Genomic DNA, 72,089 nt, shown 5'->3' on the forward strand with positions numbered 1-72,089 from the left:
ATTTTTATTGTTCTCATGGATAATTCCCCTGATTGTTCTGTATATGATGTACCTCTAACTTATTATGTGAAATCAATTCTGTTAGTTACAATCTTCAAACACGTTTATGTCGCTATCAGTTTTGACAGTGTATTTTTCTGAGTGCAACAACATGGTTAATGGAGATTTTTCTCTCCAACTTGTAAATGTCATGTTTTCCTGGCTTTCAGATCACTGACCGGACACGAGGTAATACTCTACTGCTTGGTTCTTTTCATGAGGATAGACATTGTTCTTTAACATTTTTCTGTATTAATTTTTGTCTTTTATTTTTGATTCCTTGATAGTAAAGGGCCACAAGCCCACTATTTATTCCTGAAAGAGAAAATTAAGAAAGAGAAAAGGTAAAACATGACTGACTCTTCATTTAACATGTCCCAGGTCAGTAGTCAGTTCTACTCTTCTTTAAAAAATTATATTTTAAGACATTGCAAGCCTTTAATTTTCTGCTTCTGATAATGTTTTTAAAAAAACTTTATCCTAAAACACATTGGAAACAAAGAAACATAATCACATACTGAAATTAGCCAATCCACAGACTATACAACTCAATGCACTTTTGTGCACTTACAGTGAAGAAGCTCTGGAACCTTACGTGCGATTTTATCTTTTCACTATTGACTATACTTTATGAACTGATCTACCACAAAAAAAAAAAAAAAAAAAAAAAAAAAAAAAAAAAAAAAAAAAAAAAAAAACATAATTCCTCTGACAGAATTAGAACTGGAAAAGCAATTAGTTTTATATCCTTTTTCATAACTGGTGGCCATCACATGCATTCAGACGTATCTCAGCCCCTGGTATTTAAGCATTTTGTTCCCTTTTCCCCATGTTCTGCAGTGCTTACATATGCACTGTTTCCATATAGATATGTCATTGGCTAGATTTTGAATATTACCTCACTTAATATTATACACTATAAGTTCAACCATTTTCCTGAAAAGTTTGATTACATTTTTTTCTTTTGCTAAATAATATTCCATTTTATATGTATGGCATTTTTGTTATCTATTCATCTCTTGGTAGACAGATAGATTCCAGTTCTTTCCTATAGTGGAGAAAGCAGCTGTATGCATGTGGTCCAAGTATCTCTAGGGTAGATTATAAACTTCTCTGGAAGTTCATATATGTATCCCTAGAACTATAATAGCTGGGACATATGATATGTAGATATCTAAATATTTGAATAATCTCCAAATTGATTTTCACAAGGGTTGGATTAACTTTCAAAATAACCAACACACAGACACACACACACACACACACACACACACACACACACACACACGCAGTGAATAAGGTTATCATATTTTTCTCTAACATTTGTTATGAGGTTAATTGATGGCAGCCATTCTGCTGCCAGGGTGAGGCTCTATATCAAAGTGATTTCACTGTTTTATTTTATATTATGATAGCATATTAGGGATTTTAGACTCCTTTTGCAGTATTTATTGGCCATTTGTTTTTTTTTTTTTTTTCTTTTCTCAAAGTGTCTATTTAGTACATTTGCCCATTTGTTGATTGTTAGTTTTGTTTCTTTGAAATTTAATTTCTATAATTCTTGGTAAATTCTAGATATGAGCTCCTATCCAGAGTGTCACTGTACAGATTATCACACATTCTCTGGGGGGTCTAAGTCTCCTGCTGATTGCTCTTTTTGATGGACAAAAACTTTACATTCATCTTGTCCCAACTGTTAATACTTGGGACAACATGAATACTTAATTAATTAATACTTCCTGTGCTGTTGGTGTTTTTTCTATTCAACAAGTTCTTGTCAGTCCCAGTATCCTAATGGGATATGATGTTTTCTAGGTTTCTGTGTGTCTGGCTTTAAATAAGATATTTGGTCAGTTTTGAATGGATTTTAATTAAAAGTGAGAAAGAATTTAATTTCATTTTCCTATTGGATCTAGTTTTTGAGCACCATTTGTTGAGAAGACCATATTTTTGAGATGTATCATTTTGCCTTCTTTGTTAAATATTAAGTAAACATGGCTTTCTCATTTTATTTCTGAGTCCTTTGTCCTGTTATTCTCCTGTCGACACTAGGCTGTCTTTATGACTACAGTTATACACAATAGTTCCACATTCATGATCTCCTATGGTTCATTCTTCAAATCTGCCCTTCCGATCCTCTACCCCCTTTTTAAGGCAAATATTCCACGTGGATTTATGAACTGTAATTTTAAAAATATTTTTCTTGTGACACATGAGTAAAAAAGTATATTGGTACCTAATTGCTATTAGCCTAACTATTACATATTATTGCATGAAGGTTTGTGTGCTACATATGCTATTTGTGGGATATGTCACATTTTGTTTGATCATGGTTGTAAAAATGCATATTGGAACACATGAAGTAGTTGACTGTGGAAGGCCTTTTGGGGGCCACTTGCTTCTAGACACTTGGTGGGGATTTGACGTTACCAGATCAAAAGAAATAAGCTCAAACCAGGAAACTGACTCTTGGCCTGAGCAAAGGAAACAGACCCAGATTAAGAACACTTACATTTGAAGCTCAGGGAAGGCTCAGCAGAAGCATGTGTGGCAGTTCTTCTGCCTTAGTCATCCTTCTTAGCCCCTAGAAAGATTTTACAGGATTTTGGCTTATTGCCTTGCTTGTTCCTTGACGCAGAACTGATCTTATTATCCTTTCATGGAAATAGAGTGGTTTAAAAGCAGATTGGAAAATAATAAAGCTGCTTCAGCCTCAGAACTGGCTGGAGTTATGTTATAGTTTTGTCTAATTGACTTTTTTCTTTTCAATAATTACTTCTGACCTGGAGAATCCGTTGAGTGACCGAGCTGACCTTGGTCAACTTATAAATGTGTGAAATTGAAAGAGATTTATATCTTGGTTTTAAATCCTAAATGATACTTGTTCCTAATTCTAAGGATTTGAGCATACTGTGGGTTGCTGAACATGACAAGCATGTGGGGCTTGATTGTGCCATTGAATTGCTATTTTTCAGTGTAGAGTCAGATTGTAATCTACTTGTACTTTTCTCTGGTCTTTAATATCATGGCAGTGAAGATGTATCCATGTGTCTGTTGATGAGGGACATTGAGGGCTTTTGTGGTCCTGCACTCTCCACTGAGAGCCTTACAGTTCCCTCTTTCACTGAGGGCTTTCATGGTCCCACACTCTGCAAACAGAAGTGCTTTGACCTTATCTGGGAAGCCCCTGGGATGTAGGGGAAGAGTTATGACCCTGACACAACACTTCCCAGGGGGAGTTGCCTTTTCTGGGAAGCCCTGGAATGAAGGGTATAGGCCCTTAGATGCAACACACATTGGCATCAGCCAATCGATGTAAAGTCATCTAAACCCACCAATGCTTGCATGCCTAGTCACCATCACTGTGGCCCACCCATTATTAAGTGTATTAAAAAACTGTACAAATGGATAGCAGAGGTCGCCTCACCTCTGGATGTAGGTCAGCCAATGCACTGGACTAATAAGCCTCTTGCTTTGGCATCCATCCCCAAACTCTTGTCTCATTCATGGGAGCCTCAAATTGATAAGACTCAATATGGGTCTTACATTTGGTGCACTGGCCAGGAAGCGAGACTCCCTGAAGAGAGACAAGGGCCAGCAAATGGAGGGAGGTCAGAGTACCATGGTTGTTTGTTCTGTTTGATTGTCTTTTTTTTTTTTTTTTCTTCTCAGTTTTGGGTAGCTCTGGAGTGTCTGTAAGACTTGGAGAGCCTTTTGGTCTGATCTGGTTAAATGCGGCTGGCAGACATGTCTTGAAGTGATGGCTGTGAAGAGTCTTTGGGATGCTATGCCCCCCCCCCTTTGTTGGTTAGACTCAGTATTAATTTAGGTCACCTGATTACCTGGTTTATCTGAAATCTGTGTGGCACATGCAGTTTGATTGTTGTTTGTCTCTGTTTGGCTCTCTGTATGGTTTTGGACTTGGACAGATGGAATTTTTGGACAATGGGACAGAAAGAATCTACTCCCTTGAGTCTTAGGGCCATTGGAATGAGACTAAGAGTTGGGCCCGCAACCTTTCAGTAACCATTAAGAAGGGAAAATAGATCGCCCTATGCTTGTCTAAGTGGCCCACCTTTGAGGTTGGGTGGCCCACACTGGAACATTTGATCTTTCAGTTACTAGTGCTCCAAAAAGAAGGTATTCAGGATCAGCCCGGCTGGCTACCCTGACCAGGTCCAATACATTATTGTCTGGGAAGACTTAGTGACTACCCCCTCTCTGGGTTAAGCCTTTCCTCCCCACCAAGCCTTTGAAGGTCATGGCTGTACAAGACCAGGAGAGCGCCCACCCTGAGAAGAAGCCACAGAAGTAGATTCTTCAGGACTCTGACAGGGCAGACCTTCTCCTGGATGCCCCCCCTCCATACCCACCAGAGGCTGTACCCTTGGCCATACCAATACCAGCTGAAGGGTTTGAAGCACTGCCAGATCCAACACCTTTGGGATTCTACCCTACCCTTTCTCAGTTAGGAGGGGGCCCCAGGCCAGCTATGGGGACCTGGAGTAAGAGAGCCGCTTCTCCTGATACAACCATCGCTGTCCCCCTGAGTGCCTATGGGCTCTCGGATGCTGAAGGGAATCAAATCATGCAGTATTGGCCTTTTTCCACTTCTGATTTGTATAATTCGAAGGTGAAGCACCCACCACCCTTTTCAGAAAATTTCAGGGGACTCAGTAACATGACAGAATCGATTCTCTTTACCTCAGCCCACCTGGGATGATTATCTGCTGTTTCTCCAGGTCCTTTTTACTACAGAGGAGAAGGAACACATACTCTTGGAAGCTAGGAAAAATGTTCCAGGGGACAATGGTGCTCCCACCCAGACACTGACAGTGGATTTCCCCTTAGGAGACAAGATTGGGACTTCAATTCGGCAGAAGGTAAGGAGCTCCTGAAGGTCTACTGCCAGGCTCTGTTGACAGGTCTCAAGGGCACTGCTTTGACTAAGGTAAGGGAAATCATGCAAGGTTCCGATGAGTCTCCAGCTGTCTTCCTGGAGCAACTCATGAAGGCAGTATACGCCCTATGACCCTAGTAGTGAAGAGCCTAGGGCTATAGTAACAATGGCTTTCATAGATCAGGCTAGTCGGGACATTAAGAGGAAACTTCAGAGATTAGAGGGCCTGCAGGGTAAGTCTTTGAAGGATCTAGTACAGGCTGCTGAGAAAATCTTCCACAATCAGGAGACTGAAGACTAAAGAGAACAGAGGAAACAGAAAGGAGGAGAGAAAGATTAGGAAAGTAAAGCACCAAGAGAAAAATTTAGAGGATCTTACCAACCATAGTGAGAGAAAGTAGGACTACTAGATCCCAGACCAGGAAGGAGACTGCTCAACAAAGACCTCTGTGCATACTACAAGGAAAAGGCCACTGGGTCTGGGAATGTCCCAACAAAAGAAAGACTGGTTACGTCCTCTGTTCCTAATGGTATTCGTACTCACCCTGAAATAGTCAGATTTCCTTTTGAAATGGCATTTTTACAAATTTAAACTGTTTTGTACTTATATTGCCTTGAGATAATTCATGCAAATGCTGTGCACTTGTTCAATGGAATTATTGTTGAAAAACTGACATTTTTTCTGATATAAAATACTGAATCATTAAAAAAAAGAACTCTTTTATCATTTGATATCACTAACCCAACACTTGGTATACTTTTTAAGAAACTTAAAGGTAATAAAACCTGTTACTAAGAAGAAAAAAAAGGGGAAAGGCTGAAAGGCCATGACCTGGGAGAGACACTCTCCTACTCCAAAGGTTCTGGCCCTGGATGAGGAAGAGAACTAGGGAAGGCAGGGTTCAGACTCCCTCCCCGAGCCCAGGGTAACCTTAAGAGTGGAGAGGAAGGCTACTCAATTCCTGGTGAACACTGGGGTGCAACATTCTGTCCTGCTCCACATGGACAGACCCATTTCTAACAAGAGGTCATAGGTACAGGGATGAAACACTATGCATGTACTACCCAAAGAGCGGTTGATCTAGGTGTGGGCTGGGTATCCCACTCGTTCATGGTTATCCTTGATTGCCCATACTCACTACTTGGGCGATCCTCCTCACAAAAATGGGTATCCAAATCTATTTCCTCCCAGACGGACTGCAGCTAAAGGGGCTAGATGAGGAGCCCATCAAGGTTCTCACTGTTAGACTAGAGGACAAGTACAAATTTTCTGAGTCTGCCTCTAAAGGACCAACCCCCAGGGATATCGACTGGTGGCTAAAAATCTTCCCTCAAGCATGGGCAAAGATGGCAGGGGTTGGAAAGGCCATACATGCCCCCCTTCATCAATATAAAGCTCAAAGTCCAGGCTACTCCCATCTCTGTGTCCCAAGAGGTTCAGGAAGTCATCAAACCCCACACCCACAGATTCCTACAACTAGGTATTCTGTGCAAATGCCAGTCACCTGGAACATGCCACTCTTACTGGTTAAGAAAACGGGCACCCAAGAACCTCCAGGAGGTCAACCAGCGCATGGCTGATCTACACCCCACAGTCTCTAACCTTTACACCCTACTAAGCTCTCTGCCACCCTGTAGGACCTGGTACACCATCTAAGACTTGAAAGATGCATTTTTCTGTGTGCCGCTAGCCACCCCCCTAAAGAGTACTTTGCCTTCAAATTGAAGGACCCTGATCTAAGGGTGACTTGTCCCAGTTAACTGGGACACAACTGCTCCAGTGTTTCAAAAATTTACCTACCATTTTTGATGGGGCTCTTCACCAAGTCCTAGCAATCGACTGGGGGGCTAACCTGCAGATAATGCTCCTGCAATATTTAGATGACCTCTGATAGCAGCTGAAAGCAAGATGCAATGCCTGGAAGGTACCAAGCACCTACTTGCGGAACTGGGGAAGTTAGGTTACCAAGCTTCAGCAAAGAAGGCCAAAATCTGCCAACATCAGGTAAGCTATCTAGGTTACCTCCTATAGGAGGTCAGCAATGGCCATGAGAGGCCAAAAAGGAAACCATCCTTCATATTCCCCTGCCAACAAGTTCTAAGCAGGTGAAGGAGTACCTAGCACTTCTGGGTTATGGTTTTACAGAGACGCCCCCCTACCCCCTCACAAAGAATGGGCTACCATCCTTATGGGAGAAGAAGAAACAAGAGGATTTTGATACTATCAAACTGGCCCTGATGATGGCACCCACGCTGGGGCTCCCAGACACCTCGAAACCCTTTCATTTGTTTGTGGCCGAAAGTAAGGGAATAGCTAAGGGAGTGAGAACCCAGAAATTAAGCTCCTGAAAGAGACCTATGGCCTACTTATCCAAAAATATAGACCCAGTGGTAGCCAGATGCCAGCCTGCCTCTGCATAGTAGCAGTTGTGGCCACTCTGGTCAAAGATGCAGATAAGCTGACTCTGGGCCAAAATCTGAAGGTGGCAGCACCCCACACCTTGAAGAGCATGACCCAGCAGCCCCCAGACAGGTGGCTGACTAATGCCCATATGACTCACTACCACACTGTTATTGAACTCAGATCAGGACCCCTTCACTCTGCCAATGTCGCTCAACCTAGCTACCCTGCTGCCAGATCCAGATCTGTACATTCCTCTGCAGGACTGCCAGCAGATATTAGCAGACGTCCATAGATGATGCAAAAACTTGTCTGATCAGCCATTAGCTGACACAGACACCAATTGGTTTATGGACAGGAGCAGCTACCTGGTAGATGGCCAACAACAGGCAGGGGCAGCGATTTTGGATGATTGTCAGACTGTGTGGGCTGAGCCACTACCCTCAGCAACATCTGCTCAGAAAGCCGAGCTGATTGCCTGACCAAGACACTAGAATTGGGGGCAGACAAGAAGGTGAACATCTATACTGATAGCAGATACACTTTTGCCACAGCCCATGTGCATGGGCCATATGTCAGCAGAGGGAGCTTTTGGCATCAGATGGAAAAGGGATTAAGAACAAGCCCAAGATTAACACTCCCAACAGCCCTCCACAAGCCAAGGAAAGTGAGTATCATCCAGTGCCCTGGTCACCAGAAGGGGACGAACCCATAGATAGAGGAAATAATATGGCCAACCGAGTGACCAAGGAGACGGCATGAAAAGAGGTTGCCCCACCCTGGTACAAAACAAGGCAATAATGAAGCAGGTATGGGATTGGACGAAAGGATGGCCTCACCTCCATTGCAGAGAGGGGGAGATTGGCCAGATCGCTAACCTTCCTACCAATCAAAGGACAGTGGTACACCCAAGAGACCATGCTTTAGACTGGTTTCTCCAGATGCACTAGTGGACACACTTGGAGAGTAAAAATGAATAGAAGCAGTCAAAGGGTCAAAGACTTATATTATAGACTTAAGAGCCTTGGCAGAGAAAGTGGTAAGATAATGTGAAGTTTGTCAGAGAGTAAATGCCTGCAAGACTAAGATAGAAAAAGGAAAGAGGCCTAGGGGGTGACAGACTGGGAAGTGGATTTCACTGAGGTTAAACCTGGGAAATACGGTTACAAGTATGTACTAACATTTGTAGACACCTTCTTGGAATGGGTCGAGGCCCTTCCTACCAAACGAGAGATGGCTACAGTGGTGGCTAAGAAGATCCTAGAAGAAATCTTCCCAAGATTTGGGGTCCCCAAGATAATTGAGTCAGCCAACAGCCCCACATTCATGTTGCAGGTAAGCCAAGAATTGACAAAAATGCTGGGACCAATTCAGACTGCATTGTGTCTGTCATCCCCCGAGCTCAGGGCAAATGGAGAGGATGAATGGAACTGTAAAAGAGACTTAACTAAACTGACCTTGGAGACTGGTAAAGACTGGGTGGTGCTCCTTCCCTTAGCCTTGTTCAGAACACCCCCTCCTGCTTCAGTCTAACCCTGTTCAAAATCCTATATGGTACCCCACCACTCTTAACCACACCACCATTGGTGACTATATGAAAGTCATCTGCTTTGGCAACTGTGACCTCTACTTAAGATTACTGGCCTTGCGAATTGTGCAACAGGAGGTCTGATCCAAACTTTCTGCTCTTTACACCACAGGAACTCCAGAGTCTCCCCAGCGGTTTCAAGTGGGTGATGCTGTGTAGTCCCTGGAACCCCTCTGGGAGGGACCATATTTGGTGCTTCTCACTACCCCTACCAAGTGAAAGTTTTGATGGGAATGTAGCCTGGATTCATGCCCCCCCCATGAAAAGCCAGCACCCAGATTGTCCCGTCCAAACAAGGGCACTTCCTGGAGTCTTAGGAAAATGGAAAACCCACTAAACAGCTCAAGACTGTCAAGAAATTATGAACTTCCCAAGACTATTTGGTTCCTGATGCTACTATCCCTCTGCTCCTTAGGCAAGCCTGCTTTAGAAAAACCCAACCCCATTCCCCCAATAGACTCAACTGGATGGTCTCATCAGCCGCTGTGGATGCCCTATGGTCCACATCAACAAAAGACCCCATTATACCTGGTGGCCCACTCTGACCCCCAGATTGGATATGTGGGATATTCCTACTCAGGAACCAGGAGAGGGGCTATCAGAATGCAAGGGTAAACCTTCATGCTTCCTGAAGCCCTGACCCAGGCATGGACTGGGAGGATGAGGATTAGGATGCAGGCATCCCCACCTAAGCAGAGAGCTACACTTCATCCCAGTATATGTATGCCCCTGAAATGGACAGAATAGGGCATGGACCCACAGGTGCAGAGGAGCTGGTGGCTACTTTTGTGGTGCATGGAGTTGCGTAACTCGGGGCTACCTATTGGAAGCCCTACTCCTCATGGGATTTAATTACTGTAAAAAGGAGATTCACAGACATGGGGCTAAAATGCTGCAATTGTGGAGGGTATAATAATCCCATGGGCACCTTACCCTTTGGAGCCTGTCCTGATGTCACCTGGGTAAGTCAACAACCCTCAGAAGCCTGGGAAGGGGAAGGGCCCTGTCTTTACTTCTCTAGCAATTCCGTCTCCATTCAGTTCATTGAGGTGGAAAAAAAGAGCATGTACTTGGGAAAAGGAAAACACCTGGGAACTAAGGGTGTACCAATCTGGCCATGATAATGGGCTTCTTTTTACCATCTGTCTGTGGATGGAGGCCCTGACTACCTCCATCGGGCCCAACTCTGTTCTAGCCCCACTGCCCCCCCCAGTCCCTAGGCCATCCAGCCCTCAACCCACAATGCCAAGTCATACTATGGTAATGAAAAGACTGTTCACTGATTGGGAAGACTGTTCACTGATTGGGACCCCCCAGGGCGATGGGCACCCACTTCTAATAGAAGAATCTTCCTTAGTCCTTAACTCAGCTGGATCCACCCTCACTAGCTCCTGTTGGCATTGTTGTGATACTGCTCCACCCTATTAGAAGGCATAGCCACCACAGCTAATGTAAACCAGACTATCAGGGATAGTGCCTACAGATGTAAGTCTCAGATGTCCCTTACAGCAGGTGTCAGGACAGCGATTGTGTGTAGCCTCAGTTTCCCCAAGTAGACAGTTCCTTTGCAATCTCACCTATAACACCCAAACCAATGGAGGCAGGTACTTAGTCCCTCCTGACTACATCTGGGGGAATGTTCCATGTGAGGTGTGCTAACTCCCTGTGTACATTTAGACATCCTAAGCAGGACTCAGGGGTTTTGTGTCCTGGTCAGGCTAGTATCTGGGCTTCTGTACCACAAGAACTCTGAATTCCTAAAAGAATTAGAAGAAAATGTGGGACTGTTCAAGAAAAAAAGATAGCCTAACCCTGGGCATCCTAATAGGGGCCAGCTTGCAGGGATTAGGGACTGGGATTACCTCCCTAGCAGCCCAATCCTATTATTCCAATCTGCGAATAGCAATTGACATGAGTATCCAGAGAATTGAGGACTCTATCTTCCAGCTACAAGAATCACCAACTTCCTTAGCAGAGGTGGTCCTCCAAAACAAAAGAGGCCTAGACTAACTGTTCTTACAACAAGGAGAGCTATGCACAGCTCTAAGAATAGAATGTTGCTTTTATATAGAACATTCAGGAGTAGTGAAGAACACCATGGCCAAGGTCAGGGAAGGTCTAACTAAAAGGAGAAGAGAAAAGGAAGCTACACAGAGCTGGTTTGAATCATGGTTTAATTCCTCCCATGATTGACCACCTTTGTTTCTACCCTGGTAGGACCTCTAGTTATTTTACTTTTGCTTTTAGCCTTTGGAACCCCTGTATTTTAAACCACCTCGTAGCTTTTGTTAAAGGCCACATTAACACGGTGCAGGTAATGGTGCTTAGGTATCAACACCAGACCATCTTGGGCAAAAATAAATAAATAAATTGGGTGATTTCATTATTTACACACACACACACACACACACACACACACACACAAAGGGGGGAATGAGGGACACTGAGGGCTTTTGTGGTCCTGCACTCTTCACTGAGAACCTTACAGTTTCCTCTTTTACTGAGGGCTTTCACAGTCCCACTCTCTCCAAATAGGAGTCCTTCAACCTTATCTGGGAAGCCCCTGGGATGTAGGGGAAGAGTTATGATCCTGGCACAACACATCCCAGGAAGGAGTTACTTTATCTGGGTAGCCCTGGAATTAAAGACATAGGCCCTTAGATGAAACCCATGTTGGCAGCCAATTGATTTAAAGTCAGCTAAACCCACCAATGCTTGCATGCCTAATTACCATCACTGTAGCCCACCCATTATTGGGTGTATAAAAAACTGTACAAATGGATAGCAGAGGTTGCTTCTCCTCTGGATGTAGGCCACCCCAGCGCACTGGACTAATAAACCTTTTGCTTTTGCATCAATCCCAAAACTTTTGTCTCATTCATGGGAACCTCAAATTAATAAGACTCAATTTGGGTCTTACATTGTCAGCTCATATCTCTTGTCTCAGGACTATTGATGCTTATATAACTCACTTGCTTAATATGCTCAGTGCTAACTTCTCAATCTAAAGAGATCATGATTCCACTGTTCAGCCCTTTCTGGCTGTGACTCCTTATGTAGTGTAAGACTCAGATGGAGCCTTAACTACCAGGGACTCCCATGAATGAGACAAGAGAGCAGAGACTGATGCAAAAGCAAGAGGTTTATTATTCCAGTGCACCGGGGTGGCCTACATCCAAAGGAGAGGCAACCCTGGGCCCTCTTTCAGTACAGTTTTTATACACTTAGTAATGGGCAGGCTACAGCAATAGTGACCAGGCATGCAAGCACTGGTGGCTTTAGTTGACTTTTAAGTTGATTGACTGCTGCCAAGGTGGGTTGCATTTCAGGACCTATGCTCTACATTCCAAGGCTGCCCAGATAAGACACTTCTCCATGGGAATAAATGCTGCTTGGCATCTGGGTTGTATATCAAGGCCCTTGTCCTATGTTCTAGGGGCTTCCTAGATATGGTTGAAGCACTCCTTCCTGGAGGGTGTGGGACCACAAAAGCCCTCATTGAGAGAGGGGAGTTGTAAGACCCTCAGTGGGCTACAGGTTTACATTTTTATTCCTGATTCATGAAATAGTCGGAATATGTCACCACTTTACATTGTCAGAGAAATTCCTAAAGAACTGTAAATACTACTAACTAAAATCTGTTAGGGCAACATACTAAAGAAGAATACATTGAGGACTGAAAAGTTCAGATACTGTACCTCAAAGTGTTATCCTGGGCCATGCTTTTAAGCTATATTATATTTGTGACACACTGAAAGTGACTATAACCTTCATATAATTTAATATATTCATTTACTCACAGGTTTGAAGGTCCAGAAGAGGATAAAAACTCCACTGGAGGGCCAACTGAGTCAACTAACCAGCTTGCTTGGGTCTCTCAGAAACTAATCCAGCAACCAATGAGCATGCATGGTGCAGTGGTTTGAATGTTTAGCCCAGGGAATGACACTACTTGAGTGTTTAGCTACTTAGCTTCCCTCCTGTAAAAGGTATTTAATTCCGGTTTCACCCTCAGTAAGATGTGTGTGTTCTCATTCGCCACCAAACAGAAATGAATAAGAAAGGACCTTCTCTTCAATGATCACTGCTAGGGGTTGAAGGGGTTGGAGGGAGGAAGCCAGCAGTGCCTGGGTATACAGGAGACTGGAAACCATAGCAATCATCCCAGACTCCACTGTTTCCCTATCTGGGAAACATGGACAGAAGACTCCCATTACTGAATATGTTCTGCCTGCCCTGACAGATTTATGCTGGTAGTGCTTCAGGCACCCCAGAAGCAAGGCAGGAAACCAACAAAGTCCAAGTTGGTGAACCAATGTGATTTCTTTTTTAGTATTGTTTTGTCTGCAAGTATGTCTGTGCCCCATATGTTTCCTTGCAGAGGCTATAAGAGGGCACTAGATGCCCTGGAGTTGAGGTTATAGATTGAATGCCCATGTGAGGGTGCTGAGAATTCAAAGTGAGTCTTTGAAAGAGCAGACAGTGCTCTTAGCCACTGAGTCATCTCTAAATGCCAGTAGACCACAAGTGTGTTGAGAGGATATTGATAGAAGCACAAATGAATCAGTGACAATCGCCTCATCTTTTGAGAGCAAGGGTTAATCACGTTGCAAACCTGGGGACCACTGAACAGCTTGCAGCCCACTCACCTGAGGTGAGAACTTACTCTTCGAGCCACTTGCTGCTTCCTTCAGAAGATTTTTTGGTCTTGTCCACATAGCTTGACAAGTTACTACTTCATGGCGGGTCTGACCATCTTCCATATAGCTCATTTTGTCTGACAGTATTAGTAGTCCTTACCAATTATACATGTTTGAGACAAGAAGACTCTAGTGAATCTTGCCAGTTTCTGGGACTTCCTAAAGTTGCTAAGTCCTCTATTTCTGAGCTTTGGGAGATACTCTATAGGACTGGCTGTTACAGGATCAGGTTTCTTTACCTCTGCTTTAATACCCTGTGTTTTAAGGCACTTCCTTAAAGCTTTAAGTTGAAAGGCTTAATCTCAAACAAAACTGATACAAACCAATCTGTTCCAGACATGACCTTCAAGGACTCTCCATCTTAACCAAGGAACACTTGCTCATCATTTTCATTGCACCTTTATTCACAGTACCTAGGCAATGAAATCAACTCAGACATGCATCAACTGACATATGTGTAAATATAAACATGACATATGTCTTCAAATCAAAGGTATATTACCCACAAGTAAATGAAATAAAACTGGGAAATCTGGATGTAAAAAGTAGGTAACTATAAATTATGATGAGTGCTGCCTCCCAGGACCCAACAGTCAAACATCATATTCCCCTAATAAGTGAATCTTAGCTTCATCTGTTTGTGTGTTCTAGTAAGACTACAGTAGAAGCCAGGATGCTAGAAATGCACTTTGTAGTGGAGAGATGCAGGAAGAGAGCGGAGGACAGGGTGGACATTAGAATATAGGTGATAAGAAAATAGACTAGGAATGCTGGGTACACAATGATTCAAACATGTAATGGAGTAATGGGGAAGAAAGGGGGCGCTAAAGCACAACTCAAATGCGATGTCTGTGAATGAGCTACATGGAAACCTACTGCTTTGCATCCCAAGTAAAAACTTAATAGAAGGGGATAGCAGAACATGTGTGCTATAAAAAGATGGAACATTGAATAAGGTATAATATGTGTTTTACTTGAGATGGGGGCAGAAAAAAAGAAGACAGGGTGGGTTAACAAAAAAGATTTATAGAAGCCATATGAAACTCCATTATCTTAGAAGTTAATAAGAAATAAGGTATTAAAGATGTTGAGCAGTGGTGTCACACATAGGATAAAGATGGACAAAGATGATAGGGTCATTAAATAGAGCTCTCTGTAGCAGTTATTGATATCTGCTTAGAACTTACTGCTAATGGAGGCTCCAGAGGCACCCCAAACAAAACAGGTCATTGCTAATGTTCTTGCATGTCCATCCTAAGCACATGGTGTTAGTAAAGACACAAAACACTTTGGTTACAAGACAGACAGACAGTAATCTTGAACTTACCAGGAAACTCTCCCAACTGCCTAATTTTTGCAGCACTGCAACATCTTGTGCAGGCTGCTGGCATAGAAATGGCATTGCAGTCTTACCATAAACCCTGCATCCTACAGTACCAACAAACTAGCCAAGATGTGTGCACTGGTGTAATGCTGGCAATATTGTGTATAGTCATAACTAACCTCCCTGTTGAATGGATCTGAGGTCTGATGCCTAGAGGAATTTATACCATAATAATAAATGCTTTGGAAGAATAGATCCAAGGACAGAAGCTATGATGTTTTTTAAATATATTGCTAATCTACATCACAATATTCATGTTTATAATTATCAGTTTGTACAACTCTGTAGCATGGTAAAAAGAACCTCCTCTTGCAGGAGGAAGTAGGTAATGCAGAGAACCATAACTATTGAGAAAGTATGAAGAGAATATGCAACTGTATAAAACTGGAGCAATTACCATTTTGAAAAAGCTGATGGAGGGTTCTGGAGCCTCCATTACGTCTATGAGGGTCTAATGGCTGTAAATGGCAAGTAATAATATTTAGAATATAGAGCAAATACTTCCCTATTGAAACTTCAAGAATCCCACATGCCTACAGGGATTGCATTTTTTCTTTTTCAAGACTGAGAGTTTCTGTGTAACCCTCGCTGACTTGGAATTTGTTCTGTCGACAAGACTGGTCTCATACTCACAAGATGTATCTACCTCTGTGTCCAGCACTCCAGCCATGAAAGGTATGCATTACCACATCCTTAGCCTTTGAGGATTTCTAAGACGTGAACACACCAGTAATGTCACATGTGTAGCCTAGTTTTTACTCTTTGTGTCCTTGGTATTTGTAAGAATAGGTTCTACTGTGAAGATTCTGAAGGTGAATGAAAGATGAGTATTTATTATAGCATTTTTCATGATGAATTATCTATTATCTTTACAATTTTTTAAAGGATTTATCAAATTCAATACATTTGTGGAGTGTGTTTGTATTATCCAATAAACAGCAAACCATAAGGATAGTAAATAGTATAACTTCACAGGGTTTCCCATAGGGATGAACTTTGTGATGTCCAGCACAATTGGTTGTCTCTGTCATATTGTTTTCTTCTTACATGATGTACTTATTGAGATTTTGTTGTTGTTGTTCAGACAGGATCTATGTAGCCATGGCAGTCTTGAAACTCACTATGTAGACAAGGATGGCCTCAAATTCAGAGTAATCTTGTCTCTGAGTTCTGAGTGCTTGGATTAAAGGCATGCACCACTCTGCCTCATTATTGTGAACACTTGGATGTTACTCAGATAAATCTTTTGTTATATCTTTTCCCCAGTATAAGAAGGCCTGTTGATCAAGAGCACTGATTGCTCTTAAGAACTAGAGTTCAATTGCAACTTACAAATAGCTGCACACACAACTGTCTTTACTGCCAACATCATGCAATCTGATGCTCTCTTATAGCTTCTACCTGCACCAGGCATATGTGTAGTACACAGACATATGAGTAGACCAGGCACTCATGTGCATTAAATAAAATAAAATTTAAAAATTTAATGTGCATTAAAATAAATAAAAAGCATTCTATGCAGTTACATTTACAGAATTTTATTTTAATATAAACTTTGTTACATTTTTAAAGATTTCAATTGTCATTAAAAAATTTCACAAGTTTGTTATCTTTGTGTGTCTACTACTTATCCCCTTGTGATAAGCAGGCAACAGCAGATAAATGTTATGTCACATTATTTACAACAGTATGTTTTTCTCCAGTATGAGTTTTCTGATGTTTTCTAAGATGTGAGATACACATAAAAGATATGTCACAGTCTTTGCATTTGTAAGGTTTCTCTCCAGTATGTATTCTCTGATGTTTTCTAAGACGAAAGTACTCAGTATAAGATTTGTCACATTCCATACATCTGTAGGGTTTCTCTCCTGTATGAACTCTCTGATGTCTTTGAAGATGTGCATACCTGATAAAAGATTTGTCACATTCCTTACATTTATAAGGTTTCTCTCCAGTATGAATTTTCTTATGTGCTCTAAGAGTTGTGCCTTCACGAAAAGATTTGCCACATTCTGTACATCTGTATGGTCTTTCTCCAGTATGAACTCTCTGATGTATTCTAAGAGTTGCACTTGTAGTAAAGGATTTGTCACATACGGTACAATTGTAAGGCTTCTCTCCAGTATGAACTCTTTGATGTGTTCTTAGATATGTGAGCTGGGAAAAGGATTTGTCACATTCTTCACATTTGTAAGGCTGCTCTTTAGTATGAATTTTCTGATGTTGTCTAAGAATTGAGCTTCTAGTAAAACATTTGTTACATTCCTTACATCTATGTGGTTTCTCTCCAGTATGAACACTCTGATGTCTTTTAAGAAGTGAGTTATGAAGAAAGGATTTGTCACATTCAGCACATTTGTATGGTTTTGCACCAGGATGGATTATGCAATGCCTTTTAAGTTGTGATAATTCAGTAAAAGACTTGCCACATTCTTTGCATTTATAATCTATTTCTGAAGAATGAGTTTTCTGATGAATTATAAATAATTCATACTGGGTAAAGGATCTATGACACTCACTGCATTTGTAAGGATTCTCTCCAGTATGAAGTCCCTGGTGGCTTTTAAAGTGTGAAAGCTGATGTAAGTCTTTACCACAATCCAGACCAGTATAATGTTTCTTATTCTCAGCACTATGGGTTTTCTGATGTCTCCTGAAACTGGAAGAGTGGGCAAAGGATCTGTCACACTCCTTACATTTGTAAGGCTTCTCTCCAGTGTGCAATTTCTGATGGCTTTTAAGGGCTGACAACTGAGGAAATGACTTTTCACATTCTTTGCATTTATAGGGTTTCTCACCAGTATGAAGACGTTGGTGTGTTTTAAGAGTTATGTACTGGGCAAAGGATTTGTCACAAACGTTGCACTTGTAGGGTTTCTCGCCAGTATGAATTCTCTGATGTACAGTGAGGTTTGCGGAGGTACTGAAGCATTTCCTGCACTGCCCACATTGGTGTCGCCTATCTCTATTGTAGACTGTTCGTTGTACTAGACTGTCTGTAGAGCTGAAATGGTCACCAGATTTTTCCTGCTCTTGGTTTGCAGTGTTTATTCTTTGATCTTGAGCAATGTTGGAACACAAACTGAAAGATTTCTCACAGTCTTTAGATTGACAACACTCTTCTCCGGTTTGTGTGCTTGTGTGTCTATCTGGGTTTGACGAGTCAGCAGAGGCATCCCCGTCCTTACAGCATCTGTGGTGATTGGAGGTTTCTGTAGTGTCCCTTCTTTTATAGTGTGAACCACGGGAGGAATCATGAAGCATTTCACCAAGTGCATTACACTGACAAGACTCCTTTTCAGCCCTCACTTGGTAATGGACAGTATTAAGTATGCCATATTTCTCTGAAAATGAGTACAATTCATATTAATGGTCTTGTTCCCAGATTACGTGTAATAAATGACTGTCTCTGTAAATTCTCTTTTAAGATAATTCAACCTGCAACAATTTAGAAAAGAGTTCCCAGTCGTTGGCATTTTTCATTCATTGTAATTGATCCTTACCTGACAGGCTGTTTTCTTGAGGATTCATACAGTAACAAAGAGAGGATCTTTCATGGGTCAGTGATTTCTAATACATATCATTACTGAAAATGTCTAACTTGGCATTCTCTAAAATTTGAAAACGTTTAATCCAGTCCCAGTCTCACACTGTTTGTACCTCATTTGCTCCAGGCAGGTGACCAGTCCTACTCTGCACACAATAATCTACGTTTTCTATGAGGAAACCAACAACCAATGCTAGAATTTTGGGGGGAAAATACAGTTGTGTGAGACATGAGAAATGCTTAAAGTAGAAGAATCTAGGAATGAATTCACAATTATTATTTCCAGTCAGCATCTCCAGCATATTCTGGGAGAAATTTTAGTTTGCACATCTTGACTATTTATTACAATTAAAACAGTATCAACTGCAATGATGCCTATGAATGTTTAAGATGTGGGAAGAAACAGTATGTGCAACTGAATTTTTTAATACATCAACAAATCAAAATGAAGGGTTCCTGATTCTCTGTGAGATCACATCATGCACCACAAGTCCACTTGTTTTCTGGACCTTCCAAATCTGCCTTGCACCTTTGTAACCTACCCCTTAAAAGACAATAAAAAAAATAAAAGCTAAAATTAAGAAAAAAAGTCTGAGCATTGCTCTGGGCAACAGCCTGCTCATGTATCAACTGCAGCGTTGTCTGAGCAGTGCTGCAGGGCATGTACAGGCCCATGCCTTCATCACACATCTTCATTATACTGGCTTTGGAAGCTGTGGAGTGTCACACCATACACCTTTTTACTTAGAGTTTTACTTGCAAATGTGTGTGGCAATGAGTCATTGGTCTGCTTCCAGCCCTCTGACTTCAACCACACCATCAATAATGGACCCCTGCAAAGGCTCCTTTTGGATATCCTGCTATGGCCATGAGTCATTAAAATCCTGCTGCTTTGGTTCAACAGGACTGGACCCTTCAAGAGCTCCAGAAGTTCATGAATGGGGTAGATGTTGGGACAGGCTAAATCAAGACATAAAACTTTTCTTGGGTGGTAACTGGGGCAGTCAGCCCCCCAGCTCTTCTGCATACCCATGCCATCCGGGCCAGTTCTCCTCTTCCCCCTAGGCAAGGAGCAGGGCAAGCTCTTCCAAGTCAAAGTCTAGGTTGCACCTCCATGTAGTGGCTGGTGAGAGGCAGAGCCATCTTAAGAAGTCCCTAGGACATCAACATGGCCTCAGGCAGCATATGGCCTATAAATCCATATGGCCTATAGTAACAACATGAGCTGTAGATATAGACACAGACCCATAGTGCCAGTGGGGCCACTAACCACAGCAAGGCCTTTGGTGGTGGCAATATGGCCTGGATATCACCATGGCCTTGGGCTGCAGTACAGGCCTCTCACATTAGGTTGTTCCTTACAGCATTCAGATCTCCATTTCTAGCTCTTCATAGTGCGTACACACCATGCTTCCCTTTGTCTCCAATTTCTCCAGAACATGCTTGCTTTTAATAAGGGTGCATGCTGGCTTTTTTCTGCCTGCCTGAGCAAGAAAACCTCTTGGAAAATTTTCTTTTTTACTCCCTAGACTTCTGTTTATTTCCATGATGGTGCAATAGAGAGTTTACAAGCTATAAAGTCAGTACTTACAAAGGAAGCGTTAGGAACTCCTGTACAAGAAAAATATTCTTACCCACAGACACCAGGTTTCTGTAATTCTCCACCATCACGTCAATGTACAAAGCCCTCTGAGCAGAGTCCAGGCATTTCCACTCCTCCTGGGAGAAATCCACAGCCACATCTCGGAATGTCAACAGACGCTGAAAGGAAAAGTTACACTTTGACTATGTGCTACAGGGTGGAATGCTTTCCTGGATATGTGGAGACAGGATGTAGAAGAGGGAAGACCATTGTTACCAACATCATTAAAAACAATCAAAAAATCATCAAAAAGGATATCCAGTGCAGTCACATTCTGTAACAAATGTTCAAACTCTATAAGAGGATGACAGGATAATTTTACAAGCAGGATCCATGAAACAAGACACACAATTTAAGTGTGGGCATGTATTTGAGTTTGTGGGCTACAGGATCACGGTGTACCTGTCTCAGGACAATTCATGATGAGGACATGTGCTTTTAAATGCTCTGCCTGAATGATCCTAATATCCACACACCGAATCAATCGTCTCTGTACTTGGCCCTTATTTATTCTAAAAGGATCACGCATGATTTTTAGATTATAATATTTAACTTCACACCATTAAATAGCAAAGGGGAGGAATGGGGGTCAGAACTCATGATTCCTTTTTACTCAAAGAATTATGACTTTTGCCAAAGTAGCAGGTTTGTAAAAACTCTACATGTTGATAAGTTTAATTGTTACATATGTATATATATATATATATATATATATATAATTGATTTTATACATGTATGTATACTTGTTATTGGGACCACTAACAAATAGGTAAAAAAAAAAATCTGCATCAGAGCCACCTTAGGTAAGTAACAATTTCAGAACTCTACAGATGCAGGGTAGGCTTGGAGAGCTAACATTCAAACAAAAAGTGAGTAGAGCAAAACCATCATGAGGAATACGTTTGTTTCAAATATAACTAACAGCTTATGCACATCTATCAATCAATGCTCATCTGTATGGATGCATTCCACATAATTCTACATAATGAGGCCAAGCCCAAGTGTTCTGCACAATGGGATGCTGTGTGGGATAAAAACAAAGGAAAAGAAGAAAAGTAAAAATACTGTTCTCTCTACTATAGAAAGTTACAACTGAGCTTCTTCATCAATGTGAGACAAACAGATATGAGGTCCAACAAACACGCAGACACATCACACCAACATGAAATTAAACACCCAAGGGTAATAAGTACAAGTAGAACACAATCTCAGCGAACACTCAAGAACATCAGTTTCATGGAATAATTAAGCCACATATGTCTGCCATGAAGGTAATGACCACCTGTTATGAAAAGGATCTATGTTATGAAATAGAGCTAATTGCTTTCCTTTGTTCTAATTCTCTCACAGGCTTTTTGGGGTCTGGTGTTGCATTAGTACATAAACATATATTCCATATTGAACACATAAAAGCACATCTGAGGCTCCAGAGCATGTGTTCCTAATGAATACTGTAACTGCAGAGATGTGTTGTGTAGTCACTGGGTCTGCTGAATGGAAGTTTGCAATTTTTTGTCTGTTTGCAAATTTCAAGATAACATTTAAAAAGCTATCAGAAGCAGAAAATTAGAGGTTTGCAATGTATCAGATTATAACATTTTTAGAAATACACTGGACATAACCACTGACCTGGGACATGTTTACTGAAGAATCAGCCATTTCTTTCTTTATCTCTTCTTTGATTTTTCTCTTTGGAGAAGAATGAATAGTCGGCTAGTGGCCCTTTAATATCAAGAGGTCAAACAGGAAAAGTAAAATTAATACTGAATGTTGTTAAAGAACAATGTGAAAACACATGAAAAGGCCCAAGTAACATAATACTACCTGGTGTCTGGTCAGTGATCCCAAAGCCAGGAGAGCATGGAAAGACATTTAAAATTGGAGAAAAATTCACCAGCAGCCATATTATTGCACTCAGAAAAATGCTCTCTCAAAACCGAGGGAGAGAGAAGTGCATGTGAAGACGGTCATGAATTATCACCGTTTATTTTACCAAAGCAGCATAGCACATAGTAAATTAGAGGCAAAACATACAGGTGAGACTTAGAGAAACTATGAGAACTTGGGAAATAATACATTTCATGTCAATAGAGGAATATAGAAGAACGGGGAAGTAATCATCCAAGCTCAAAGGTGCAGGTCACTCTTTCTCACAGTAAAGAATACCACAAAAAATCTAGCCAGCAACAACATTAAAAAAATCATAGGGAATAAAAATACTATGAACAAAAAACATAGCCATTCTAGAAACCAATATAAAGAACTGTCAATTAAACAAATCCTCAAGTTAAATAAATCTCACATGTAACCCAGCTCTTCTCCTTGCATATGCTCAAAGTGTTCAACATCCTACCACACAGATAGGTGCTCACCCTTGTCCATCGCCGCTGTATTCACAGTAGGTACCAAATGGAAACAACGTAAGTATTCTTCACTTCATAAATCACACACACACACACACACACACACACACACACACACTAAAAATTACTATTGAAAAACACAAAAAGAAGCTGAGTGGGGAGGCAAGTCTCAAGCAGTCAGTGGTTGGCTCACAGCAACAGCCTAGGGCTGAAATCGTCCTGTGCTGTACTGCCTTTACCACTAGATGGTGGTCTCGAGTTAACTACCAAGTTACACTTCCAGGACTCATGCAAAAAGTCTCTCTCTCTCTCCTCTCTCTCTCTCTCTCTCTCTCTCTCTCTCTCTCTATTTCTTTCTTCCTTTGACTCTGTGTGAGTGATAAACTGTCCTAGCTGCAGAAAATAGGTAAGGTCTTTAAAAGGTAGCTACACCATTCACCTGTAGCTCTGGGACCAAGGCATAAGAAGAGGTGGCTAGGAAATAAGAAGGGAAAGGGGAAAAGGCTAGGGCACGGTGTTCTCTAGACTCCATACTGCATTGTAATCAGTAACCAACAGCAACTGTCCTTGTCTGCACTGGCTTTACACGAGACCACGGTCAGTCTGAGAAGAGGAGCGGCTCACGTTACCTCTCAGACGTCAGCTATGGATAGATTGTAGAAGAACCACTTCTTTACTTGTTATCCTCGGCTGAGCACGTCTGGCTCCAGCGCATAGCGCCAAAGCCACAGTCTCACAAAGGGCTCTGGTTCACCTCAGAGGGTCCAGGCAACATGAATACATATGAACACAGTAGAGTGACTGCTGGAATTGTGGACCCCGATAGTGGAGAGGCAGGAGTGAGAGTGGGCAGCGTTTGATATGCACACACATACACACTGTCTATATAAATATGTTATAAATATGTAGTCAGTGTTAAATAGCTAATAATAGAAGTTTGAAAGGGCCATTCATTCATGCAAGACAGGGTTTTTCCTCCCTCCCTCCCTCCCTCCCTCCCAGTTTTTCAAGACTCACTGGGCTTGAAACCACTGAGATCAGCCTAATCTGCCTCTGGGACGCTATGATTAAAGGCATGTGCCGCCATGTTGGGCTCATTATCTGCTTTAATGTCAGGTAAAAGAATCAGGAAATCTTGCTTTTTTTGTGTCAAGCATTATTAAATGTTTGCTGTTCATTCTTAGAAGTTGTAATATATTTCTATCAATCTGGTCCTGGGGTTGTTTTCGGGGTTCCATTTTATAATTGCTTAAGTCACATTTATACTTGAAATCTTGTTCATAATATTTATTTCATGTTTACATTTGGTGTGCTATATGTACCTTGAACCTCGTGTATTTCAATTAGCCTTCCAATTCACAGTGATAGAAGTCTTTATTGTTAGTAGACATAGGCTCCATTTTTTAGCTCATTGTTATCAAATGAGTAAACAGTTGGGACATTACAAGAAGAGAACGGTGGCACATGGCTTTAATCCTGCACTCAGGATGCAGAATCAGGCAGATTTCTGAGAGTTCAAGGCCAGCCTGGTGTACTGAGTTTCAGGTCAGCCAAGGTTATATGGTAATACCCTTCTTCTACAAAGACATAATAACAAAAAGTTGTGCTTAGTTGGACAAAGTCATGCAATGTTTCAAACTGACTTCTCTGAAGACAGATGCAAGAGGAAATGTGAGTTCAAAGCCAGTCTGGAAATCATAGAAAGTCCAGACAAGTGTCAATGCACAGATAGACCCTGTCACAAAGCAAACTCCTGCCTGAGTAGTAGCTTTGATGATACCAAAAGCACCATTCAAGATCTAAGAACTGCAAGAACACAACTGCTCATTCTGGTGTTTCCCATAGATGCAATGATTCTACTACAAGTCCACTGCAGACATAGATGTGTGAAGTAACAATTAATGAAAAAAGTTGCCATGAGTTTGAAAGAGAACAGGAGGGTATCTGGGAGGATTTGGCAGGAAGAAAGAGAGAGGAAAAATGTTCTAATCATACAATAAACTCAAAATAAAAAATGAAAAGCAAAACAAAACACACAACAAAGCCACACTAAAATCAAACTAAACAAACAGGAAAACAAAGATAAGGGCTCCTTAACTTCCATGCTACCCTAGTTACAATATCAATCTTCAGGAATAGAAATGATAACTGATGTTGCCATAAATGTGGAGAAAGGTCATATATATTTTTTTATGATACTAAAAGCTACAGAATAGACTTTTGCAATCAGTCTAGATGTCCTTATTAAAATAAATGAATAAATAAAAAAGAAAGCTTCTGTGTGACCAAATTACAGCACTAATGTGTGACACTATTCCTGTGGAAACAAGGACAATCATCTACAGATAAGAAAACAGTGACAAATGAATGTTGGGGAACCAAGAAAGTCCATCTTAATGAGTCACTGTGGTTTTTCAGTCATGTCTTCATTTATGTCTGTGTATGATGTGTGTCCCTTGTCTTCACAGAGGCCAGAAAAAGGACACTGCAGGCCCTGGAGTTAAGGTTAGAGATTAAGTGCCCATGTGATGATGATGGAAATACAAAGCGAATCTTCAAAGGAGCAAACAGTGTTCTTAACCTCCGGATCATTTGTAAAGCCCAGTGGGCTAATGAGTTTGATTGGAGTGACTTACAAGAATCTGGATGAGGGGTTTCTGATAGAAGCATAAAGGAATCGATGACAGCTGCCACCCTGTGAGAGTCATGGGTAATGAAGATGGAAACCTGCAGTTCCAGGCAGCTCACCTGGGTTGGGAAGTGTGTCTTTCAAGCCACTTAGTGCCTCCTCCAGGAGGATGCCTTATGTTCTCTGGTCCAGGCAGCTTGACTGGTGTCTGCCTCATGGCTGGTCTGAGCATCTTCTGTAAAGCTCATCCAGTCTGATCTTGTCAGCAGTCCTTACTGATGATATATGCTTGAGGCAGGAAGGCTCTAGTGAATCTCGCCAGTTTCTGGGACTTCCTGAAGCTATTAAATTTTCTATTTCTGAGCTTTGGGAGAGTCTCTATAGAATGGACAGTTAATGGCCCATTATGTTCCCTGCCATTGGGCTGGATAGATGGCTTCCAGAGGTCCTGAGTTCAATTCCCAGCAATCACATGGTGGCTCACAACCATCTGTAATGGGATCCCATGCCCTCTTCTGGTGTGTCTTAAGACAGTGTACAGTGTACTTACATAAAACAATAAATAAAATCTTTTTTTAAAAAAGTCCCCTGCCATTAAGGCACCAGTTAATTTCCCTTTCCTCTAACACCCCCCTCCCCTTTTGTAATGGAGCGTTCTTAAACATGAAAAGGTTAAATCTTAAGAACTCTAATACAAAGTAATCTATCTTATTCACAATGTCTAGGCCTGCAATCAATTCAGTTACTTATCAACGGACACATTGGTGAATAAAAATGTGATCCCTATCTATAGAACATGGTATATTACTCAGTTGTAAATAAAAATGGAAGTGTGAAATCTGGATGTAAATGTAGGCAACTGGAAAATATGGTGACTGATGCCAACTAGTCCCCAACAGTCAACAGCATGCTTCCTCTCACATGGGCATCTTAGCTTTAATGTTTTGTTTTGATTGTTGATGTAAGCCTACATATAGGAGCTAGGAAGCTAGAAATGGACCAATACAGGGAGATTCCCGAAGAAAAAATGGATAGTAGCTTATGGGTGATATGAAATTAGAGAGGGGAATACTGGGAAAGAATAGTTCAAGTGTGCAGTGCAGTAGTGGAGAGTAGAGGGACTACTGAGTGGTCTGCCCAAAGGAGACGTCCATGAGAAAGATACAGAGGCCCCTATCCTTCTGCAAATGAAGTAAAAAAATGACAGGATAGTAGAACATATGACATAAAACAACTGGGAATAAGTAAAATGTTAAATGTGAAACTGGGGATGGGGCAGGAAGAAAGGAGGAAGAGGGGCTGGGATAATCAAAAGTCATATGAATTTCTTTTAATAAAATCTAACTGTTTTACAAATTAAACTTATAAACCTTTGAACAGAGGTATCATATCCCTTATAGGTAAATGAGGCTGCTACCAGACAACAGAGCTATTGAATTACTGGTTATAACCAGTTACTGGTTATCTACCTAGGATTACTGGTCAGGGAGACTCCAGAGGCACTCTAAACAAAAGAAGTCACTGTCAGTCCTCATGTTGGTGATCGTAAGTACATGGAGTTGCTGAAGACACCTAACACTCTGGGTCTGAAATACAGAGAGTTCAAGTTTGAACTCTATATCCAACAATACCAAGCAACTAGGTAAGAGATGTGCACTGATGCAATACTAGCCTGTTCATGTAGAAGCAAGCTCTCCCTTGACTGCATTTGAAGCCTTGCTATGGAGATGAATTCATGCCATGGCCAAGCCCAAGTCTTGGAAGTATAAGTCCAAGGGCAGAACTTAATAAAGTTTTGTTGATGACTCTCCTGTTAATCTGTCATCTAAATATCCATGTTTATAATTATCAGTCTGTACTACTCCCCAGCTTGGTAAAAGCAGCCTCCTCTTCTAGTAGGATGTGTATAATGCAGAGACCCAAAACTGTGTTCAAAGTACTAAGAACAAAGAACTGCATAAGATAGGGGTGATTACCATTTCATCATAGTTGACAGAGGGTCCTCGAGTCTCGTTTACCTCAAGGATGGACTGGCTATTAATGGCACCTATATGCTTTTAATTTAGAGTATGGGTTAATACTTCCCAATTTCCTTCAGTAGTATAAAATTAATTTCTTGATACCCTCATAGATTTCTTTCTTTTTTTTTTTTTAAACTTCTTTGATTTTTCTTAGATAGGGTTTTTCTAAGTAGCCCTGGCTGTTTTGGGCTTGCAGTATAGACCATAGATCTTGAACTCAGAGATCTACTTGCTTCTACCTTCAGAAGGTGGGTAATAAGGTTGAACCAGGAAGCCCATAATGCTTGGGGACTTTAAGCTCTATGTGAGCGTGCCCACAGTGTCACATACATATCTTATATATCCCCTCACACTTTCCTATCTTCTTGCTATTTGTGAGGTTTGACCCTCTTGTGATAATTTTAAAGATGAATGAGAAATGATACTTTATTGCAGTACTTTTGTGTGTTTTCTCTCATGATGAATTTGCTTTTATGTCAGCACTAGGTAAAGGATTTGTCAAATTCAATGAATTTGGTGGGTATAATTTTCAATGGTGAACAAGACTTGGAGATTATATATGATGTACCTTTATATGGATTCTCAGAAGTGTGAGCTTTATGAATTACAACACAATTAAAAGTCTTTGAAATATATTTAATGATATTCGTTTTGTCATTATTATTTTTTGAGCTGTGTAGTTCATGTTATCCTAAAACTTGCTATGTAGACCAGGATGGCCTTGGGTTCACAGAGATCTTCTTGCTTTTGCCTCCCAAGTGCTAGGATTAATGGCATTTCCCACCTTGCCTGAAATTATGAACTTTTGGATGTTGGTAAATATTTTATTACAGCTTTTCCCAGGGGCTAAAGAGATGTCTAGTGGTTAAAACCACTGGCTGCTCTTACAGATACTATTGGGATTCATCTCCCAACAAACATAGTACTTCACAATTCCCTTTAACTATAGTATCAGAGCGATGTAAGTCCTGGATAAAGGATTTCTCATTTTTCATACCCTTGTAAGAGTTCTTTCGAGCATAAATTTTTTCTGACATGTTCTAAGAGTTGAGCACATAGCAAAAGATCTGGCACATTCCTTACATATATGAGGTCTGTTTCCAATATAAACTCTGTGGTAGTGATTTCTAAGATATTCTCGCTGAATAAAGGATTTGTCACATTTTCTATATTTGTAAGTTACTCTCCAGTATGACTTTTCTGATGTTCACTAAGAGCTGACCTCTCACTAAAAGATCTGTCACATTCCTTACTTCTGTAAAGTCTCTCTCCAGTATGAACACTTTGATGTCTTCTAATATAAAAGTCATGAGTATTTATCACATTCACTACATAAATACTTGCAAACCAAATTCAAGGACACATCAAAAACAGCATCCACCATGATCAAGTAGACTTCATCCCAGGGATTCAGGGGTTGTTTAATATACAAAAATCCATAAACATAACCAACTATACAATTAAATTGAAAGAAAAAACCCATATGGTCATGTCATTAGATGCAGGAAATGCCTTTGACAAAATTCAGCACCTCTTCATGTTAAAATGATTGGATATAAAGCACATGAATTAATACAATAAAGACAATGCACAGCAAGCCCGTTGCCAAAATCAAATTAAATGAATTCTACTAAAATCAGGGGCAAAGCAAGGCTGCCCACTCTCTCCATATCACTTCAATATAAATAGTACTTGGAGTTGTAGCCAGAGGAATAAGACAACTAAAGGAGGTCAAGTGGACACAAATTGGAAAGGAAGAAGTCAAAGTATCCCTAGTCACACATGATAAGATAGTTCACACATAAGTGACCCCAAAACCTATATGGAGAAACTCCTACAGCTGATAAACATCTTGAAGAAAGTGGCTGGATACAGTTAACTCAAAGAAGTCAATAGCTCTCCTTTATACAAACAATAAATGGGATGAGAAAGAAACTAAAAAAAAACAACACCCTTCACAACAATCAGAAATAATATGAAAATCACTTGATGTAACACTTCGCAAATTTATATTAAAAAGACAAAACACCCAGCATAGCAAAAACAATCCAGTGCAACAAAAGAACTTCTATAGGAACCACCATGCCTGATTTGAATAATAATAAAAAACCACATGGTATTAATATTGAAAAACAGGCTCATCAAAGGAATCAAATCAAAGGCCTAGAAATAAATCCACACCATACATATGGACACTTGATTTTGACCACAAAATGGAAAAAAGAAAGCATCTTCTAGATGCAATAAGACAGCTGTTCTAACTGGATGTCTATATGTAGAAGAATGCAATACATCCATGTTTATCTCCCTGAAAAACTCAAGTCCAAGTGGATCAAAGACCTCAATGTAAAACTAGATACACTAAATTCAATAAAAGAGAAAGTGGAAAATAGCTTTGAATTCTTGAATTCATTGTTACAGGAGATAATTTCCTAAACAGATGGTTCAGGAACTATGATCAACAAATTAATAAAGAGACCTCATGAAATGAAAAGCTTCATGCAACTGAAAAGGCAAAGAACATTGTCAATAAAATAAAAATTCAGCCTACAGATTAGAAAAGAATCTTTCTCAACCCTACACCTGACAGAGGGCTAATACCATATATTATATGATACACACACATACACATCACTCAAATACAAACAAACAACCCAAATAATGGAGTACAGAGCTAAACAGTTTTTCCACACAGTAATCTCAAATGCCCAAGAAGCACTTAAAGAAATGTTCAACATCTTTAGTCATCAAGGAAATGCTAATGAAAGTGAACCTGGGATCTTACACCCACCAGAATGGACAAGATCAAAACTCAAGTGATTGCCTATGCTAGCAAGGATATGGAGAAGCTAAACAGGAAGAAAGGTCCAAGAGAAGATGCTTGAATCTCACTTAGAAGGGGAAATAAAACCATCATAGGAGGCAAATGGAGGGAAGATGCTGGTTGGGAGAGAGGGTAGAGAAGAGAATTTGGGGGTTCAGGTTCAAGTGTGAGGAAATGCAAGATGGCGGGCCAGGAGAATGAATGGGAATCTGCAGCTGGCAGGGTTTGAGGGGTGGGGGGGCATCTCTGGGACATGCCAAATAGTGGGATGGGAGAGTCTCCCAGGAGTCAATGAAGGTGACCTTAGCAGAGCAGTGGGGGTATGGAACCTAAAGAGGCCACCTCCCATAGCCAGCCAGGACACTCAGAGGAAGGATAAGGACACAACCCACACACAAAACTTTTGACCCAAAACTTGTCCTGTCTACAAGAAGTGCAGAAACAAAGGTGGAGCAGAGACTGAGGGAATGGTCAACCAATAACTGGCCCAACTTGAAATGTATCCCATGCGTAAGCACCAATTCCTGACACTATTAATAATACTGTTTGCTGCAGACAGGAGAGGTGGCTGTCCTCTGAAGGGCTCCACCAAGCAGCTGACTAAAATGGATACAGACATCCACAGGTAAACATTGGATGGAGCTTGGGTGGTATTATGGAAGAATTGGGGACGTGGAGGGGATAGGAACTACATCGGAAGACAAACAGACTCAACTAACCTGGACCTTTGGCAGCTTTCAGTGACTGAACACCATCTCAACAGCATACACTGGACCTACCCACTGACACCGCCCACCCCACTCCCATTCTGATGCAGGTCCCCCAACAATAGAACAAGTGCTGTCTGTGAATCTGGTGCCTGCCTGTGGATCCTGTTCCCCTAACTGGGGTGCTTGTCTTGTCTTGATGGGAAAAGATGCACCTAGCCCTGCAGAGACTTAATGTATCAAGGTGGGAAAAACCCAGGGGGCCGTCCACCCTCTCAGAAGAGAAGGGGAAGGGAGATGGGAAAGGAAGTATGTATATGATAGGTGAAATAGTATGGGGGAGGCAGAAATTGGAATCAAAAGAGAATAAATAAGTTAGTGGAAAATGGAATGCTATTCAGCTAATGAGGAAAATGTAATAATAACTTGCAGAAAAATGGTTAGGCTTAACATGTGTAATATTAGGTGAAATCATACAATGTCAGAAACAAAAAAAAGACAAATTTTCCCTCATATGCAGAGTCTAGCCAATACAATATTTATATGGGAACAGTGTATATGTGAATACAGTAGAATATGGAGAAAAAACATGCAATGCTAAATATGAGGGAATGAGGAAGAACTGAATGCAGGTAATGACATCCAGTTATGAAGACACAAAGGTCATTGCTGTCCCAGTCCTAGTTCTGTCACAGGGTTTGGGGTTTTGATGGTTATAAATTCATCAAATTATTGGATATTTAAAGCATCAAATTAAATGAGAATCTATAGAGTTTTTGTTACCAATGACTAATATAACCATATAAAATTTCATTCAGTTGTATAGACTTTGTATCTGGTTATTTTCAGTGTTTGACTCTAAAGCATTTTATAATAAAGTTAAAACAGAAGCAAAAATTTAAGATTTTCAATGCTTGAAAAATATAACATTTCTAGAAAAAAATGGACGTGACCACTGACCTGGGACATGTTTACTGGAGAATCAGCCATTTCTTTCTGTGTCTCTTCTTTGATTTTCTCTTTCAGGAACAATGAATAGCCAGCTTATGACCCTTTCATATAAGGGGCCAAAAAAGAAAAGTAAGAATCAATACTGAAACCTATTTAAAAACAATGTCAAACCACAGAAACAGATCCAAGCACTACAATTCTACCAGGTGTCCTGTCAATAATCCCAAAGCCAGAACATCATGGAACTACATTTGAAGCCTGGAGAGAAAATCACTGTCAACCATATTGTTGCATCCAGGAAAATAGTCTCCTAACATTGATGGAGAGATAAAAGTATATTTCACAACTGTCACAAATCAGCACAATTCACTTCCCTAAAGCAGCACAGTACACAATAAATTAGAGGTAAAATATACACAGGAAAAATAGATACATTATCCATGAGACATAAGAAATAACACAATGCATATAAACAATAAATAAAAATGGAAGAATTGGGAAGTAATGAACCATGGGTAAGAAAGCCAACTTGTAATTCTCACAGAGAAGGAAGAATACAATCAATAACCCAACCAGCAGCACCATAAACAATAGACACATTGGAGGAAAAAAACCCATAAACAAAGAAATGTGATATGGATATCAATATGCAGAATCCTAATACAATAAACTCTCGCGTTAAATGAGTCTAGCACCTGACATGGCTCCTCCATTCTTTGGCATATGCTCAGGAGACTAAACATCCCACTCCACAGATACATGTTATACTCATGTAGCTCACAATAGCTACAAATCAAAGCAACCTAGATGACCTTCAACTGACAAATACAGAGTGAAATGTGGTACATATACATTGTGGAATATTATATAGCTGTTATGCAAATTCAAAGCATGAATGACTTTTGGAGGTAAATGGGTGGGCCAAGGGAGGATCACACTGAGTGAGGTAACCCAAAACCAGGTAGACAGGCATTCCATGTTCTCTCTCATAGAAAGTTCCTAGCTCCAAACCTTCACACGTGAGTTCATAACCTGGAGTAACCGCAGTACCCAGAAAAGTAAAAACAGACCACAGTGGGATATGGGGGAGTAATAGACAGGCAATAATATGGAATAAATTATTTGAATTGGAAAATTTAAAAACAGGGAAATGGATTTAATTATAGATAATGAACAGATACAACCCTCCAAAGCAAAAAAGGATGGTAAAATAAAATAAAGTGTCTGAATAAGATGCCATATTATTATCCAATTATGAAAAAGGGCTATAAGACATATCAGTGTGTACAGACATATGCATTTAGAATACAAATGAAAGCTTCTTGTCTGGGCGAATATTGTGTCACACAAGAGGTATAGATTTTTTTTTTAACAGATTACTAACACTAGGCATGAGAAAAATGCTTTAAAATTGTTGATCTCAGCAGTCCAAGACATTTCCAGATATTATATGCTATTGATATTGCCGTTGGTTCCCTACCAGAGGTAAAACACATACAGTTATTATTTTAAGTAATTTTCCTTTAATTGTCATTGTATGTTTGTGTGGATTCTTAAACAAAAATTACAACCTACCCAATTCGGATGTTTTCAGGAATGAACACTTGGTATTGGGTGTTCTAATCTCTGGGGAAGACAATTTGTCAAACTAATTCACTTTTTGTTGAAGATGTCCTGTATTCTGGATGAAAAACCATGAGATGCGAGATGGATCTGGACATCAAGCCTGCTCCCTTGGAACTAGTTCTCATGGTACCAGAGCAACATGCAAGTTTACAAAAGAGAGAGACAAGAAACAGCCCTAGCCAGCTATGACACCTATGAACCACAACACTGCACCATAACCCAAGGCTATGAGAATGGCACACATACCTTGGTGGTAACCAACAGTTTCTAATTGAACCTAACACCTCAACAAGAGGGAAATCACACCTGGTAGTGGGAACTAGACAGTATCCCCTGGGCTTATGAAGCTAGGAATCTTGGGAGAGAACCTACAACCAACAATTTACTAAACCACCAAAATCACAAATACATTTTGTATATTTATCCTAATTTCCATATATAACTGTACTCTTGATCCCTCATCAAGGAAAGTTCCTTTTGGAACACATGGAAATTATACAAAAAATGACAATCAGTCAAAAGGCAGAGCTGTGATGCTCAGTCTCAACTGACACATGAGCTACTCAAGTCCTGCATCTAAAGCTCAGGGGTCACTGAGAAACAGGGCTTAGGGCAAGACTGGGAGAGGAAGATATTTAAGGGCTGGAGGAACAGGATATTTACTCTGAGATTGTCTCCTAGAAATGTCAAAAAGGCTATCTGCCTGAAATCCTACAAACATGATTGTCTAAACATGAGCCCAGCAAGGACAACACCAAGAAACATGCTAACATGGAATGGAGTAAGCTCTTTTGGCCTCAACCCTAGTCAAACACTAAGGAATTCAGTGGAGAATTAGTTGGACAAATAGTCTTCCTCAGAAAATAGAACAGCTAATACCAAGTGTTCATCCCTGGAAACATACAAATTGGGTAGGTGGTAATTTTATGTTTAAGAATCCACACAAACATACAACAACAATTAAAGAAATTATTTAAAATAATAACTATATGTCTAAATTGGAAAATTTGTCAATAACACATAAAAGGATTAGAAGGATTTAGACCATTTTCTAGTATTCCTACTCACATAAATAAGGAAAGGAGATAGAGAGATGGCACTGTACTTCCACTGTCTGCTGTTCTTGTAGAAACCCAAGTTCCATAACAGGACGCACATGTGCTTCCCAACTACCCATAATTCCAGGTCTAGAATGGATATGATGCGAGCAAAATACTCGTACACATGAAACATAAATATCTAAATGGAAAATGTTACAGGGCTTGAGCAATCCAGTGTGATTCCAGATGAGCAATGCAAACGTGCAGCAGATCCAGAAGCTGTCCATGAGCAGTGACCATGTGAATGTCACCAAAATGCCACAAGCATGCATTGCAGAAGGGACAGCCTCTCCAAACAGTGGTACTGGGGAAGGTATCTATCCTCTAAAAACACGAACATGAGCCCAAGTGTCTCTTCCCATACAAGGAATCACAGACCTTCATGTATAACCTGAAGCAGTGAATCTTGCAGAGTAACACAAGAAGGAAACACAAAATAAGAGTATGAAAAAGTGGTATTAAGAGCAGGAACTGACAAATAGTACTGTGTACAATTTAAACAATCAAGAAAATATAGTGATAAGTAATGTTTGAAGAGACAGACTGTTCAATAGTTAAATTTATTAGATTTCTAAAGTACAATGGATCAAAACATAAAACCTATCAAAACTATAGATTAAGCAAATAATAATATAATCAATAAATATGCAAATAAATTAGACAGACCATGCTCAAGAGCAGAAGAAATGTTCAATATGTACAAGTTAAGAAGCTCTACATTTTATGTCCTAAGACAATGCCAATTTTTTATACACAGGTTCCAATTTTGCATAGTCAGTGTCCACCCAGAACTTACTATATAATAACAAATGCAGTTGCTCCAGTAGTTTCATGACATGTAAATGGATAAGAATCTCTAGGCCAAGGATGTAAACAGCATTTCGAGGAAAAAAGATAACTACCAAAATACCCACAAAATGAAAGCTGAAATTAAAAATATGTTTTCTACCAAAAGTTAATTTCATATCAACAGATACAAAATACTAAAAAAGAAGGAATCTCTTTTCAAAGCCATGAATATGGAGTGCAGTAAAGACTGATGGTCATAACTATACCAGTGACAGAAAACTTAAAACAAAAGTGTTAAAATGCAAAAGAAGAGTACTAACAAGTGGTATACGGTGCATAGATAGAAAGTCCTTGACCAACACAGGTGCAGGTCACAAACCCAGAATGCCGGCATCTATAACAGACCACATAATACATGTGAAAACCTGCACCTTGACCATATGCTTCTCAAACATGTGAAGACAACCTGGTTAAGATGCCAAGTAAGTCCATTAAAATCCTATTTGCACATTTTACAGAAAGTCATCCTGAAAGCACCAAGGAACAGCACAGAGCCAGGAAAAACTAAGAGGATCACACCTAGAGGTGATCTCACGATATATTACAATCACAGCAATGGAAACTACTTGGAATTGTCATGACAACGGGCCATAGGAGGCCCTGGGAAGACAGGATAGACTCTGTTTACCTGTCTGCCAATAAAATTCCTGATCCTTATTAAAACTCTGTTGGCATTATTTTCAGGAATGAAGGAATTACCACTAAAAGATAAGAGAATATGAAAGCTCAAGGGATGGTGCAGTGGTTAAGAACACTGACTGCTCTTCCAGAGGTCCTAGGTTCAAAACCCAGCAACCACAAGGTGGCTCACAACCATCTGTAATGGGATCTGATGCCCTCTTCTGGTGTGTCTGAAGACAGTGACAGTGTATTTACATGCATAAGACAGATAAATAAAGCTAAAAAAAGAAAAAAGTACAGTAAGAGAATGTGCTAAAATACCAAGAGCTCCAAACATCATTAAACATTAAATCTGGAAGTATTAATTTTTATTATTTTGTAGTACACTGTAATCATTGAAATGAAAATGGTTAATACTGGTAAGTAGACCTGATCAGTGGTGTGCATGGAACAAGGCCAGCATCGCTCACATGCACAGTCAGGTAAAAGTTTACTGTCTCCTAGTATCAGTTCTTCTGCAGAAAGTCTTCTCATCTCTACAATAGGACAGTCCTGAGGAGATTTTTCTCAGTGGAAGTCTCCACAATTATTTCCAGTGAAACAGATGTGGCAGAACTGATTTCCACAGTCACTTGAGCCCCTTGTCATCCCTTCACCACTCCCCCAACATACCTGGATCCTCAGCCACTGTCAATCGCTGTCAATCTTCCAGGTCTACACAGGTGAGCGGATCTGGGAGATCAGTGAACCCTGTACTTGTGATTCTTCAAAAAGCACCTGGATTTGTAACATAGTACTGTGATCAACAGATGAAGGGAGAATTGTACAGTGAACCACCCCCAATTCTCATGCAGTTTAAGAATATTTGAAAACATTTAGAAAGCATTTTTTATTTAATGTAACATGACCCTCACTTCCAATCAGCTTGGTGAAAACTGCTGGGCAGAAACAGAGTGGAATGATTGGGATGAAGATATTACACACTAGTGAGTTTCTTTTTTACAATATTCTCATCCACACAAACCAGAATGCTGTAATTGTGCAGCGTCCAGTCTCTGTACAAAACCTTCACAGCATGGTCCTGACGTTGTCCCTCCTTCTGGAAGAAGTCCACAGTTACACCAGTGGCTCCGAACTGACCATAAAACACGAATAATCAGTTAAAAATAATTGTCTTGGTGCACACCTTTAATCCTAGCACTGAGGAGTTGTTGTAACTCAATGACTTCAGTCCAGCCTGGTCTATGTGGTGAGCTTGCTCCAGACGCTGCAACACAATCGGTTCAGGTCTTAAACACAGCAAAGAAAAGAACCAAAAATAAGTTTGGTTGTATGTCCATGGACAGAGTCCTTTACTCGAAAGGAGGAGATAAAAGACTATTATCGATACTTTTCTAATGTAGAAGAGTTGGGAGTAATTATTCAAAAGATGCTTTATAGTACTATACTATACAACAATACCTTTTCATTTCTGTTTTCTTTTCATTTCCCTTTTTCTTCCCCCTTCTCCAACAGACAGGAATTCTTTGTGTAGCCCTGGATGCCCATAAACTATGTCTATATACCAGGATGACCAGAATCTTCCTGCCTGTTTCCCAAGTTGGGGATGAAAGGCTTGTGGCAACACCAGCTGGCTTATAATGTCCTTTTAACTGTGAACTGTCACAGATATGCAATTAGTTGTCATGAGGGCCATGAAACAACTGGAGCGGAGGCTGTCACTGACTCTGTTGCTGGTCTTTAGACTCCACCCCTTCTCAGAAGAGAAAGAAAGGAAGAAAATGGAGGAGGAAGAGCTTGAGGAATGGACTGGGAGAAGAGGAAGTTGGGGTGGGGGTGGGGCGTCGGCGATAGAGGTGTAGAGTAAATAAATTAATAATGAGAAACAGGAGTTTATATATAAATATTAATGTTTACAACCATACCTATGTAACTTGCAAAAAACATTCTTTCGGATTCAATTACATTTGCAGCCATTCCTTTTATGACTAGTATATCTAAAAGATCTCTGGGGATGCCAAGTCACTCACTTTAAGTCCCCTAGTGAAACAGGCGAGTTAGGTTGAATGAATGTAAATTTCAAGAGCTTTTTTTAAAAAACCTTTTCACCTGTTTTTAGTGGTTTTCATATATCAATACATAAATTCAATATTCTACTACAGCATTCTAATAGGAATATTTGGCATTCAGAAGATCAATTTAAAAACCAGGATTAGTCCGATCTATGTGAGCTAAAAGTTATCGACAAGGGAAGACATCTAGTGCAGATTTCCCCAGCCACCTTCCTTAGGAGCAGAAGGCTATCTGACAACGCCCTGTTCCCTTCCCGCCTTTTCCCAGCACTCTGACCTGGGAGGTTCCAGGGCCGCCTGGCTCCAGTTCCCGCCGCTGTGCTGTTGACTGCTGACTCTCCCAGGATGTCCCCGCAAGGCACCCGTGTATGCCTAGAGTTTTAGCTTCCCACGAAGTCCTCTGTGTCCTCCGACCCCTGGTCTGCACCACGCGATTTCTCCACGGTGGCCGCGTTGACACTTCTGGCTTTCCTTCTCAATCCCACTCCGACCTACCACACCCAGTTTCCAGCTTCCGTTCACGTCATTTCTCTAACCCCTCCCACTCGGAACACTATATTCTCAACCCCCACCTAATGTCTAACAACCTTCCACCATGTTTCTGGGTGTATATCCTTGCTCGGCTCAGACCGGTTCCTCCCACTTTGTCTCAGGCTTGCTTGCCACACAGCTGTCAGGCTGCCCTGGACCTGCGATGCACAGCCTCCCCATGACCAGACCAGAACCAGGGCTCATAGGATGCCGCACCCCGATATCTGATTCCCATCCTGGGTTCTGAATCCTTCAGATGCAAAATAGACTTAAAAAGTATAGGACACAAACCTTCATACAAAACAGTAACAGGCTAACAAACAAAAACCAATACCAAATTCTGAAATTTTGACTTTGACTTTTCAAAGAACTTGGATTTGGGGGATTCATCCCACCCCTAGATGGCGGTCGTGTCCTTTTACTAACTAGAAAGGCATTTGTCTTTTGTGACTCATGCACAAGGCTCTTTGCTCATGGCAGGTTTCTGGTAGATGCAGATTCTTGGTTAGCCCAGAGGGGTAGGCGAGTGTGGGGGCAGGGAGCACATGGTTCTAGTCCATGTTCATCTGGAAAGGACTAAGACACACCGTCCTCTAGACTCCATAGAACTACTGTAAGCAGTATCCAACTGCAACTCTACTTACTGCACTGGCCCCACTTTAAGACCACAATCAGTTCAGGAAAGGGAGCGGCTCACGTTTTACCTCTCAGACGTCAGCTATGGATAGATTGTAGAAGAATCACAGCCTTTACTTGTTATCCTCGGATGAGCACGTCCGGCTCCGGCACATAGCGTCAAAGCCACAGTCTCCCAAAGGGCTCTGGTTCATTTAAAAGGTCCAGGCAACATGAATACATATGAACACAGTAGAGTGACTGCTGGAATTGTGGACCACGATAGTGCAGAGGCAGGAGTGAGAGTGGGCAGCGTTTGAAGTGGGCACACAAACTGATCAACCTACAGACACCCTTTATCCGCTTAGGATATAGGTTTTTTTCCTTTGTATAAACTGACCCTGGATAATGTACAGATATGCACATTTCCCAGTCTGAACCTTTTGCCATGATTAATCAGTCTTTCAGTGTGTGTTCAATAAACTGTACATGCCTTACTGAGACTGGTATTTGTGTGGTTTATGGGGCAACTCCTGAACCCAAACAATATATATCTTATACATACATACACAAATACATATTATGCATACAATCACAATTAATGAAATGAGAAGCTTTTTTTTTTTTTTTTTAAAGAAAGCTGGGAAGAATATATGGGAGAATTTTTCAGTAAGAAAGGGAATGGAAACATTTTCTAATTACATATTATCTCAAAAAATTACAGTACAAAAAAGTCAGACAAAAGTAAAACAAATGATAGAACAAACATTTTAACAAACCTAAAAAAAAAAAACTGAAACAAAACAGCTTGTAGATGTCTCAGTGAAATGCAGATGAGGATCCCTTGAGCTACCGTGCTGCTCCAGGTACTGCTCATCGCCAGGAGCAGAAATAACAGCGCCTGTTGGCGTTAAAGTAGGCAAAGGAAGTCAAATGCTGCTGTGGGAATGAAAACCAATGAATCAACTTTGAAAATAGTGTCTATATTCTAGGAAGGAAAGAAGGGAGGGAGGGAAGGAGGGAGGTAGGGAGGGATGGAGGGAGGGAGGAAGCAAGGAAGGATGGAAGGAAGGAAGGAAGGAAGGAAGGAAGGAAGGAAGGAAGGAAGGAAGGAGGGAGGGAAAGAAAGAACCCTTTTCATGGTTTCTCAGAAGTAAGAACTATGTTATGTACAGTACAATTACACATCTTTGTCAAATATTGTTATTACATGTTGTCCTTATAATTTTTTTTGAGAAAGGGTCTATGGAGTTCTGGCAATCCTGGAACTAGTCTCACAGTAATCTTCTAGTCTGTCTTCTGAGTGTTGTGATTAAAAGGATATACCATCTTGCCTGGCATGTATTTAGCGGATGTTGAATAAGCTAAATGATTTTGTTATAGAAGGCTCAGTGGTTAAGAACATTGGTTGCTCTTCTAGAGAACAAGAATTCAACTCCCAACATATAAACAGATGCATATAACTGTCTGTGATGCCAAATCCAGGAGATCTAATGCTCTCTTATGGCTCCTACCTGCACCAGGCATAAGTGTAGTGCACAGACATATTTGTAGGCCAGGTACTCCTACACATTAAAGGGAATAAAAAGTCTTCCCCATAGTTACATTTGCAGAATTTTATTTTATTATAAACTGTGATGCATTTTGTGAAATTTCAATCTCACTAAAGGCTTTAACAATCATGTTATGTCATCTTTATATTTCATTCACTTATCTCCTTGTGATCTGCAAGCAGAGAATACCAGATAAATGTTATGTCACTTTATTTACAATGGTACGTTTTTCTCCAGAATGAATTTTCTGATGTCTTCTAAGATTTGAAATCCACATAAAGGATATGTCACAATCTTTGCATTTGTAAAGTTTCTCTCCAGTATGAGTTTTCTGATGTGCTCTAAGATATGAGCTCCTAGTAAAAGATTTGTTACATTCCTGACATTTGTAAGGTTTCTCTCCAGTATGAACTTTCTGATGTGTTTTAAGATTCGAAATCCACAGAAAGGATAGGTCACAGTCTTTGCACTTGTAAGGTTTCTCTCCAGTATGAATTTTCTGATGTCTTCTAAGACTTGAAATCCACAGAAAGGATACGTCACAGTCTTTGCATTTGTAAGGTTTCTCTCCAGTGTGAATTTTCTGATGGTCTCTTAGAGTTGAGCACTGGGTAAAGGATTTCTCACATTCTCTACATTTGTAAGGTTTCTCTCCAGTATGAATTTTCTGATGTCTCCTAAGACTTGAAATCCACAGAAAGGATATGTCACAGTCTTTGCACATGTAAAGTTTCTCTCCACTATGAATTTTCTGATGGTCTCTAAGATATGAGCTCCTAGTAAACGATTTGTTACATTCCTGACATTTGTAAGGTTTCTCACCAGTATGAATTTTCTGATGTGTTCTAAGATTTGAAATCCACAGAAAGGATATGTCACAGTCTTTGCATTTGTAAGGTCTCTCTCCTGTATGAATTTTCTGATGTGCTCTCAGATTTGAGCCTGTAGTAAAGGATTTGTCACATTCCTTACATCTGTAAGGTTTCTCTCCAGTATGAACTCTCTGATGTGTTCTAAGATTTGAGAACCAGGTAAAAGATCTGCTACATTCCTTACTTCTGTAATGTCTCTCTCCAGCATAAACTTTCTGACTAGAAATCCAGAGAAAGGATTTGTCACAATCTTTGCACTTGAGAGGTTTATCTCCAGTGTGAATTTTCTGATGTTGTCTAAGAATTGAGTGCTTAGTAAAAGATTTGTCACATTCCATACATCTATACGGTCTTTTTCCAGTATGTACTCTCGGATGTGTTCTAAGATGTGAGCACTTGGGAAAACATTTGCCACATTCCATACATCTGTAAGGTCTCTCTCCAGTATGTACTCTCTGATGTGTTCTAATATGTACATACTGGGTAAAACATTGGTCACATTCCCTACATCTGTAAGGTTTCTCCCCAGTATGAATTTTCTGGTGAGCTTTAAGAGCAGAATTCGAAGTAAAGGATTTATCACATACCTCACATCTGTACGGCTTTTCGCCAGTGTGGGTTCTGTAATGCCTTTTAAGATGTGATAAGTCAAGAAAGGATTTACCACACTCTTTGCATTGGTCATGTATCTCAGAAGAATGGGTTTTCTGATGCCTTCTGTATGAAGCACAGTGGGCAAAGGATCTGTCACAGTCTTGGCATTTGTAAGGCTTCTCTCCAGTGTGCCTTCTCTGATGGCTTTTAAGTGCGGATAGCTGCACAAATGACTTTCCACATTCTTTGCATTTGTACGGTTTCTCTCCAGTATGAAGTCTTTGATGTGTTTTAAGATTTGTGCCCTTGTTAAAGGATTTGTCACAAACGTTGCACTTGTAAGGTTTCTCTCCAGTGTGAATCCTTTTATGTATGCTGAAGCTTGAGGCAGTACTGAAGTATTTCCTGCAGTGTCCACACTGATATGGTTTCTCTCCAGTTTCAATGGTGGGTAGCATAAGACGGTATGCAGAGCTGAAATGGTCATCACGTTCATTTTGCTTGTGCTCTTTCTTTGCAGTGTAGAGTCTTTGATCTTCCCTGATGTTGGAAGACAAACTGAAAGATTTCTCACAGTCTTTAGATTGACAACACTCTTCTCCGGTGTGTGTGCTTGTGTGTCTATCTGGGTTTGACGAGTCAGCAGAGGCATCCCCGTCCTTACAGCATCTGTGGTTATTGGAGGTTTCTGTAGTGTCCCTTCCTTTATAGTGTGAACCACGGGAGGAATCATGAAGCATTTCACCAAGTGCATCACACTGACAAGACTCCTTTTCAGTCCTCACTTGTTGATGGACAGTATCACATTTGCAGTAGTTCTCTGAAAACGAATACAATTCAGATTAATAGGGCTTGATCTTAGATGACATTTGTGATAAATGACTGTCTCTGTAAGTTTTCTTTTAAACTAAGTCAACCTGCAACTATTTAGAACCAAACTCTCAGTACCTGACATTTTTAATTTACTGTATGGATCCTCACAAAGCCAGCCTGACAGTCTTCAAGGTCAGTGATTTCTGATAGATATCTGATCTTTATTAAAAATGGTGAACTTGGCACAAGATGGAACACATAAGTGAGGGTAAGGAATCAGCTTTTGGATGGCGCTCACTAACTGGCTATATTTAGAACACATGTCTATTTTTTTTAATTTTTTATCTCAGAAATGGTGCTCACTAACTGGCTATATTTAGAACACATGTCTGTTTTTTTAATTTTTTTTCTCAGAAATGGATGAAGACTTTAATCCAATCCTAGGCTCATAGTAGATGTACTTCCTAATGTATAGCAATGAAGATTGCTGTCCAGGAGACATAATCTTTTCTAAGATTAACGGTTACTGAGAAGCATCAAAGGATTTCGTTCTTTACTTAAAAGAAAAAATAAAAGGCATTAAGATTCTTCAAAAGTAATGAATACAAAGCAAGTATTTTGGCAGATATCCAGTGCTCTAGATCATTTGAGGGCTTTCACGAGCAGGTGTCCCTCACATCTTTCATACAGCATCTGAGCTCCACACTCTGCTCTGCTTTCTTTTCTTTTCTTTTCTTTTCTTTTCTTTTCTTTTCTTTTCTTTTCTTTTCTTTACAGAGCTGAGGATTGAACCCAGGACCTTGATAGGCAATACCACTAAGCTATATCACCAACCCCCACTTCTATGTTTCTTTTTTTTCCCATTTCTTACACCTTAAAAAAAAAGAAGGGATACATATACAGATTTTTAAAGGCATTCTGGCATAACACTATATGAATATTTTTGTCAGTACTTAATTTGTTTTAGAGGTTTGATAGCATGCACTGAAATACCACTAGTTACCATAAGCATAAGGTATATGTAGGACAGAACGTAACATGGAAACAGTTTTCTTGGTGAGTATAGATTAAGCATAATGACCTTTAAACACCAAAAATTCCACAAAGCTATATTCTTAGCTCTTGGATTATTAATGATTTGAGGTCCAGGTATACCACACTCTGAGAGGGTGCAATACATTTATTATTTTCCTAAGAAGGACTGAGGCTTTCATTTTTTTTTTTTTTTTTGGCCTTTGTTTTTCTTGAGCTTCATATGGCCTATAAGTTGTTTCTGGGGTGTTCAGACCATTCTTGGGTTAGTATCCAATTATCAGTGACTGCATATTATGTCTGTTCTTTTGTAACTGAGTTACCTCACTCAGAATGATATTCTCTAGATGCATCCATTTCCTTAGGAATTTCATAAAGTCATTGTTTCTGATAGCTGAGTAGTACTCCACTGTATAAATATACCACAATTTTTGTATCCATTCATCTACTGAAGGACATCTTGGTTCTTTCCAGCTTCTGGCTATTATAAATAGAGCTGCTCTGAACATTGTGGTGCATGTGCCCTTATTGTATGTGGGAGCATCGATGGGGTATATGCCCAGAAGTGGAATAACTGGGTAATCAGATAGGACTATGTCTAATTTTCTGAGGAACCCCGAGACTGATTTCCAGAGTGGTTGTACCAGTTTACAACAACACCAACTGTGTAGGATTCCTCTTTCTCCGAATCCTCGCCAGCATCTGCTGTCATCTGAGTTTTTGATCTTAGCCATTCTGACTGGTGTGAGGTGGAATCTCAGAGTTGTTTTGATTTGTATTTCCCTGATGACTAGGGATATCAAGCACTTAGATGCTTCTCAGCCATTCAATAGTCCTAAATTGAGAATTTTTGTTTAGCTCTGGACCCCATTTTTTAATAGGATTGTTTGATTTTCTGGTGTTTAACATATTGAGTTCTTTGTATACATTGGATATTAGACCTCTATCAGATGTGGGGTTGGAAAAGATCTTTTCCCAATCTCTTGGCTGCATTTTGTTTTCTTGGCAGTGTCCTTAGCCTTACAGAAACTTTGCAATCTCATTATGTCCCATTTCTCGATCTTTGACCATAGAGCACAAGCCATTGGTGTTCTGTTCAGGAAAATTTCCCCTGTGCCTATGTGTTCTAAGGTTTTCCCTACTTTCTCTTTTAATAGTTTCATGGTACCTGGTTTAATGTAGAGATCTTTGATCCACTTGTCCTTGAGCTTTGTACAAGGACATAAGAAAGGGTCTATTTCCATTCTTCTGCATGCTGAGTGCCAGTTGAACCCATATCATTTGTTGAAGAGGCTGTCCTTTTTCCACTGAATGTTTACAGCTCCTTTGTCAAAAATCAAGGGACCATTGTTGTGAGGGTTCATTTATGGGTCTTCTATTCTGTTCCATTGATCAACGTGCCTATCTCTGTACCAGTACCTTCCCGATTTTTAACACAATTGCCCTGTAATATAGCTTGAGGTCCACAATGGTGATCCCACAGATGTTTTCTTGTTGCTGACAATGGATTTTGATATTCTAGGTTTTTTGTTCTTCCAGATGAATTTGCAAGTTGCTCTTTCCAACTCTATGAAGAATTGAGTTGGAATTTTGATGGGGATCGCATGAATCTGTAGATTGCTTTTGGTAAGATGGCCATTTTTACAATGTTGTTCCTTCCAATCCATGAGCATGGGAGAACTTTCTATCTTCTGAGATCTTCCTCAATTTCTTTTTTCAGAGATTTGAAGTCTTTGTCATACAGGTCTTTCACTTGCTTAGTTAGAGTCACACCAAGGTATTTTGTATTGTTTGTGACTATTGTGAAGGGTATCTTTTCCCTAATTTCTTTCTCCACATGTCGGTCCTTTGAGTAGGGGAAGGTTACTGATTTGTTTCAGTTAATTTTATATCCAGCCACTTTGTTAAAGTTATTAGTTGTAAAAGTTCTCTTGTGGAATTTTTTGGGTCACTTACATATACTATCATGTATTCTGAAAATAGTGATATTTTTACTACTTCCTTTCTGAAAAGTATCCCTTTGATTTTCTTTTGCTGTCTAATTTCTCTGACCAGGACTTTCAGTACTATGTTGAATAGGTAGGGGGAGACTGGGCAGCCTTTTCTAGTCCCTGATTTTAGTGGGATTGCTTCCAGTTTCTCACCATTTAGTTTTATGTTGGCTGTATATTAGTTTTATTACGTTTAGGTATGGGTCTTGGATTCCTGCTCTTTCCAAGTCTTTTAACATGAAGGGGTGCTGAATTTTGTCAAATGCTTTCTCAGCATCTAGTTAGATGACCATGTGGTTTTTTTCTTTGAGTTTGTTTATATAGTGGATTATGTTGATGGATTTCCGTATATTAGACCATCCCTGCATCCCAGGGATGAAGCCTACTTGATCATGGTGAATGATCATTTTGATGTCTTCTTCCATTCGGTTTGCAAGGATTTTGTTGAGTATTTTTGCATCAATGTTCATATGGGACATTGGTCTGACTTTCTCTTTCCTTGTAGGGTCTCTGTGTGGTTTAGGATCAAGGGTTATTGTGGCCTCTAAAAAAAGAGTAGTGTTACATCTGACTCTATTTTGTGGAATAGTTGGGAGAGTATTGGTATTAGGTCGTCTCTGATAGAATTCTGCACTAAACCCATCTGGACCTGGGATTTTTTTGGTTGGGAGGCTTTTGATGACTGCTTCTATTTCTTTAGGTGTTATGGGATTATTTAGATGGTTTACCTGATCCTGGTTTAACTTTAGTATCTGGTATCTGTCTAGGAATTCATCCATTTTCTCCAGATTTTTCAGTTTTGCTGAGTATAGTCTTTTGTAGTTGGATCTGATGATTTCTTGAATTTCCTCAGTTTCTGTTGTTATGTCTCCACTTTTATTTCTGATTTTGTTAATTTGGATACTCCCTCTTTGCCCTCTAGTTAGTCTGGCTAAGGGTTTATCAATTTTGTTAATTTTCTCAAAGAACCAGCTCTTGGTTTTGTTGATTCTTTGAATGGTTCTTCCCCCCCCCCCCCCTTTGGTCAATTTCTGCTCTGAGTTTGATTATTTCTTGCTGTCTACTCCTGGGTATATCTGCTTCCTTTGTACTAGAGCTTTCAATTATGCTGTCTATTTGCTAGTGTATCCTCTCTCCTGTTTCTTTTTGGAGGCACTCAGAGGTCTAAGTTTTCTTCTTAGTACTGCTATCATTGCATCCCATAGGTTTGAGTATGTTGTGCTTTCATTTTCACTAAATTCTAGAAAATTCTTAATTTATTTATTCTTTGCCCATGGTTTCATTTAGTAGAACATTGTTTAGCTTCCATGTGTGTATGGCCTTTTTGGGTTTTTTTTTTTTTTTTTTTTTTTTTTGCTATTAAAGACCAGCCTTAGTCCATTGTGATCATATAGGATACATGGGAGTATTTCAAATTTCTTATATCTATTGAGGCTTGTTTTGTGACCGATTATATGTTCATTTTTGGAGAAGGTGCTGTGAGGAGCTGAGAGGAAGGTGTATTTTTTTTTTGTTGTTGTTGTTTGTTTTGTTTTAGGGTGAAATTTTCTGTAGATGTCTATTAATTCCAATTGGTTAATAACCTCTGCTAGTTTCACTGCTTCCTTGTTCAGTTTCTCCTTCCATAATCTGTCCATTGATGAGAGTGCAGTTTTGAAGTCGCCCACTAGTATTGTGTGGGGTGCAATGTATTTTTTGAGCTTTAGTAGGGTTTTTTTTTTTAATGAATATTGTTGCTCTAGTATTTGAAGCATATATTTTAATGATTGAGAGTTCTCTTGATAAAATTTCCCTGTAATGAGTAAAAAGTATTTCTCATCTTTTTTGATAACTTTTGGTTGAAAATTTACTTTATTCGATATTAGAATGGCTACTCCAGCATGTTTCTTGGGGCCAATTTTGCTTGGAAGGTTTTTTCCCAGCCTTTTACTCTGAGATAGTGTCTTTCTTTGTCTCTGATATGAGTTTTCTGTATGCAGCAAAATGCTGGATTCTGTTTATGAATGCAGTCTGATAGTGTATGTCTCTTTATTGGGGAATTGAGTCCATTTATGTTAACAGATATTAAGGAATAGTGATTGCTGTTTCCTGCTGTTTTTGCTTTTAGAGGTAGAATTATGTCTATGTGTCTTTCTTTCTTCATTTGGTTTTCTTTATTTTCTTGTTTATTTTTTTTTCTAGAATGTAGTATCCCTCCTTGTGTTGGGTTTTCCATCTATTATTCTTTGTAGGGCTGGATTTGTGGTCAGATATTGTGTAAATTTAGTTTTGTCCTGGAATATCTTGGTCTCTCCATCTATGGTGATTGAGTTTGGTGCGTATAGCAGCCTGGGCTGACTTTTGTGCTCTCTTAGGGTCTGTGTGATGTCTGTCCAGGATCTTCTAGCTTTCATAGTCTCTGTTGAGAAGACTGGTGTAATTCTGATTGTTCTGCCTTTGTATGTTACATGACACTTTCCCTTTACTGCTTTTAGTATTCTTTCTTTGTTTTGAACACTTTGCATTTTGACTATTATGTGTTGGGAAGAATTTCTTTTCTGGTTCACTCTATTTGGAGTTCTGTAGGCATCTTTCATGCTCGTGGTCATCTCATTCTTAAGGGTAGGAAAGTTTTCTTTATGATTTTTTGAAGATATTTACTGTGCCTCTTATTTGATATTCTTCACCCTCTTCTATTCCTATTATCCTTAGCTTTGGTCTTCTCATTGTGTCTTGGATCTCCTGGACATTTTGGGTTAGGAGATTTTTGGTTTTTGCATCTTCTCTAAATGTCTTGTCTATGTTTTCAATGTTGTCTTCAGCCCCTGAGATTCTCTCTTCCATCTCTTGCAGTCTGTTGGAGATGCTTGCATCTGTGACTCCCAATTTCTTTCTTAAGTTTTCCATCTCCAGGGTTGTCTCCTTTTGTGTTTTCTTTATTGTTTCTATTTCCATTTTCAATTCCCTCATCTCTTTGGTTCTGTTTTGCTGTAGTTCTTTGATTTCTTTGAGTGTTTTTCATGTTTCTTCTTTAGAAGCTTCTATTTGTTTATGGTGTACTCCCGTTCTTGTTTAAGAGAGTTATTCATGCTCTTCTCAAAGGTCTCCATCATCATCTTGAGGTATGATTTCAGGTCTGAGTCTTCTTTTTCTGGAGTGTTTGGTAATCTACTGGTTGCTGTGGTGGGAGAGCTGAGTTCTGATGTTGCCAGGTTGTCATGGTTTCCACTGATTAATTTCTTTCATTTTCCTCTTGCCAACTTGTTGTCTGTGATTATACATTGTCTTGTCAGTGATTCATACCCATCTCTCCATGGACCTGAGGGCCCATGGATTCAGGAAGAAAACTGCTTTTGAGTGTTTGGCTTTTAGTGGGCAAGCAATGAGTCCTGGTAGCCGTGACTCAGCTCTGTCTCTGTGGGCTCAGATGTGGGAGCTCTTGTGAGACTGTTCTGGTAGGTCAGCCCTGTGCCCCCAGGACCTGAGTACTACTGGCAGGGACCTGGCTCTTTTTCTAGGCCACAACGAACCCTTTTCCCAATGCACAGTACTTTCTGCTCTTCTTTGAGGACTCCTGATGTGCTCTCCCTGGGCCTATATGTCAGACTCCCCTCTGGTCCAGGTGTAAGAGGGTCTGTAGAGTTGAACTTCAAGCACTGCCTTTTCCAGGCAAACCCTGGATCCCACAGACAAGGGTCTGTGCCTTGCTGTGGGCCTGTGTGTCTAGACTTTGAGCCAGGGCTTTTCAGGCAGATCCCGATTTCCTATGCCAGGGTTCCAGCTCCACTGAACCAGAGGGCTATGTTTGTGAGGTAACCCATAATACATGCTAGAACTTTTAGCATCAGCATAGACATCTAAGAAAGTACTGTGCAAAGAACATGACAAGAATATAAAGTAGAGGAATCAAGAAATGAATTCCCAATTATTATTTATAGTCAGAATCTCCATCATATTCTAGAAGAGTTTTTACTTTGCATATCTTGAGGTTTTCATACAATTAAAACAATACCAAGGGGGCTAGAGACATGACTCAACAATTAAGAGTGCTGACTACTCTTTCAGAGGCCCTGAATTTGATTCCCAGCAACCATATGGTGGCTCACAACCACCTGTAAGGGGATCCAATGTCTTTTTCTAGTGTGTCTGAAGACAGCTATAATATACTCACATACATAAAATAATAAATAAATCTTTAAAAATATCAATTACAATGATAGCTGTGGAGCTTTAAGATATTGGTGGAAATAGTTATGCCACTGAGTATTTTAATATATCCTGAAACCAAAATCAAAGGTGCATGGACCTCTCATAATGGAAAATGAAAAGAAAAACTACATACCATCATAATGTTCTCCTTTTTAAACATAATTATTTCCTAATTCTTCTTGAATTTCATATCATGTCCCCCAGCTCCCCTCATTTGACAGTCCTTCCATCTCTGCCATCCACTCTTTCAAGCTACCCCACAAACGAAATAAAACATAAAATTTAAAATAAATAATCTGGCCATCCCTTGCGGCAAGAGCCTGCTCTCTTATATGTTGCAGTTGGAACAGCTGTCACTGCACCAGTCTATGAACAAGTCCACTCTGCAATCACATATTCAGCTTTGGAAGTTATGGTGTGTCATACTATACACACTTTTGCACAAAAAAACTTTCCATGAAAATGTTCATTGCGATGAGTCATTATTCTGGTTCTAGGTCTCTGGCTTCTTCTGTACTGTCAATACTGAGCCCCGTTGATAACATGCTGTTGCCATGAGTCATGAACATCCTGCAGCTCTGGTTCAGCCGGACTGGCCCTTTCATGTGCTCCAGCAGTTCATAGGTGGGGTGCACATTTTTGTGAGCTAGCTCAAAGACATGGTCCTGGGTGGTAGCTGAGGTGGTCTGCCCATCAGCCCTCCTGCATCCATGCCATCAGGGATAGCTGTTCCATGCCCAAGTCACATCTTACACAACCATGTAGTGGCTGGTAAAGGCAGGGCCAGCCCAGGGAGCCCCTCAGTCACTAACATGTTCTCTGGCAGCAGCCCAGACTACAGATGTCTACATGGCCCTTGGTAGTGGCAGTATGGCACGGATATCACCAGGCTCAGGTACCAGTGCAGGCCACTCCATCAGGCTGTCACTCACTGTGCTTGGGCCTTCAGTTCCAGCTCTTTTTTCTAAAGCACAGACCACTGTGCTTCCCTTTGTCTCCAGTCTCCCCACCACATACTTACTTAGAGTACTGACTCCCTCTGGCTGTCTTTTGATGCCAGCCTTGGCTGGTGAACCTCTTGGAAAATTTATTTTTCATTACCAAAGTGTGCCTAGTCTTCTGTTTTTTTCCATGACAGCTTAGTAGAGCCTAGAGACTCAGTATTTACAAAGGATGAGTTATAGATTGTACAAGAATGTTCTCACCCACAGAGACCAGGTTGCTGTAATTCTCCAACATCACATCAATGTACAAAGCCCTCTGAGCAGAGTCCAGGCATTCCCACTCCTCCTGAGAGAAGTCCACATCCAGATCCCCGATTGTCAACAGACCCTGAAACAAAAAATTACAGTTCAACTATGTCCTACAGGGTAGAATGTTTTCTAGGGTAGAATGCTTTCTTGGATATAAGAAGACAGGATGTAGATGAGGGAAGAACATTATCATCAAAAATCATCAAAAAAATTAAAAATCTGGAAAATATTAATCAAAAGGATGATTTCCTACATAGTCATATCTGTAATGAATGATCAAACTGTGGGAAAACAGGATGATACAATAGTCTGTTATGGATGCCATATTCATGTCTCACAGGACCACAGTGTACATGTCTCAGAAGCACATTCACGATGAGGGCATGTGTTCTTAAATCTTCTGCCTGAAGATCATGCTAAAATCTAGACACTGAGTCAATCCTCTCCCTACTTGGTCTTACCTAACTCTATCCTAACAGGCTCAGGTATGATTGTTAAACTCTAGATATAATCCTACACCATTAAATAGCAAAGGGGTACATAAGGAAAGTAGAACTCATGATTGACTTTTAGACAAAGCATCTTGGTATTTTTTCAGAGTAGCAAGAATTGTAGTAATGCTACATACTGACAAGTTTAACTATAACATATAAAACTCAAGCAGTCTACTGAATTAATTTTTATAAGAATATCGGGCCACTAACAAGCAGATAAAAATTTGCATGAGATGTACTGAATATAATTAAACTTTTTCTGAGCATATAGAAGAGCCACCACAGACAAAGTTCAGTACACTGCAGCTGCAGGGTAGGTATGGAAAGCTGACATTGGCATAAAGTGTCTAGAGCAAGACCATCATGAGGGACAGTCTCTCTGCATCAAATGTAACAGCTTATGCAAACCTATCAGTCAACGTGCACAGACATCTGTATTGATGCATTCCATATAATTCTACATAATCAGTCCAAGCCCAAGTATTCTGCACTGGGAATGCATGTGGAACACAAAAAAGAGTAGATGAAAAAGAGTAAAAATAATCTCTCTACTTTCAGAAGTAACCACTGAACCTCCTAAACAAGTGTGTAATTCTCCTGAGATAAACAGATATGAGGTGTCAAAAAACCTGTCACCACCATCATGATATTAAAGATGGTGATTTCATTCATTCATCTACAATCAAGAATGAGATTTCATGGCACAATTAAGCCACCATGGAAGTAGTGACCACCCATTATGAAAAAGGACATAAAAGTAATTGCTTTTCTTGTTCTAATTCTGTCACAAATTTGGGGGGTTTGGGTGGTAAATCGGTTCATAAAGATAAATTTAATAAATCATCAGAAGCCAAACATTTAAATGATTGCAATATTTCAAACTATATTTTTGGAATGAAAGTGGACATGACCCACTAACCTGGAACATGTTGACTGAAGAATCAGCCATTTATTCCTGTTTCTCTTCTTTGACTTTCTCTTTGAATAACAATGAATATCCATATTATGGTTCTTTAATACCAAGGGGTAAAAGAGGAAAAGCAAAATTAATACTGAATGCCGTATTAATACAAAATTAGTAAGAACAATATCACACCACAGGAAAAGACCCAAGCAACAAAATACTACTTCATCTCTGCCAATGACCAAAGCCAGGAGAGCATGGAAAGACATTTAAAATTGGAGAAAAAAATTCACCAGCGACCATATTATTGCACTCAGAAAAATTCTCTCTCAAAACTTATGGAGACATACGTGCACTTGAAGACAGTCATGAATTAACACAACTCATTTTACTAAAACTGCATAACACATAATAGAGGCAAAACATGCACAGACAATTAGAGAAATTCTCTATGAGATCACAGGAAATAATACATTTCATGTGAAAAAATAGATAAATATAGAAAAACTGGGAAGTAATCATCCATGCTCAGGACAATAAACCACTGTTTCTGACAGTAAGGAAAAATACTATGAATAATCCAATCAGCAACAATATAGCAGCCTTATTTATAATAGCCAGAAGCTAGAAAGAACACAGGTGTCCTTCAACAGAGGAATGGATACAGAAAGTGTGGTACATTTACACAATGGCGTACTACTCAGCTTTAGAAACAATGACTTCATGAAATTCCTAGGCAAATGGGTGGAACTAGAGACTATCATCCTGAGTGAGGGAACCCAATCACACAAGAACACATATGGTATGCTCTCACTAACAAATAAATACTAGCCCCCAAAAGCTCTGAATAACCAATAAACAACTCACAGACCTTATGAAGCTCATAAAAAAGGAAGGCCAAATGTGGATGCCTCAGTCCTTTTTAGAAGGGAGAACAAAACACTCACAGGAGGAAATACAAGGTCAAATAGAGAAGCAGGGATTGAAGAAAAGATCAACTGGAGACTGCCTCACCTGGGGATTTATCCAATAGGCAGCCACGAAACCCAAGCACTATTGCTTATGCCAAGAAGTGTTTACTGGCAGGAATCTGATATGGATGTCTCCTCAAAGGCTCTGCCAGAGTCATAAAGATAAAGTTGAGCATGTTTGCAGCTAAACATCAGACTGAACATGGGGACCCAAATAAAGGAGCTAGAGAAAAGACTGAAGGAGGTGAAAGGGTTTGCAACCTCATGTGAAGAACGACATCATCAACCAGTCAAGGCACTAAGGTGGAGAGGGTAATTGGGAGAGGGAGCACCTGCATGGAAGCAAGTTGAGGGGGAGGAGGGAGGGAAGTGGGGGAGAAGGGTATAACATTTAAAATGCAAATAAAGAGAATAGCCAATAAAATTTTTAAAAATTATATTTAAAAAAACCCAAAATCATAGGGAATAAAAACGCTATGAAGAAAAATCGTAGCCATCTTGGAAATCCATATAGAGAATCTGCAATTAAATAAAAAAAATCCTCAATCTAAACAAATGTATCACGTGGCCCAGCTATTTGACTCCTTTGCTCAAAGGACTCAACATCACGCTCCACAAATATGTGCTCTCCCATGTCCATTGCTGCTACGCTCATCATAGCTACAAAATGGTCATGTTCTGTCTACAGTCAGGAGCCTGCTTTCTGCTCTGTGCAGCTTCTTATCTTTTCTTCTTTCCTTCTGCATTCTGCATATTGCTCTCTAAATTTTTAAGTTGTTCTCTCTGAATTCTTCTATTCTTGCTCTCTCCTTCTGCTCTGATGTAACAATGCCCAGCAATGCAATGTAATCATTCCTCTTCTTAATACTTGTTCAGGGAATAGATCACATGGTTTTTCCAAGCATTCCATTTTATAACATTACAGAGATCTCCTTGACTCAGTCTCCTGGGATTAAAGGCCTGTACTACCTTTTCTGGGCCTAAGCTTATGTCGGCCACTATGCCTCAAGATCTCCATGCCAGGATCCAAGTCAGAAACTTCTGTCTTCCAGACTCAAGATCATAGATAAACCCTCCAATTCTGGATTGTAGTTCATTCCAAATATAGTTAAGCTGCCAACCAAACTACTCATTACAAAATGTAAATGGATAATATTTCCCAAGCTAAAAATGTAATCAAGATACAGTACTTTAAAAAATGACAGCTGAAATTAAAATATATATGTTCTGCAGGAGAAGTGACAGCTTTTGAACTCATGGAATAGGAACCACTGGTAACACAGCTGTCTTAGTCAGACTTCTATTCCTACACAAACATCATGACCAAGAAGCAAGTTGGGGAAGAAAGGGTTTATTCAGCTTACACTTCCACATCGCTGTTCATCACCAAAGGAAGTCAGGACTGGAACTCAACCAGGTCAGGAAGCAGGAGCTGATGCAGAGGCCATGGAGGGATGTTACTTACTGGCTTGCTTCCCCTGGCTTGCTCAGCCTGCTTTCTTATAGAACCCAGGTCTACCAGCCCAGGGATGGCACCACCCACAATGGGCTGGATCCTCCCCACTTGATCACTAGTTGAGAAAATGCCTTACAGCTGGATCTCATCAAGGTATTTCTTCAACTGAAGTTCCTTTCTCTGTGATAACTCCACCTTGTGTCAAGTTGACACAAAACCAGCCGGTACAACAGCCAAAATGGGTTTGCCTCTGTGAGGCATGACCCCAAGGAACAGGTGTCCTGAGAACTTAATGCTGTTTCAGAGTTCCACTAGACTTGGTGTCCTCACATCCCTCTTAATCTAAAAATAATATGAAAACTCTAAGGGGGCTTCTAGCACTTACAGTAATAATGCCTGATTCTTTCAGGCATTGCTCCTGGAGCAGAGCAATAATGCAGTCACCACAATAGGAAAGAACCCAAAAATGTAGGTTGTCAGCAATGATCACAACCCTTAGAAATCATGTGGAAAAAATAGTTTTTAGTGAAACTAGATTAAGATGCTTTTGCTAATTGCTCTGCTATAGAAAATCTTGGGGAAAAATTTGAAGTTCAGAAAGGCACGTTAAGCTCGGAACCTTTCAAGGACAGGGAACAAAAATAATAGTGGCACTCACTGAGGTGACTCTCACTGATGGGATTCTCACTGATGGGACTCCTCTCACTGATGGGACTCCTCTCACTGAGGTGATTCTCACTGAGGGGACTCTCACTGATGGGACTCTCACTGAGGTGACTCTCATTGATGGGACTCTCACTGAGGTGACTCTCACTGATGGGACTCTCACTGAGGTGACTCTCACTGATGGGACTCCTCTCACCGAGGTGACTCTCACTGATGGGACTCTCACTGAGGTGACTCTTACTGAGGGGACTCTCACTGAGGTGACTCTCACTGAAGTGACTCTCACTGAAGTGACTCTCACTGAGGTGACTCTCACTGAGGGGACTCTCACTGAAGTGACTCTCACCCAAGTGACTCTCACTGATGGGACTCTCACTGAGGTGGGACTGCTGATGACTGATTTCTTATTCTCATTTTTGCCCACAGCTTCCTAAAATGATTTAATAGAAATTGCTAATCATTAGATGTGCATTTTCTGAGGACTGAAGATAGATATGGTTAATTTTTATATAAAACTTTCATTTTTATAAAATATTGTTCATATAAAACATTTTGTGATTTTTTTTCACATGATCATCTCCTTAGATACTAGAAAAAGTATTTGATAAAATACAACAACCTTCATGTTAAAAGTATTGGAAATATCAGAAATTCAAGGCCCATAACTAAACATAATAAAAGCAATTTACTGCACACCAACAGCCAATGTAAAATTAAGTAGGGAGATACTTGAGGCAATCCCACTAGCATCAGGGAAAAGACAAGGAGGTCCACTCTCCTCATATCTGTTCAATATCGTACTCCAAATTCTAGCTAGAGCAATAAGACAACAAAAAGAGATCAAGGGGATACAAATTAGCAAAGAAGAAATAAAGGTATCACAAATATGCAGATAATATGATAGTATACATAAGTGGCTATAAAACATCTACCAGAGAGCTTCGATGGCTGATAAACAACTTCAGCAATGTGGCTGGATATAGAATTAACTCAAATAAATCAGTAGCCTTGCTTTCTACAAATGATAAACAGGCTGAGAAAGAAATTAGGGAAATGACAGGCTTCACATAGCCACAAATAATATAAAATATGTTGGGTCAACTTTAGCTAAACAAGTGAAAGATCTGTATGACAATAACTTCAAGTCTCTCAAGGAAAAAATTGAAGAAGATCTTGGAAAATAGAGAGATCTCCCATGCTCATGAATTGGCAGAATTAACAAAGTAAAAATGGCCATCCTACCAAAGGCAATCTTCAGAGTCAATGCAATCTCCATCAAAATCCCAAAACAATTCTTCAAAGACATGGAAAGAGCAATTCTCAAATTTATTTGGAAAAACAAAAAACCCAGAATAGTGAAAACATTTCTAAACAATAAAACCTGGGGATAAACAATAAAAACTGCACGGCACTGGTACAGAGACAGATACATTAACCAATGGAATAGAACTGAAGACCCAGAAATAAAACCACATTTATGAACACTTGATCTTTGACAAAGAAGCCAAAATTATACAAGGGAAAAAGAAAGCATCTTCAATAAATGGTGCTGGTCTAACTGGCAGTCTGGATGTAGAAAAACAAAAATAGATCCATATTTGTCACCTTGCATAATCCATAAAGCTCAAGTGCAAGTGGATCAAAGACCTCAACATAAAACCAGATACACTGAATCTAATAGAAGATAAAATGGGAAAGAGCCTTGAACTCATTGGCACAGGGGGAAATTTCCTAAACAGAACTCCAATGGCTCACAATCTAAGATAAATGGGACCTCATGAAACTGGAAAGGTTCTGTAAGGCATAGGACACAGTCAATAAGACAAATAGGCAACCTACGTGTTGAGAGAAAAATCTTCACTAACCCCACTTCTGATAGAGGGTTAAAATCCAAAACATATAAAGAACTCAAGAAGCTAACCACCAAACAAACAACACAAACAAGAAATGGGGTCTCAAATGGCTGAGAAGCACTTAAAGAAATGTTCAAATTCCTTAGCGATCAGGGTAATGCAAGTCAAGATGACATTGAGATTCCACTTTACACCAATTAGAATGGCTAAGATCAAAAGCTCAGGTGACAACACATGTTGGCTAGAATGTGGAGAAAGTGGAACACTGCGTCATTGCTGATAGGATTGCAAACTGGAACAACCACTCTGGAAATCAACCTGGAGAGTCCTCAGAAAATTGAAAATAGATTTACCTAAAGATTTAGCTATACCACTCTTGGGCATACATCCAAAAGATGCCCTGCCATGCCACAAAGACACGTGCTCCACTATGTTTATAGCGGTTTTGTTTGTGAGAGCTGAAAACAATCCAGATATTCCACAACAGAAGAATGGATACAGAAAATGTGGTTCATTTACAAAATGGAATACTATTCAGCTATTAAGAATGAAGACATCCTGAGTTTTGCAAGCAAATGGATGGAATTAGAAAATATCATCCTAAGTAAGGTAACTTAGACCCAGAAAAAACAAACACACAGACAAACAAACAGGCATAGTATGTACTCACAAAAAAAAAAAAAAAAGAGAGAGAGAGAGAGTACAGAATACCCAGGATACAATCCACCTAAAAGGTTAATGAGCTGAAGATCTCAAGTGAGGAAGCTTCAATACCACTTGGGAGGGAGAAGAAAGTAATCACGGGAGTGGGGGGAAGAGACTTGGGTGGGAAAGGGGACAGGGAGGGGAAGAGGACATGATCAGGTATTGGGTGGGGAGAACAGGACTGAAGCCCTGAGGGACAGCAGAAAAGAAACAGGCAAACTTGGAAGGTAAAAGATGGGAGGGACCCTCCAGAATATACCAGAGACTTGGGATGTGAGAGACTCTCAGGATTCAAAGGGAGGGGATAAAATGACCTGCTATGGGGAGAGGGAACATGTAGAGCCCTCCTCCACCAGAAAGACAGGTCACCAAGTGAGGGATGGGGCTGCCATCCCACAGTCAAAGCTCTGACCCATAATTGTTCCTGTCTGAAAGAACTGCAGGAAAAAAAAAAAAATGAAGAAGAGCCTAAGGAAAAGGAGGTCCAGGGGTAGACCCAAATTAGGATTCAGCACAAGAGGAGGCCCCAAGGCCTGATACTATTACTGAGGCTTCGAAGTGCTCACAGAAAGGAGCTTATCAGGACTGCCCTCTGAAAGACCCTATAAGCAACCGAAAAAGTCAGATGCAGATATTTGCACCCCATCAGTGGACAGAAGCTGCTGACTCCTGTGGTTGGATTAGGGAAAAGCTGGAAGAAGCTGAGGAGGAGGGTGATCTTGTAGGAGAACCAACAGTCTCAACTAAGCAGGACCACCCCCCCAAGATTTCTCTGACACTGAGCTACCAACCAGGCAGCATACACCAGCTCATATGAGGCCCCCAACATATATACAGCAGAGGACTGCCAGGTCTGGATTCAGTCAGAGAAGATGCACCTAACCTTAAAGAAACTGGAGGCCCAGGAAGTGGTGAAGTCTGGGGGCCGGGGGCTGGGGGCTGGGACATTTTGGTGGAGATTGGGAGGAGGTACAGGATGAGGAACAGTCAGAGGGCTAACCGGGAGGGAGATGAAATCTGGACTGTAAAAAACAGATTACATTAAAAATGACTTCTGATTTTTTTAAAAGATTCACATAAGATTACTTTAAAGACAAATAAAACAATCAATCATTTCTTTGTAACTGGAAATTACCCATAAAATACAGTGGCTGAGAAAACGACCTTGCTTGCTCACACATTGTTCCTCTACAACAAGTTGCTTAGTTACAAATGTACATTGGTTCTTGAGAATACTTTGTTTTCTTTACCTATACTTCATAATATTGTTTTTGTCTATACTCCATAATATATTGGGGAACATACATTTTTTTTATAATCAGTCCATAGAAGAAAACTAGAACGTAATCACATTGTAATTTTATGCTGCTTGGGAGACTTTGCTCTTGATATGTTAGCGATGGGAGAAAAATATAAAGTAATTGGAATCTTGTTCCATCCCTCAAATCTGTATATATGCATACATGTAAAGTTTGTGTAAGAGTATGTTGAAACCTTGTTCCATCCATAAAAACTGTATATATGTATATGTAAAGTTTGTATGGGAATATGTTGGAACTTCATTTCATTATCAAATCTGTATGTATGCAAATATGTAAAGCTTCTGTGGGTAACAGTTGGAAGCGTATGTATATTATGGATATATGTGCATGTGTGAAATGCTTGGAGCCTGTTGGTTGGAACATTGTTACTTCCACTCACCAACTGTTTTCATAGATGTATATATGTATATGTGCATATGTGTGTGAAATGCTAGAGCCTACTTCCTGTAGCTTTGCTGCAGCCATTCAACCTGTGAAAATGTCTGTCTGTCTGTCCATGCATCTTTTGCTTTATTCACTGAGTGTGTGTGTGTGTGTGTGTGTGTGTATTCATGTGTATGTGCATATGTGTGCATTTGTGAATTTTCTCTCTTCCTTTTCTTTCTCACTGGCCCCTAAGAGTAAAAAGAGTTCCGAGGTTTTCCTGACACAGTGAGAGCCAGCTCCAGTCAATCAAGCTCTGCTCCTGAGAGAAAAGTCTGCTGAATAATTTCTCTAATTTGGGGCTGCCATAAGCAGCAACCCTGTCTGTATCTGGACCAAGACCTCAAAACCCTGCAGGACCCTAATAGTGATGACCCCCACCCATGTCACTCCTGGCTACCTGCCTCAGTTTACACCCCATGAATGTGAAAGCTGGTCTTTGACATCCTAGACATTTTTTTTTTTTGACAATTTTCTGTTGCAGTTAATATTAAAAAGTAAAAATCGGTTTAGCTCTTTACCGGCCCTGAGGCCTCACTATTCAGGACCGACCCTTTTTTGGAGCCACACGCACCTCTGGAGCCCAGTCTGAGCCGCCAACACGGCCCAACTCCATGTAACTCCCTTCCCTTGTCAGTTTACCACCGCCTGTTCTCCGCCTATGTCCCAGGGTGTTTCTCTACCCCAAAATCCCACAAACACAACTCTACAGCAATAACTTTTCATACAGGTTTATATATTCCACTCTCAATCCACAAACCCTCTACACAATGAAATTGCATGAAATAGACAAAAATACAAACTGCTCTTCTATATGAGATATTAGACCTATAAAATCCTTAATGTTCAGAGCTTTTTAACACCTTAAATCCCACCTGGGTCCAGCTGGTCCTTGGAAAGCTCCATGTTGCCTCGACCTCTAACCTCCGTCTTCTGACCTCCTCAGACCTCTCAGGCCTCTTTAATTCCCCTGCCCCACCCAGTCACTGGCTTTCCTTAATTTTACTAATTAAAATGTGATGGTTGGAGTCACATGAGTAGCCAGCTCTTCTTGAGGAAGGGGAATTAACATTAAAATACAAACAGCTAGATAACCCAGTCACAAAAGAACAGACATAATATGCAGTCACTGATAATTGGATACTAACCCCAGAAAGCTCAGAACACCCCAGAAACAACTCACAGACTGTGTGAAGTTCAAGAAAAAAAGAAAGAAAGAAAATGAAAAACCATTATGCTTAATCTTTACACACCAAGAAAACTTTGACTAATTCCAAGTTACATCTTGTTTTACATGTACTTTATGCTCATTATAACTAGTAAGATCTTAATGCACACTATTAAACCTTTAAAAAAATCAAGTACTGACAAAAATGTATTAGTATACTTTTATGCAAAAATGCTTAAAATCTGTACATTTATCTTTGTTTTTTAAAATAAAGTTGTTCAGTTAAAAAAATTTAAAAAAATATAAACAGCTTCAGGAAAATCTACAATTTTCTATCAAAAAAATCTATTTCACATTTTTGGGATCCAGAATTCACAAAACATGCTAATACTAATCTCAGTTAAACAGGGACGGTTTACTGAATGCACACTCCAAGACTGATAAACCAGGGCAACAGCTCAAAGCTGTGCACGGCACATTTCTCAGGGCCAGTTTATAAAGATAAAACTGCAGAAATCACATTGAGCTCATACACTATGGTGGAAGTGCTATTGGTTAAACCCTGATTCTTGAAGACACTTACAGACATTCCACTGTAGACAGAATACTTCATACTGACCTTTAATTTGATGGGTCCTATATGAAAAATTATAGTTGTAGAATTTCTGAAGATTAACAAACCTCATATCATACAGGACACAGCAGGGAATGTGGTCAGCATGACCCTGCTCTGAGTCAAGTTATTTTCTGCATCACTCACTGGCAGGCATATGACAGCAACAATACAAAATATCTGGCAGTCACGGAGCAAAATGGCCACACTATGCTAGGACAGGGGAGGTCTGAACAATATCTAAATTACGATACACAAAACACACACACACACACACACACACACACACATCCTTGAGAAACATGGGTGCATGTCAGAAAAGCCAGAATGCAGACACCCCCAGCAGACATGAACAGGAGACTATGTAAAACATATAAAGACGGTCACATTGACCATGTTCTTTTCAAACCTAGGAGGACAATCAATAAGGAGGTTTGTCTTCTCTTAGAAGTGACCCAAAAAATCCTATTTGCATATTTCACATAAAGTATTCCAGAAATCTGTGCTGAATATGGATCACACCTAGAGGTGACCTCACAGTATATCACAATCACAGCAATAGCAACCACTTCGAATCGTCATGACAACAGACAACAAAAGGTATCCCTGGGAAGAGAGGATAGACTGTGTTTACCTGTCTGCAAATATAAATCCTGATTCTTATCAAAACTCTGTTGGCATTATTTTTAGGAACAGAAAAATTAACACTAAGAGGTAAGAATATGCTAGAATACAATTTTTCAGAAAACAACAATATACCTAGAACTATTATTATTATTTTATAATACATTAAAATCACTGAAATGAAAGCCATTTAATATTGGTATGTAGACCTGATTAGTGTAAGGCCAGCATCACTCACACTCATTGTCAGGTAAAAGTTTACTGCCTCTTAGTAACAATTTTCTGTACAAAGTCTTCCCATCGCTACAATAGGACAGTCCTGAGGAGATTTTTCTCAGTGGAAGTCTCCACAATTATTTCCAGTGAAACAGATGTGGCAGAACTGACTTCCACAGTCACTCGAGCCCCTTGTCATCCCTTCACCACTCCCCCAACACACCTGGATCCTCAGCCACTGTCTCATGTCTCTCCATCTTCACAGGTGAGCAGGTCTGGGAGATCAGTGAGCCCTGCACATGAGAAAGAGTTCAGTCAGAAAGACCCTCTATTTCTAAGACAGTACTGTGCTCAGGAGATAGAGACAAACTAACTGAAGACTATAGTGACCCTGCACATGAGAAAGAGTTCAGTCAGAAAGACCCTCTATTTCTAAGACAGTACTGTGCTCAGGAGATAGAGACAAACTAACTGAAGACTATAGTGACCCTGCATATGAGAAAGAGTTCAGTCAGAAAGACCCTCTATTTCTAAAACAATACTGTGCTCTGGAGATAGAGACAAACTAACTGAAGACTATAGTGACCCTGCACATGAGAAAGAGTTCAGTCAGAAAGACCCTCTATTTCTAAGACAGTACTGTGCTCAGGAGATAGAGACAAACTAACTGAAGACTATAGTGACCCTGCAAGTGTCGGGCAGGGTCAGACACTGAAAACGTTCAGAAGCACTTTCAGTTAGCATCATTTGACCCTCCCTTCCACTCAAAGCTCATTTTGGTAGAGATGTGGGACTGACTGATTGGAAGGAGAATGCTACACACTAGAGAGGTTCTGAATTTATCATGGACTAAAATGATGGAAGCCTTTCACTCCCACATGAATTCACACAAAGAAGAGAAAACTTTTCCTGAAATGTCTTTGTTCCTCTGAGGATTCTGACTTACTCTGTAGAGTATGAGACGCATACATACAAATATCACATACTTGCAGTCTAATTTGCCAAGAACCCCAAGGAGGAGCAAGGGAGACAGCAAGCAGACTATTCTCACCCACAGAAACCACTCTTCTTATTCACAACATCCAACTCCTTACGGAGACCGCTGAGCAGGAACCAGGCATTGCCCCTCCTCCTGGGAGAAGTCCACGGTCACACCACTGATTGTCAACTGACCACAAAATAAAAGACAACAGTGTGCACAGCTTTAAAATGTTAGCACTGAGGTGGGTGAAAATCTGCGAATCCCAGTCCACCTGGTCTACATGGTGACTTCTACTACAGTTTGGTCATGTATCCAGGGGCAGAATGCCTTTCTTGACCAATAAGAAGAGAACTGCAGAGCGTTTTCTGATGTGGATGAGTCATCGTGGTTATTACAGGACCATTTCTAATATTACCCTATACTACAATTAGTGCCTTTTAATTTTGTTTCATTCTCTTTCTTTTTGCTGCAAAACAGGAATTCTCTGTGTAGCCCTGGCTGTCCTTAAAGTCACTCTATAGACCAGGCTTGGCAAAGAACTCCATGATCTACCTGCCTCTGCCTCTGGAGTGCTGGGATTAAAGGTGTGTGCCACCACCTCAGGCTGGCTACGTGTGAAAATCCTGAGACCAGATTCCCTCAAACAGCATACTGTGGTTTTCCCAGGCTCTAATTTACAACATTAAGAACTCAGCAGAAGTGTTTGGTTCCAAAAGTCATCCCACAAACCACACAAACAAATCCTGATCTCTGTCAGACAGGGATGGTTTATTGAAGGCACACCCTAAGACTCACAAATCAAGTCAGCAGCTCAGACTAAAAGGGATGAGCTACCACAGTGAACATCTCTTCCTGTCAGCTTATAAAGAGAAAGATAAACAGAAAGCAGGGAGGGTTGCCTGGTGGTCAGCTCTGACTCATGCTGTTTCAGACACAACAGTTCATGTTGACCTTTAAGTTGATGGGTACTACATAAAGCTTTGTGGAATTTCTTAAGATTAACAAACCTCAAACAGAATGTAACAGGATATATGATCAGCATGACCTTGCTCTGAGTCAAGGTATTGTTCTGTGTCAATGACTGGCAGGTGTGTAAGAGCAACAATATGAAATTGCTAGTAGGCATGAACAAGATGGCCACAGGTATGTTGTAGTGGGAAGACCTCAACAAGAGGACACTTTTCCTTTTCTTGTTTGGCTTTTCCTTCCTTGATTGCTTGCTTCTTCCCTTCCTCTTTCATTCCTTCATTATTTCTTCCCTCCTCCTTCTGCTTCTTTTTTAATTTGAGATGGGGTCTGGAACTCACTGTGTAGATCAGGCAGGCTCACTGAGACCTGCCTTTGCTTCCTGAGTGCTGGGATAAAAGGTGAGTGTCACCAAGCCTGGTGGCACTCTTTTCACAATGCTGTATTTACATCACAGATTGCATACACTGCAGATGGAAAAAAATTAATGGATAGAAAGCTTATTTTTAAAAGCTAATTTATACATCCATGCCTGTGAAACTTACAATAAATAGTCCACTTGGATTCAATCAAGTTTGCAGGGGTTCCTTCTGTGACTAAAAGATCATGGGGAACCCACCACATGCCACTGGCTTCAATAGGGAAGTGGTAGAACATGGAAGTTAGTATGGATGATTGTAAATTTCAAAGCTTTGTCCTTTCCACCATAGCAAATATCAACAGATACTCAAATATTCTACTAGATTACTCTTACAAATAATATTTGGCAGCCAGAAAATCGATAAAAAGATACAGTTAATTTCAGTTAATATTATTGAAAATTTATCGACGAGGTTAAGACAGCCAGAGCACAATTTTGAGAGTAGTCATCCTTATAAACAGGGGAAAAAAATGATCCTGCTCTCCTCCTATCCCCCCTCCCTCCTGTTCCTCACTGTAGCTCCTCTGATGGGAAGGCTCCAGTGCACTCCCCCAGACCCCCTCCCTCCTGTTCCTCAGCTGTAGCTCCACTGATGGGAAGGCTCCAGTGCACTCCCCCAGACCCCCTCCCTCCTGTTCCTGGGCTGTAGCTCCTCTGATGGGAAGGCTCCAGTGCACTCCCCCAGACCCCCTCCCTCCTGTTCCTGGGCTGTAGCTCCTCTGATGGGAAGGCTCCAGTGCACTCCCCCAGACCCCCTCCCCGCTGCTGTTTCTGCCAGCTGCTGGGTGCTGAGCTCTGACTCTCCCAGGATGCTCCCAAGGTACCTGTGGTTCAGGTAAGTTTTAGGGTCCCGAGAGCCCCCCGCCGTTTCTTCCGCACTCAGGTCTCCACCATTCCATACAGTGCAGCTGCCACAACCCCCAGCCGTCACCCCAGTTCAGTCGGGCAAGGGGTTCTTGATACTCCTGGTTTTGATATTTAGTCCCACTTCCCAATTAACACACCTCGCTTCCCAGCTTCCTTGGCCTCCGTCCTTTAACCCCACCCACTTTAAACCCTTCCTCTACACTCAGCCAAAGGGCCACATCCTCCCATCCCTGTCTGGGTGAGTGGCTCCGCCCCTCGCAGACCCATCCCTCCCACTCCGTCTCAGGGCTTCTTTCAGAACAGCTGCTGCCCTTAGGTTATCCTGGAGTAGCTTTGCAGTCTCCTGACCTGCTTGCAGTTACCAGAATTGTATCTGGTAGAACGCTGTACCCTGATATCTGACCCCCCATCATGAAATCTGAATCCTTAAGAAGAAAAAGAAAAGAAATAGGCAGCCTAAGATTTTCATCTCAATGTCAGCCTCTCCACCACATACTGTATACCAAACAGGCTAAATTCAGATGCCAGAGTCCCATCCCCAAAACACAAGCAAGACAAGCCAAAACCAAATACTGCAAGTTTGATTCTGGAACGTGGATTTGGGGGAGGGGGGAGGTTATCTCAAGAACTCAGTGGTCAGTGTTGGAGTTTAGAAGTAGCCCTACAAACCTCACAAATCCGATCTCAGCCAGACAAGGACAGTTTATTGAACACATAACCGAAGACTGATCAGAATTTGGGGGCTGAGCTACAACCCCTAACACTTTTCAGGACCAGTTTAAAAAGGAAAAAAAATCACAGTGAGCTCATGTGCAGGTGTAGGAAGTGCTGCTGCCTGTCATCTGCTCTGACCCAAACTATGTTGACACACTAGACAGAACAAATCTGACTGACCTTTATTCTGATTGGTCCTAAGTGAAGCATACAGTTTTCAAATGTCTTACAGAACATCAAGAACATAACAGGGCATGTAGTCAGCACCACCCTGTTCTTAGTAATTTTTCTGAGTCAGTGACTGGCAGGCATGTGACAGAAACAATGTGAAGCTGGCAGGCATGGAGCAAAATGGCTACAGGCATGCTACAGGGGCAGAACTCAACAGTCAGCCCACAGCTAAGAGCCCGGGACTGAATTCATCCCATGATGCACTGCTTTCCGCACTGGAAGGAAGTCTTGTCATTTTAGTAACTCAGAAACAAGTTTTTTTGTTTGTTTGTTTTTTTGTTTTTTGTTTTTTAATGCAGTGGTGAATGCAGAGAATTTTGCCTGTCCCAGATGCAGAAAATAAGTAAGGTTTATAGTCCTAACCCTAAAAATGTCAGTTTCACAATTCAATGTCTAGCTCTGGGAACACAAAGAAAAGATGGTTAGGAAATATGAAGAGAGGGGGAAGCGCTAAGACCTCTAAGTCTAGAGTTCTCTAGACTCCATACAACTACTGTAATGCATGACCAACAGCTGCTCTCCTTGCCTGCACTGGCCACACACAAGATCATGATCAGTCCAGGAAAGGGGACGGCTCATGTTACCTCTCAGACATCAGCTATGGATAGATTGTAGAAGAACCACTTCTTTAGTTATTATCCTCTGATGAGCACTTCGGGCTCCAGCACATAGTTTCAAAGCCACAGTCTCACAAAGGGCTCTGGTTCACCTCAGAGGGTCCAGGCAATATGAACACATATGAACACAGTAGAGTGACTGCTGGAATTGTGGACCACGATAGTGCAGAGGCAGGAGTGAGAGTGGGCAGCGTTTGAAGTGGGCACAGAAACACACAATGATGTGATATACATGTATTTTCTCTCTCTCTCTCTCTCTCTCTCTCTCTCTCTCTCTCTCTGTGTGTGTGTGTGTGTGTGTGTGTGTGAGTGTCTGTCTGTCTGTGTTTAATAGCTAATAATAAAAATTAGGGGGTCCATTCATTTATTCATTCATTCATTCATGGTAGACAGGGTTTCTATGTGTGAACCTGTGTTTAAAAGCCTGTGATAACAAGCCTAGATTGATTTTTTAAAAACTAATATTAGTGTCTGTGTGTGTGTGTGTTTTGTTTTGTTTTTTACAGTTTTGGGGGCCAAGCTGTCATTGAACTCACTGAGATCAGCCTTTCCTGTCTCTGCTAGGATTAAAGGCATGCTCCAACATGTCAGCTTCATTATCTGGCTTATTATTAGTAATAGAGTCAAGAAGTCTTGATGTTTTTGTGTCAAGAAGTATTAAATGTTAAATCTATTTGCTATTTTTTGAAGTCCTGATAGAATCCTGTCAATCTGGCCCTGGGCTTGTTTTGAAGATGTCATTTTATAACTGATTCAGACATATTGCTCCTCTTAGTCTTGTTTACATTGTGATTTACATTTGGTATGCTATGTGCACCTAGAAACTCATTCACCTCAACTAGAGTATCCTCTCTAGTACAATAGATGTCTTTAATGTCAATAGAAATAAGATCCACTTGTTAACTCATTTCTGTCAAGTAACTTGTCCCTTTACCTTGGGTAACTGTCTTAGTTAGGGTTTTATTGCTGTGAACAGATACCATGACCAAGGCAAGTCTTATAAATAAAAACATTTAATTGAGGCTGGCTTACAGGTTCAGAGGTTCAGTTCAGTATCAAGGCAGAAGCATGGCAGCATCCAGGCAGGCATGGTGCAGGAGGAGCTGAGAGTTCTACATCTTCATCCAAAGTAAGCCAGGAACAGACTGAGCATCTAGTGTCTCAGGCAGCTAGTGTCTCTAAGCCCATTCCTAGAGTGACACACTTCCTCCAACAAGGCCACACCTTCTACTAGTGCCACTCCCTGGGCTAAGCATATGCAAACCATCAGAGTAACCATCAGGATCTTATGACCTGGGCAGCGGTGGATGCCTTTAATCCAGGCACTCAGGAGGCAAAGGCAGGCAGGTCACTGTGAGTTCAAGGCCAGCCTGGCCTACAGAGTGAGTTCCAGGTCAGCCAACGGTACACAATGAAACCCCGTCTCTACTAACAAACAAACCAACAAAGAAAAGGGTATGTGTAGCTGGGCTTCAGCTTGTTTCTCCGGTGGGGGACTTCAATGCCTTGCTCTTAGAGTTGATGTCTTATGACTTAATATTGTTGGGGTAATATTTAAAAAAGAGCTGTTGCTACCAGTTCCCATGTGTCACTTCACATACATGCATGAGTAAAATCATGACTCGATAGCCAATAATTTATCAGATTTACATGTTAATTTCTCAATTCACAATACATCTACACAAAAGCTTACAACCATTTGACAAAGATGTAAACCACCCACCCAGATAAAACAAATTGCCCCATAGAAACCTTTAGAAATAATCATATCTACCTGTCCCCAGTTAAAACCACCAGGATTGAGAACCTTTTCCTTCTACTCCATCTTGATTATCCTCTTCCTCCTCTCTCCTGCCTTATACATACTTTGTCCCCGTCCCACTCTCTGCCATCCAATCATGTATCGCTTTGACATCAACCTACATAGTGTCTTATGACTTATACGTGAAGTTGGTGCCTTATGGCCTTTTTAAAAATCAAGCCTGGTCCTTAAATGGAGATAAATGGGACCTATTGGGGCCTTTTCATACTATATTATAATCTGGCCTGAATTGGCTCATTTCACTGGTGAAGAAATAACCTATCAGATGGTGCCCAATGCAGGAGAAAAAATGCAATGAAGGAATTCTCAGTACCATGGCAGGGTTTTTCCTGGCCACATGGGACCACTTCTGTCCCGCTCTCCTTCTCCAGAAACATCATTTCTTCAGACTCCTTTAGTACCCAGGAGCCTCGATTTTTCTGCTGAATCAGAGTTGCACCAGAGTTAGGCATGTTAAAAAAGACCAGGGGTTCGTTTTGGGGGAACCTCTGACAATTGGAAAGGCAATTCCTGAGTATTGGGATATCAGACAAATGCTGGGAAGTTGGGTGCCCTGGGATCTAAAACAAAATTTTGTTCTAAGTTGTCTGAACTCCCTGTGGTCTCCCAGGAAGAGTTGGGTTCCCTACATTCCCTTCCCTGCACTGACCACAGGGCTCCAGATGCTGTCTATCCCTGGCCTCCCCCACCTCCCACACCACCTCCCTCCTGTTGCAGCAGCAATGGTGACTGCTAGTTATGGTGAATGACCAGGCTGCTCATTTCAAATTGTCCCCTTAAACCAATAGGAGTAAAGATTATCTTTTAGGTAAATAGCATGTGACTGGTCCCCATCCTGACTTTAGAATAAGGGTTGAATTATGGCTTCATTACCATCTTTCTTAAGGGCAACAACACAGGACTTGAGCAGACCAGGAAAGTCTCCAAAAGATACTTTTCAATTGAGGTAACATTTTTGGTTCTAGTAAGAGGCCAGATCTACTCTATCTTGGGACCTGCCTCCCTCTTAAAGAAAAAAAGCCTGAGAACATGACCTGCAGCAGAACCCAAGCTGCATCCAAGTGCAAGAAGACCCCATGGCCTGTCCTTGGCTCTTACCCCAGAGTTTCTCCCTAGCTACTTCCTAGCAGCAGTCAATCAAAGGTTGTCATCTTACAGTAGACATTCAGTTAGATACTTGTCAGGCTGGGCACCCCCTCACTTACTCACATTCCCTATAAACCTTGTCCTGCTGAGGATTCCAGTCTGCTCTGCCTTCCTTTCCTGTCCTGCTTTGCCAGGGGTGGGTTGGAGGAGAGACTAAGCGTGAGCTTGTAATAAAAAAAAAAAAAAAAAAAAAACTCTGAAACAGCTTGGTGGTCCTTTGGGATTCATGAATGCTTCCTGGCACAACATTTTGGTGCATTGTCCTGGAACTCCAAGGCTACCAGGACCCAACCCTGGAGGTTCTCAATATCAGTAATGTTTTAGGCTGTGAGTGTCTATCCATGTGTGCTTGTGTGATACCACAATAATTGTGTTCTGAATAATTCTGGAATTCTGTTCTAAAGAGGCCTAAAAATCTGCATTTCCTGGCGAGAAACAACACAAAGAATGAAGAATCCAGCTGAGGTCATCCTAGCCTTGGGGGCTTGGGCAAAGTTCCAAAGACCCTGGGGGAGGAAGTGCCCCTGGTGTTAATTTCTGTGAAGGACTGGGAAGACAGGTCCTGTTTATTTTAGCTGCTGGCTAGCTGTCTGTGTGTGTCACTTTAAGGTATTTTGATAGACTGGCGCCTTTGAGATTAGACAACCCACACAACCCTCCTCAGTCTCGACTTAACCCTTTCTTTTCCAGAGCGACCCCGTGCTTTATGGAGTCTCAGAGTCCCCCGCTGGAAGACGCGCGGGGCTGAGTTCACCTCTGGAGGCGGTGGGGACTCGCCCAGGCGGGGCCCAGTCACTCCACTGGGGGAGCCTACAGGACACCAAGGCGCCACAGGCGACAAGCACCCCGGGGAAACCCTGGGCCCAAGTAGCGGGGTATGCCGCGCTGGCAGAGGGGCTGGGCGATAGCCAATAGGGCGCTGTGGGTCGCCGGGGCCCCTCAGGAATCCAAATCCCCTCCTCAAGGAACCTGACCTGGTCCCTCAGTTAGGGGTCCCTCACACTGGCGCAGTTTCCTTTCTCCCCCTACCTGCCTAGCAGCATACACAAGGTTCCCACAGGCCCTAGAATGGTTTAAGACTGGGGCCTCCCACGGCCCTAACCGAGGGTGGGGAGACAAGTTCCCGGAGAGCAGGGCTTCAAGCAGGGACAGACTGGGCATAAGAGGCCCCAGTGATGTCTCCTTTCCTGGAGCTCAGTAAATGGCTATCTTTCCTACCAGGAAAAGTGCTCGCTCCCTGTCTGAACAGATGTGCTCTGAGTTGTAAAGAGTCTCCATTGACGCCACCCTGCCACACTTAGCCTACTGAGAAGCAACAGCCACCTGGACAGTCGCCTACCCAGAGCTAACATAAACGACAATATACTATGTTTAGATGGCAGGCAGCCTAGGAAGGCTTCAGACTAAATTTTCCCAGGCTCTGCCCCTCCATGCCCTCTGCCCAAAGATTAAAATGTAGATAGATAAGATTGGCATTCTGCGCCTAAGTCTGTTATCCTGCC

General features: G+C 40.8%; 1 protein-coding gene across 2 annotated transcripts; it reads right to left on the reverse strand.

Annotated features, from left to right (window-relative positions):
• Window positions 1–16,640: 16,640 nt before the first annotated feature.
• Window positions 16,641–38,411, reverse strand: LOC308413885 (uncharacterized protein). 2 transcript variants are annotated; one of them, XM_080909025.1, is made up of 8 exons: window positions 38,242–38,411; window positions 37,079–37,181; window positions 36,917–36,988; window positions 36,565–36,669; window positions 31,706–31,797; window positions 21,831–21,923; window positions 20,194–20,320; window positions 16,641–18,356 (listed from the first exon to the last, which is right to left on the reverse strand). In XM_080909025.1, exons 6-8 carry the CDS (start codon window positions 21,858–21,860, stop codon window positions 16,678–16,680), a joined length of 1,836 nt encoding a protein of 611 aa, XP_080765151.1. In that variant the 5' UTR covers window positions 21,861–21,923; window positions 31,706–31,797; window positions 36,565–36,669; window positions 36,917–36,988; window positions 37,079–37,181; window positions 38,242–38,411; the 3' UTR covers window positions 16,641–16,677. The 2 variants fall into 2 exon arrangements, with proteins under 2 accessions (XP_080765151.1, XP_080765150.1); XM_080909024.1 differs by having other exon boundaries at window positions 36,565–36,988.
• Window positions 38,412–72,089: the final 33,678 nt, after the last annotated feature.

Source organism: Micromys minutus (assembly GCF_963924665.1).
Source record: "Micromys minutus genome assembly, chromosome: 32".
NCBI lineage: Eukaryota > Metazoa > Chordata > Mammalia > Rodentia > Muridae > Micromys > Micromys minutus.

What these genes read in the sequence shown, in the direction of transcription:
- LOC308413885 (XM_080909025.1), bottom strand. Translation starts at nt 21,860, where the DNA reads ATGGCTGATTCTTCAGTAAACATGTCCCAG. An exon ending in CTTCAGTAAACATGTCCCAG is followed by an intron (nt 20,321 to 21,830) that starts GTCAGTGGTTAT and finishes TTTTCCTTTCAG; the next exon opens with CGTCTGTTGACATTCCGAGA. An exon ending in CAGAAACCTGGTGTCTGTGG is followed by an intron (nt 18,357 to 20,193) that starts GTAAGAATATTT and finishes ACTCATTTTCAG; the next exon opens with AGAAATATGGCATACTTAAT.